Below are 72,089 nucleotides of genomic sequence, written 5' to 3' on the forward strand. Positions count from 1 at the left end.
TGTACTTGAACACAAAAGCCATTCTTTGTCTTGTATCAGCTATCATTTCATGCTAATATATCGGCATCTGATACTTCCTTGTTTCCAACGTAACCCACCTGAGAAATCACTGTAGCTACAGAGTGTCTTTATAACCATGTGACCCAGCTCTGGGAGCTTCAGGGAGAAATCTGTTCATTCATGAAAGCCATAGGGCCAGCCAGGCTCAGCCACACCAGCTGGCCCTACGGGGATACCTACTATTTGATTTGGCTCGTGGCTGCATTTTGGGTACAGAGCAACAGTTGTCTGTCGCCACAGGCCTCAGGGCTGCAGGTATTTCCTGACTAAATTTCCCTGTCATAATGTTAGCCATTGCATTCAAGAGACAGCTATGAAACCTTAGAGAGAAAAACATTAGACTGCATTTGGGGGAACATTAGTGTCAAATGTCATTCTGTGTATTTTAATTATATATATCTATATGTGTAGGACAAGACATGTACTCTGTTCATTGCTTGCATGGAGTGCACTTTGGGTATGTTTGTGGAAACCAATGGCTTAGGTGCCTTTGTCAACAAAAGGTTTGCCAGCCTTGACTTTGTGGATGATTCTTTGCAGAATCAATTATAGCACGTGAAGCTGAGCAAGGGTGGGGTTTGCAATGGTCCTGAATCAAGTCAAAAACCCAGGATGTCAATGACTTCCTGGACACGGCCATCAGAAGTGTATCTGTATGTCGTAAACACGTTGCACATGCAGAGAGATTCACTTATCTCACCAGTGACATTAATGTTCCTGGATAAATTTCAAATTATTTCATTTATATAGCACCAAATCACAACAAAGCTGCCTCAAGGCACTTCACGCAAGGAAGGTCTAACCTTACCAACCCCTAAAGCAAGCAAACAGGTGACAGTGGTAAGGAAAAACTTCCTCTGATGATATTGAGGAAGAAACCTCAAGCAGGCCAGACTCAGAGGGGTGACCCACTGCTTAAGCCATTCTAACAGTTACAAGGTTTTTGCAAAGCTGAAGAAACAGACGTCCACGCAGGTTTTTGCATCACAGGCAGGGGTCAATAGCTGATGACCCCTTGATAGTTAAGCTTGGGGGTTGCCAAGAAAGGGCTTATGGAATCATAAAGTCACCGGACAGAGATGCCTGGTGATGATTACACCTTTACAGAGGAACAAAGGTTCAAGGCTTGGGTCCTCATGTTTCTGGATTTACTGTACAATTGTGAGATTTGGATGCGAACCTGTGACTAAGTATGAACAACAAGATATCTTTGATGCTAACCCTCTTCAGAGATCCTTGAGTTTGAATGACTTTGTTTCAAACAGTTAACTTATGGAGACACAGATAAGGTGTACTACTTACATAGTGAGGGAATGCCAGTTACAACATTTTGGCCATGTGGTGCACCTTTCTGTGCATGATTCATCATGCAGGTGCCTACTTTTGAAAAGTGGGGATAGACTGGTTGTCTGCCAAACTGTGTGCCATCCAGGACCAAAAGCAATTCTTTAGCATGGTGGCGTATGCATTGGTGCAGCAGTGTGTGACCTAGCTGTTGCATAAGCATGGCATACATCATTTTGGGTATAGAAATAGCAAGACGTCATCAGCAAATACCATAAATTTAAAACAAAACCCAATTGAATGCTTCCAGTTATTGTTGAAAAATATAAATTGTGCAACTGGGTCACTGTTTCCTGGAGACCACTGCACACTCTAGTGGTCACAATCACAAAGTGTGTGTGTCACCAGCCTGTCAGTTTGTTATGTTCATGTCTACAGTTGTCCAAAATTCAGAGAGTGAAGCAAAATAGGGCCAACTAAAGAAGAACAGCCTTTATACTAACTGTGCTGCTTATTGTTAGCTGTGTAATTTTTCTGTTATTGTGTAAGTTTTCTCAGATTTTCAACATTTGCATTTGTGTCCTGTCAGAACATTGATTCTTATGACATTAGTTGCTATTCTTAGTTCTATCTGTTGTGTATTTTACAATTACAAAGTATGTAATAGCAGCTTGAAATGTACTTTAAAATGTACGTTTTGCAAATTTTAAACATTTATTATTATTATTATTATTATTTTTGCCTCAACACTAAATGATCACACCCTCTCTGTGCTCTACCAAGATAAATCTGTTGGAGCTGCCTCCGGCTGAAGGTAAAAAGTTGAGATCTGAAAGATCTTGTGAAATTTTTTCAGCTGTGCTAAAAGGAAATTAGAAGCTCAGTCTCTTTCCTTTAACTCGACTTCCATGCTGTTCCGAAGCATTATATCCTGTGTGACTTCTTCAAAACACATTGATATTCTCATCTTTTCACTGTTTCCTCTCTGTTTCTTCTGCGACAGTCCAGATGTTTCAGTCATGCCTGCTTCTCACTCTGCATTTTATTAAGTTTAGCATAAATATTCAGTTTCTGCTTGAAGCAGACCATTATTCCATAAGTATCATTCTCCATTATGCAAATATGTGTAAGTGGGCAAACCTTAAAAGAGCTGTACACACCTGCAAAAGTCTATGTATATGTGTGTGCACGCACGCACACACACACACACACAATGCATTTCTCACTTTTGAACACATTGTATTGACTTACACTGAGTTCAATATTTGGCTTAAAAGTTTCGTCCCCTTTTAGTTATTTCAATACTACCCTCTACTTTCACTGCCACCCCCTGCAGGTGAAAGTCCACATTGCCTCTTTGGGCTGTGCCCGACTGGGCTCCATGGCAAATCTGGCCACCGTGCGCTTGCTGACAGGCCCTCTGTCCGGGCCTGGACTTCCTTGAGCCGGGTCACGTTTCCTCTTCCTCCTTTTTTCATGGAGTCATTGTGAACCATTCTTATTCTGGCCCTTCACATGAGACCAGTTTGCCCTGGGAGACCTTACCAGGAGCACAAAGACTCCAGACAACACAGCTCTCAGGTTCATAGGGGCACACAAACCTCTCCACCACGATAAGATGGTGGAGAGCGTGGCGGGGTACACCCTGGACAGGACGCCAGTCTGTCGCAGGACCACATATAGACAGACAAATACAGTCACACCTGCATGCACACCTACGGACAAATTAAAGTTTCCAATTGCCAGAACTTAAAAATATAATTAGAATTAAAGACAACTCTGTTGGAACTCCAACCAAGCTCAATCTGGGCTCTATCACAGCTCCATCTGAGCTCCCACAGCACTCTATGTGGACTCTGTGTGACCTCTGTCTGAGCTTCATCAGGCCCCCATCAGAGTCCTGTCTGAGCTCCATCTGAACTCCCTCAGAGCACAATCTCAGCTCCATTTTTGTGCCACCAGAGCCCTATCTGAGCTCCATCAGAGTGCTATCTGAGTTCCACCTGAGCTCCTGCAGCACTCCATTGGGGCTCTATCTGACCTCTGTCTGAGCTCCATTTAACCCCCATCGAAGCCCTGTCTGAGCTCCATCAGGACACACTACCTCATCTCCATCTAAGCTCCGTCAAGGCTGTATCTGCGCTCCATCTTTGCACCATCAGAGCTCTATCGGAGCTCCATCAGCACTCCATCAAAGCTCTATCTGAACTACATCAGGGTTGTATCTGAGCTCTATCTTTGCACCATCAGAGCTCTATCTGAACTCCATCAGGGTTGTATCTGAGCTCTATCTTTGCTCCATCAGAGCTCTATCTGAACTCCATCAGGGTTGTATCTGAGCTTTATCTTTGCACCATCAGAGCTCTATCTGAACTCCATCAGGGTTGTATCTGAGCTCTATCTTTGCTCCACTAGAGCTCTATCTGAACTCCATCAGGGTTGTATCTGAGCTCTATCTGTGCTCCACCAGAGCTCTATCTGAGCTCCATCAGGGTTGTATCTGAGCTCTATCTTTGCTCCACTAGAGCTCTATCTGAGCTCCATCAGGGTTGTATCTGAGCTCTATCTGTGCTCCACCAGAGCTCTATCTGAACTCCATCAGGGTTGTATCTGAGCTCTATCTTTGCTCCACTAGAGCTCTATCTGAACTCCATCAGGGTTGTATCTGAGCTCTATCTTTGCTCCACTAGAGCTCTATCTGAGCTCCATCAGGGTTGTATCTGAGCTCTATCTGTGCTCCACCAGAGCTCTATCTGAACTCCATCAGGGTTGTATCTGAGCTCTATCTTTGCACCATCAGAGCTCTATCTGAACTCCATCAGGGTTGTATCTGAGCTCTATCTTTGCTCCACCAGAGCTCTATCTGAACTCATTCCAAGCTCCATCCGCGCTCCATCAGAGCTTTGACTTCTCTCCACAAAGTATTCACACCTCTTCAATTTTTCCACATTTTGTTATGTTACAGCCTTATTCCAAAATTGAATAAATTCATTTTTCCCTCAAAATTCCACTCACAACACCCCATAATGACATGTTTTTTAAATATATTTATTAAAAATAAAAACTAAGCGATCACATATACATAAGTATTCATACCCATTACTCAATACTTTGTTGCTGCACCTTTGGCAGCAATTATAGCCTCATGTCTTCTTGAATATAATGCCACAAGCTTGGTGCACTTATCTTTGGGCAGTTCTGCCCATTCCTATTTGCAGCATCTTTCAAGCTCCATCAGGTTGGATGGGGAGTGTCGAGGCACAGCCATTTTCAGGTCTCTCCAGAGATGTTCAATTGGATTCAGGTCTGGGCTCTGGCTGGACCACTCAAGGACATTCACAGACTTGTCCTGAATCCACTCCTTTAACATCTTGGCTGTGTACTTAGCATCATTATCCTGGAGCAGGTTTTCATCCAGGATGTCTCTGTACATTGCTGTATTCATCTTTCCTTCAATCCTGACTAGTCTCCCAGTTTCTGCCACTGAAAACATCCCCACAGCATGATGCTGCCACCACCATGCTTCACTGTAGGGATGGTGCCTGGCATTCACGCCAAAAAGCTCAATCTTTGTCTCATCAGACCAGAGAATTTTGTTTCTCATGGTTTCAGAGTCCTTCAGGTGCCTTTTGGCAAACTCAGGTGGGCTGCCATGTGCCTTTTACTAAGGAGTGGCTTCCGTCTGGCCACTCTACCATACAGGCCTGATTGGTAGATTACTGCAGAAATGTTGTCCTTTTGGAAGGTTCTCCTTTCTCCACAGAGGAATGCTGGAGCTCTGACAGAGTGACCATCAGGTTCTTGGTCACCTCCCTGACTAAGACCCTTCTCCCCTGATTGCTCAGTTTAGATGGGTGGCCAGCTCTAGGAAGAGTCCTGGTGGATCTGAACTTGATACAGATGATGGAGGCCACTGTGTTCATTGGGATCTTCAAAGCAGCAGAAATGTTTTTGTGCCCTTCCCCAGATTTGTGCCTTGAGCCAATCCTGTCTTGGAGGTCTACAGACAACTCCTTTGACTTCATGCTTGGTTTGTGCTGTGAGATGCACTGTCAACTGTGGGACCTCTTATGTAGACAGCTGTGTCTCTTTCCAAATCATGTCAAATCAACTGAATTTATACCAGGTGGATTCCAATTAAGCTGCAGAAACATCCCAAGGATGTTCAGTGGAAATAGGATACACCTGAGCTCAATTTTGAACTTCATGGCAAAGGCTGTGAATACTTACGTACAACCCCAATTCCAATGAAGTTGGGACGTTGTCTAAAATGTAAATAAAAACAGAATACGATTTGCAAATCCTTTTCAACTTATATTCAATTGAATACACCACAAAGACAAGATATTTAATGTTCAAACTGATAAACTTTATTGTTTTTTTTTGCAAATATTTGTTCATTTTGAAATGGATGCCTGCAACATGTTTCAAAAAAGCTGGGACAGTGGTATGTTTACCACTATGTTACATCACCTTCTAACAACACTCAATAAGCATTTGGGAACTGAGGACACTAATTGTTGAAACTTTGTAGTGGAATTCTTTCCCATTCTTGCTTGATGTACGACTTCAGTTGTTCAACAGTCCGGGGTCTCCGTTGTCGTATTTTGTGCTTCATAATGCACCACACATTTTCAATGGGCAACAGGTCTGGACTGCAGGCAGACCAGTCTAGTACCCGTACTCTTTTACTATGAAGCCACGCTGTTGTAACACGTGCAGAATGTGTCTTGGCATTGTCTTACTGAAATACTGTAAGCAGGGATGTCCCTGAAAAAGACGTTGCTTGGATGGCAGCATGTGTTGCTCCAAAAACAGGATGTACCTTTCAGCATTGATGGTGCCATCACAGATGTGGAAGTTGCCCATGCCATGGGCACTAACACACCCCCATACCATCACAGATGCTGGCTTTTGAACTTTGCGCTGGTAACAGTCTGGATGGTCTTTTTCCTCTTTTGTCCAGAGGACACAACATCCATGATTTCCACAAACAATTTTAAATGTGGACTCATCAGACCACAGCACACTTTTCCACTTTGCGTCTGTCCATTTCAAATGAGCTCGGGCCCAGAGAAGGCGGCGGCATTTCTGGATGTTGTTGATGTATGGCTGTCACTTTGCATGGTAGAGTTTTAACTTACACTTGTAGATTGTCGCAACAAACTGTGTTAAATGACAACGGTTTTCTGAAGTGTTCCTGAGCCCACGCGGTAAGATCCTTTACACAATGATGTCTGTTTTTAATGCAGTGCCGCCTGAGGGATCGAAGGTCACGGGCATTCAGGGTTGGTTTTCGGCCTTGCCACTTACGTGTATAAAGTTCTCCAGATTCTCTGAATCTTCTGATTATATTATGGACTGTAGATGATGGAATCACTAAATTTCTTGCAATTGAACATTGAGAAACATTGTTCTTAAAATGTTGGACTATTTTTTAACGCAATTGTTCACAAAGTGGTAATCTTCACTCCATCTTTGCTTGTGAACGGCTGAGCCTTTTGGGGATGCTCCTTTTATACCCAATCATGACACTCACCTGTTTCCAGTTAACCTGTTCACCTGTGGAATGTTCCAAACAGGTGTTCTTTGAGCATTCATTGACTTTCCCAGTCTTTTGTTGCCCCATTACAGCTTTTTTGAAATGTGTTGAAGGCATCCATTTCAAAATGTGCAAGTATTTGCACAAAAACAATAAAATGTATCAGTTTAAACATTAAATATCTTGTCTTTGTGGTGTATTCAATTGAATATTGGTTGAAGAGGATTTGCAAATCATTGTATTCTGTTTTTATTTGCATTTCACACAATGTCCCAACTTCATTGGAATTGGCGTTGTACATGTGATTTCTTACTTTTTAATACATTTGCAATAATCTAAAAAAAAAATTCACATTGTCATTATGGGGTATTGTGTGTAAAATTTTGAGGGAAAAAAACTATTTTTATCCACTTTAGAATAAGGCTGTAACTAAAAATGTGGACAAGCTGAAGCGCTGGGAATACTTTCTGGATGCACTGTACCTTCCTGTCTTTGGCTGTTCCTCACATCAGCCTCATTCAAATGATGTATTGTGATGAAAGTAATCTTCACACATTATATCCTCCATTCTTACATAATGGCAGAGCGCATGGCGATGTTTAATCAGTGTATCTGTCTGCTGGCTGTCATGGTTTAAATCACAGCAGGAGTTGTTGGTGCTGTGTGGTAAAAGTGACTCCTCTATTTCTTTTCTTTTTCCCTCCATCTGCTTCAAGTCATTCCACCACATTAAGCACAGTCAAAAAAAAAAAAGAAAGAAAGAAAGAAAAAGGAAAAAAAAGGACAACTGTCCCAGTCAACTTTTCATGCTTGTCAAATAAATTTTACACTCATCGCAGAACATCAAGATATATGTTGCAAATTCAGAGAGATCTGCCGTTAAATGAGCAGCGTTTCATATTTCTCTTTGTTTTATAGATTTTGAAGCCTTAACTTCCTTTTGTCCTCTTTTACTCTCTGTAGCCAGACTACAACGCTTTGCCTCTTCCTCTGGCTCTGGGTTTCCTCTGCTTCTGATTTAAATACACAGCAGGGGGTTGTGGGTAAAGGCTCATACTCTGAGGGATCACTCCGACTCGTGGAGCGCTGAAGGTCAAACACTTTCATGATCAGAATCGCAGGATGACACCGAAGAGGTGGAATATAAAGCGAGCAGGATTATATTGTCAGCAGTGTTTGCATTGTGACCGTTCACTCGAATATTGTGTAAACACAACATCAAGGAGGCGATTTGTCAGGTTTTAGGTTTACAGTCGTGCAGAGACTCTACAAACGTGGTTGTGATTTTGTGCATAAGTGCATACACGCACCTCAAAACAGCCGGATAAAAAACCTGCATCTGCCATCCATAAATGACAATATGGACAACATCCGTATAGATTATGTTTCTGTCTCATCTTAATTAGACAGGCTGCTTGACTCTACACACACAGCATGAACATGAACATGAAAAAAATCATGTGTTTCTCTGAATGAAAACCTCCTGGAGCACAGACGAAGGCGCCCCTTTTTTCTCCCTGGTGCAATTTTTGTTGGAAGCATTTGCATATTTCAAAAGTCTACCAAAGAAAATAGCCTGGAGGCAGAAACGGCCGATCCGCCGCGTATACTGAAGACTCAACAGATGGAGAAGAACAGGAAGGCACACTGGAACAGACAGAAGACATAAAGAAACGTAACACCCATTCGCTGACGATGTTATGCTTATTGTGACGGATTAATTGCGGAGTTTGTTACAGCTCAAGCACTGTTTATTTGTTGAGTTGTTGAGAAGTTGTGTGGAATGAACAGGGAGAGCGCGAGGAGAAAAATGTGCATCATAAGATGGCCTCTTCACCCAGCTTCCTTCATGAATAACAAATAAAGGACGCTGTGCTGTGACCAGCCAGAACAACACATGAAAAACATTACTGCATTCCCTCGGTCGTCTGGTTTGTTCTTTTCTGCTTGTAGGCATGAAACATGGGGAAACTGAGATGTTCTGCTGCTGCATTTCCATTTTTACCAACTAAAATTCAGCATTCATTGTTTATTAAAGTGAGAAGTTTCAATATGAGTAGGAATATGTACGCTCACTGAAGCGAAGTGTGGAATTTATGAAAGGCTAAATCTTTTTTTCAAAATTCACCTGAAAGATGTGATGGTTAAAAACTTATATTTACTGCCACAAAATACAGAAAATCATAACTCATTATTCAAGTAATACAAAAAAATATGCTGTAGGTATGTATGTCTACATATGCCTCAGCTGAAAAGTTAGGATCTTATTTTACTCAGTGCAACTCAATAAATTTTATTTTTCTCCAATTGCTGACAAATTCTGTAAGATGACTATTAAATTTCTATAAGAACAAAGCCCATCGGGTCAATAAGTAAATAATTACAGCAAAACAGCGACTGTAACGTAAAATACAGCAATTCAAGTCCACTGCAGCGTCCAAATGAATTTATGTGTCTGACCTTTGACCTTCTTGGTCAAATTTATGAGCCAAATCATAAAAGACTAGATGAAATAAAAGTATTCCAATGATAAACAGATGCTAAATTAAGAATATACATACCAAAAATCTGTCCTAATATTTCAAGATTTAAAAAGGAAAATTCTCACTTATCTTAGTTTAAATCCAACTTAGGCCATTTTTTAACCTTTTCATATCAAAATAATAAGTCCAAATTGTGACTTGCATATTAAAATTATAGCTTAAAATTAGATGTAAGTTAAACTTGTGGCTTTTTTTAATCTAAAGTGCAACGTTAACTTTATTTCCTTTCTATTTTGACCATGTTTATTATTATTATTTTATTTCTGATTCACTATTTTTATTTTGTTGGCAGAAATGGACTTAAATGCAGCCTGATTAACAGTCTGCCTATAATGTATTCACTAGACTCCAAGCAACCAGATTTGATCACTTCCACTGGACAAAATACTAGTAATTTTATTTTAAAACGACCAGTCAGCTAAAGAGGCAAAAAAGGTGTCTTATCACATATTTTCCTTATGAAAGTAATCTTATATTAACTTAATAAACTTCACTGAGGGAAATTAAATTGATTTATTCTTGTTGGTTAATAGATTTATGATTATACTGATATTTTTCTTTGTTGATGGTGGAAACAAATACGATTTTCATAGTTACTTTCATCTTTTACATGCAAACAGTTTTGAATAGAAATGTTATTTGCAAACGGCATAAATTAGCAGCATCCACGATGGAAATAAGTGTTTTCATCACTTATATTGTGTTTTTTTTTTTCCAGTGTATCCTCTGATGCACATAATGAACTGTACTAAATGAATTAAGTCAATCAATTTTCTTCAGTGACGCACCTTCATGTGTTTGGATTCCATTTGAGCCAAAAATTTTTATTGATCCCAATTACTGCGCGCAGACATCCGATGAGGCGTCTTTAGAGGCGGAAACACCAAATTGTGCGCCGGTTTTGCGCCGTCAGCGCGTTCCACCGCTGTGGCCGTTGATTTAACATATGAAAAGGCGGAAGGCATTAAGATGCAAACCGCGTGTGGACGGACCCCTGTGCGCATCCAAAGCCCACTTGAGCATCTGACGCACAACGCAGCTGCTGTGGGCGGTTATGAAAGACAACCACAGCCACATTACTACGTTATTTGAAGAAGACTTTACTGCGTTTACACACAATAAACGATTATGTTGCTTTTTATCAATGGTGTATTGCTTTTCCTTATTCCAGATTGCTCATGCGCATCCTTAAGGACGCGCGCGCAAAAAAAGACTTTTTCAAATATATATATATTATCTTTTACATTTGATTCCTGTACCAAGAACTTTTACGCCCTCGATCCGCGTCTGACACGAACCCACTCCTCTGTGTCCGCGCGTCCAATCAGCGGGGGTTCCGTTAAACCTTCCTGTTGTCATTGGACGGAGGCTGCTGAGGAAGAACGCAGCCTCCACACAAAGTAAACACGCGCTCGTCTTTCTCGCTCTGTGGAGGACGCGCCGGGTTGAGCACGCACGAAGTCACAGGACTGGGATGGTTTCAAAGTTGCCACTTCGCACTAAAAACTCTCCGCTGCGCAAATGGATCAAAAAACGAGGCGTTTAGATGCGCGTTAACTTGTTTGTGGATTTACGCACAGGCGGGCTTATTAGCGGCACAAAGAAAACTTTTGGTGACTTCTGTGTATAAGTGCGTGTGCCTGAGCGCACGTCACGATTGAGCGCTTCTTTTGCAATGGCGCAACGTTTCTCCAAATAGACTGAATTTTTTCATGTGACTTTTACCCGAATCCTAAGAGATAAATTCGTCCAATCGTCTGAGGGATGGCAGCAGCCACCTCCAGTCCGTATCTGAACAGCAGCAGGATTCTATCGTCCGGCCCTGTCATCCATTCTGACCGGAGGAGCGGTGGCATGCAGCCCGGCAGCGTTGCCGTCACCACGGCTGGATACAGAGGAGACCCTCCGGTTAAGATGGTGCAGAGTGACTTCATGCAGGGCGCAGTGGTGGCGAGCAGCGGGGGCCACGTGTTGAGCCACGCGCACCAGTGGGTGACATCTCTGCCGCACGCAGCAGCTGCAGCAGCAGCCGCGGCTGCGATGGCTGCAGCCGAGACGAACTCTCCGTGGCCTCCCGGCTCCCAGCAGCAGAACGGAAAGAGAACCGGCGGCGGGGAGGAGCTCCACTCGGGCTCAGCTCTGCACCACAGGTCTCCACACATGGGGCCCCATCAGGCACATCCGGGAAGCTGGGGAGGCATCACCGAGGGCCAGCAGCAGCAGCAGCTCGTTTACTCTCAGCCCGGTGGCTTTACGGTCAACGGGATGCTCAGCTCGCACGGGGCGCAGAGTCAAATGCACCCGGGGCTGGTGCGCGGAGAGTCCCCAGAGCTGGACCATCACCATCATCACCACCACCACGCGCACCATCACCAGCACCACGGGGTGAACCACGACCCACACTCAGACGAAGACACGCCGACGTCTGACGATTTGGAGCATTTTGCCAAACAGTTCAAGCAGCGCCGGATCAAGCTGGGCTTCACGCAGGCGGACGTGGGTTTGGCGCTCGGTACCCTTTACGGCAACGTGTTCTCACAGACCACCATCTGCAGGTTCGAGGCGCTGCAGCTCAGCTTTAAGAACATGTGCAAGCTCAAGCCTCTGCTCAATAAGTGGCTGGAGGAGGCAGATTCCACCACGGGGAGTCCCACCAGCATCGACAAGATCGCCACGCAGGGCAGAAAGCGCAAAAAGCGCACGTCCATCGAGGTGAGCGTCAAAGGCGCGCTGGAGAGCCACTTTCTCAAGTGTCCCAAACCCTCTGCGCAGGAGATCAACTCTTTGGCGGACAGTCTGCAGCTGGAGAAGGAGGTGGTCAGGGTCTGGTTCTGCAACCGCAGGCAGAAGGAGAAGCGCATGACGCCGCCAGGACTGCCGCGCACACCGGAGGACGCGTATTCGCAGGTTGGCATGGCTCCGGACACACCGTCCCCCACCATGGACTGCAAGAGAATGTACAGCGACACGTGAAGTAGACACGATGCGTTAAAGTGTTTCCAAGAAGAAGAAGAAAAAACGTTACTTTACCACCTTATATGCATTTTCGGGTCTATTTTTCTGCACTATGAACCGCCACATGGAAAATCTGACCAGTTGAATTTTTTGATCACTTGCATATAAATTGATGCGACTAAATTCTGTGATCAAAAAAGGAAAAAAAAAAAAGTTAATTTCCTTGTAATGCTGCAGGGTTTAATATGTCTCACACGGTGGGCTGTAAGTTTTTAAAGTGTTAACTTTATATGCGCTTTATTCAACATTAAGTTGATTTCAATGAGCAATAATTAACCTTCCTTCTATGTGTTTCTCACAAGTTTGTTGTGTCATTTGACACATTTACAGATGTTTCACAGCTCAGTCCCAGTGTGGTGTTTTCTAGTAAAGTTCCTTTCAAACTATAGCACACATTCCCTTAATTGGATGTATTATATTCTGATGTGTATTTTTGTGTGTATGTGTGATGATTTGGCCTATATTTATTTTTCCCACCGCTGTGCTTATTTTCATGAAATATGCTAATTATTTAATAAAGTTGACATAAGAAAAGAATTGTTTAGATATTTGACACGCATTAAAAAACACACACGTTAATTACACACAAACTGATCAACACTTACCAATTAAAGGAAAAACGTTTAGATTTACAGCCAAATATTAAGGATGTAGTATAGTCATTTCCAAAGTATCTATTGTTATGTTGTTTTCATTAACATACAGCACATTATTTCAAATAATGTTTAAAAAGTATTTCATTATTTGTCACTTCTTTAGGTGCACATGCACTATACGGATACGGGTAATATGTGGGCATCCACTTGCAAAAAAGTGTATGTGTGTTTAATTAGATGAGTCTTTTTAAAAAATTAGACTTTTCTACCCCCCTCCCCCCAAAAAAAATTTAAAATATGCTATTTAATAATAAAAACAAACTTGACAACAGTATTAAATTATGCAACAAATAAATAAATAAAATATGGCAAAAATAAGTTCTAATATCATTATATTTGAGAATGCAACTTTTCAAAAAATGTAATGCAATCAGTTACATCAATTTATTTATTATTTTAGTTCTGCCAACTTGTTTGGGTTTACAGTGTTCTATCTCAGTCCTAATGAAAATGCATTTGTGGACAATTTTTTGTGCACAAACACCATGCATGGCAGCTGATTTAAGATAAGAGAAGATAACATATTCTTTTATTCGTCCTGCATGAGGAAGTTTTCAATGTCACAGCAGAAGTGGTTATAGTAATTGTGCAAACACTATAGGTTAGAGTAAATGTTCAAGTAGAATGCAGGGTACTTAGACATGTCAATATAAGTACTATATGCATACTTTGACTTACTGGGAGCAGTGTAGGTTGCACAGTTTAAAAGCAGCAGGGAGGAATTTTATCAAGATACACACCTTCTCTTCTGAATTACTGAGAAAATGTTCAAGAATTTATTAATTGCATCCCAAATCTGCATCCTGAATTATTTCCACATCCAAAACACAAAGTGTCATTTACCTCCGAACGACTAATATTTCACCGTTTCATAAAAATCACTGCAACACAAACAGAAATATGTGCAAAAAAAAAACAAAAAAAAAAAACAGACCGTCAGACAGAGGTGGCGAAGAGTGAAGGAACACCAGCAGCAAGTGTAGCGAAACGTGAAAGGAGGTCAAAGGTCGGCCGTTACAGTAGCTGCAGACAAACGAGAAAGAACACTGAGGGAATAAACACACAGCCGCAGGTTAATGTGTTACTGCCCCAAGTTACATTTGCGACTGCAGTTTGCGTTTATATTTTCCTGAATACACTCCAGAGGGGCACGGTGGTGCAGCGGTTAACACCCATACTGTTGGTTTGAAGCGTCAGGGTCTTTCTGTGGGATTTGCGGGTTGACTTCATGTCTGTGAAGGTTTCATTCAACTGCACAAAGACATTTATGTTGCCACATGGGCTCTACGACTCCTCTCCTTCAGTGAGTTTTGGGGAAGGTGTTTCCTTCCAGGGTTCTTACCAGGATTTTTTCACATCATAGGGGTGAACTTAGCTACGCAATGAGCATTATAGGTGTGAGTAGTCCAGGGGCATTTGCTTGAGAAAATTTTGTAACTTATAACTCTTTGAAATACTATTTCCTGTATTTTGAGGGCCGCTTTGTGTTGCTGACTGGGATGTTAAATAACGTGCGACATGTCCTTTTAAAAAAGAGAAAACCAAAACAGAAAAGCCCCTCTGTGCTGGTTAAATCACAGCATAGGGTCCCAAATCACAGCATAGGGGCCCCCTATGCTCATCTGCACTGGTGAGAACCCTGGCACACATGTGCAGTTCTCTCTACCCCGGACTTTAACAAGCCACCCCCACCTCACCTCCCGTCAAGTTTATCTACCTTTCTTGCATTTTCCTGTCGCGATGATCTCCTCGTCATCTAACGACAACATTCGGCTTTAAAGACAGTGTGTGTACATGCAAGTCTTTAGTTTTTTAAAATCGAAATGACACAGTACTGTATTTTTATGTAAAGACAAAACTTATGTGGGTTTTCTACTTTTCTTCGGTAGATGAGCTCAACTCCACAGAAGAAGTCCGGATGTGCATTTGCACTACCGAACAAAACCCACGTATGTTTTGTCTTTACATAAAAATACAGCAATAAGTGTCTTTTCGATTAAAAAAAGTAATGACTTGCATGTATACGCTGTCTTTAAAGCAGAATATTGTCGTTAGATGACGAGGAACTCAGCTCGATGAGGGGAGCTCAACTTGACACACGTAACTGTCAATTTGCGCTACGGGGAGATCAACTCGACAGAACAGCAGGACACCAGCCCATCACAGACTACTTGCTCAGTTAAGGTCGGTACCCATTTATATCTGGGGGGACTGAGGTGATCATACAGATAAAGTGTCTTGTCCAAGGATCTGACACAGACAGGTAGCCTGAAGCACACACCTGGAATCAAACCTAGGTTTACATGTTGGTAGATCAACTCCTACACCACAGTCACTCTTCCCCTCCTCCTAATTCTAATCATAACCACAGCATAAGTGTGTATCCTCCCCAACATTAACCATGACTCCCCAGGGCCCCCCCTTCACCCCACATTTTGTGGCTCACGTCATGAAATGAATTTGTGCCCCCGTTACGAAAAGCGCCCCATTGTCATAACCCTATCACAAACCCATAAATTAATATACTTTTTGCTCCCCAGTCCCACGACCTGCCGTGAGACTGGGGATCATACTGACAGCAACACCAAGATCCAGAAATCAAGTCTGTGCCATCAGGTAAATGTAGTGCAGAAAACTCGCCTTCAAACACAACGTACAGGTAGAAATGAATAAAAAGGCAGTTCTGCTCACCGCTCACTGTGTGTGGCACCATAGTGCTGTAACGTCAGATTGGTGAAGTCAGTCTACATTTATTTTGCCCGTGTTGCCAACTTGGAATTCTGATTTAAATGACATTTAGTTGTACTTTTCCAAGTTGGAGCCCCCCCCCCCAAGTTTTAAGTACAATGGAATGCAACATAAGACTTCCTGTTCTTCTTCATCTTCTTCTTTTGACTGGAAACCAACCAGGCAGAAACCAGTCCATCCCCAACTTCTTAAAACAGACATCTGCTGCATCAAGGTGACATGTGGGCCAGTAATGTGCATCATGTCTGCCTAAGTACTCATGCATTTGACACAGAGTCCTAGCGCACATCGCAGTACAAGAGTTAATGCTAGTTCCCAAATAACCCAACTGGGTACCGTAGTCTCGTTTGACGGTGGGTGCCAAAAGGGTTAAATGAAAGAGCATAATTCTAGTTCCGGGGACAGCCCTCGTCTGCCCCCGTTAGAAATATGGCACTTTGTCTGAGTTTTTGGGTAAATTACATGGCAAACAAAGTCAAAATGCAAAGAAAACGTGAAGATCCCGTGGAAAGCGGACATGTGTTGTGGTTTATTTATGACTCGGAGCTCAAACATGTTGATATGGTTGTACAGGCGAGAGACCGCAGCTACTCTGTCAACGTGTGTAGGCTAAAACTTACTGACATGACATCTCTCATTTGTCTTGTCTTCCCTTCTCCACTGGGAACTGAAAAAAAAAACAAAAAAACTGCACTTTCGCGACTGCTTCAGTGATTGCAACCAAAAACAAATCAGTACACCATTTTGCCATTAGATGTAATGCTGAGCTTGTGCAGGCTGTCCCCAGAAGTGGTCAAATCCCACAATATCACACAGGGGCTCAAACAAGACTACAGTCTCCTATCGTCATTTTTGCATCCACATTCTTTAAATAGTTACTGTACTTGCACTTATTTGTGTATCTATGGGCATCTTGGTCTTAAAATGAGGTGTGGATGAGCTCAGTCCTGGAGCATTGGTATCATTAAACCACTAAAACCAAATTATGCCATGCATCACTAAAAACCTGATCTAAATTCAAGCACAATGCTTTGCTGCTATGTATTTATATTCCACAATGTTTAAATACTCCTTACATAGGCAGATGCATGATGCACACACTCAAAAAAATAGCTGTTTGGATGAACTCAATTCAATTATGAGCAGGATTTCCACATAATAAATATATGTAGCCCCAACTCAAATAAAATACATCAATGCAAGATAATGTAATTTAATTTAGTTGTGACTACATATATTTATTAAATGGAATCCAATGCAATGAGTCAGTTTTCTGAGTATATCACACAAACAAATGACTCATTGGATGAACTCAATTCAATTATGGGCAGGATGTCCACATAATAAATATATGTGGTCCCAACTCAAATAAAATACATCCATGCAAGATAATGTTATTTAATTTAGTTGTGACTACATATATTTATTAAATGGAATCCAATCCAATGAGTCAGTTTTCTGAGTGTATCACACAAACTTTATTTGAGTTGGGGCTACATATGTTTATTAGATGGAAATCCTGCACATAATTGAATTGAGTTCATCCAATGAGTCAGTTTTTGAGTGCACACATAAAGAAACTGAATTGAAAACAACAATTTAAAAAAATGAAAGTAAACTGTCATAAAATGTAAATATGTGCAAATACAAAGTAAATAAATACTAAGCAAGCCATAACTCCAGCATAACTCCTTTATTACAGGAGTTGACAGTCATACTGGGTTACTTCAACTTGCACCCAAAACATCTCCTTGGTGAATTAAGTGACTAAATACAACCCCTTGCACCTTTCTTCGTTTTCCTCATATAACATACTCTGTGAATAGCAAAGTGTAGATGGACTTGTCCTAATGGTCACTGTTGGAGCTACATTTATTTGTAATAAAAAAAAATCCCACAAAATTTCAGTGAGCAGTGACAGGATTTAGTTGAAGTTCTGCCACTTGCTTATAAAAAGCAGCCTGACTGTAAGCAGTCTGACATCAGTCTACACAGACATCGTCATTCGTGTTGAGTGTGGTGGAACTGGTGTTTAAACACAGGTTGGCTACATTTTTTAAAGCACTTGAATCCATTTGCAAAGCTGAAATACTCGTACAAGGTGCTCAACTGCACATTATAGGAGCAAACTGGAGATTAAGGACTTTGCTTTGAACTAAGGATCTTCTGGTCACAAGCAAATGGAATATTTATGCCAACATGTTAACTTAATTTAGACAAACAATCCATTTAAGTGTTTCCAGTTGAAGCAGTTTTTTTAGATTTTGCCCCCCAAGTGTATCATGTAGCTTTAATTTTACATCACTAAATATTTGTGGTGCTCTCTGTTTCTAATCCTACTAGTTTAAAACACAACATTATTACAAAGAATGGCTTTAAGTTTGCTTTTTTGCTGCCACAGTAACGTCACAGAGAAACTGTAATTATCTGTGGATGGTCCATAATGTGTTCCGACAGAGCTGCAAAATCCCAAACTGTGTGATAAAGTGGAGGTAAAATGTAAGCCTGCAGAATTAGGGTGTGATCCTCTCAAAGCCCAGTGATGTAAAGATGGGAGATAAGGCTGAAATTGGAGGATAAAGCCCCTTTTTAAGGTTTTTCTCTTCACATTTAGATGACACAAATGCAGGTTTCTCCTCTGAATGGCAATGCTGGGATCAGAATGTATAAGAATCAAAAGTCCTCAACAAACTGAATAAAGACATAAACGATATTGTACATGTGCTGTGCGGAGGACCATGGGTGTCAGTGGAATAATAATAAAAAAACATTAAAACAATTGCATTAATTAAATTAATACCTAAATAATCATTAAATTAAATCATAATTTTTCTTTCACTGTCCAATAAAATGTCAAATAATTATTAGTGTATTTATAAATAGATACATTTATATTATTTTATAATGTAATTAGTAGCAAGTAAAGGACACAACTGTACACTGATTGCTGGCTGTCAGCCCATCTGATTTTCACCAAAAGTTTGCTGCACATTTGAGCAGCTTTTGTCACCATCTAGTGGGTGATGTGAGCATTTCAAGGCATCTGGTACACTTCCTACTTGAAACCCCAAAAATTCAGGAAGAAAAATACATTTATAAATGTCAGAAATGCATGATTTTTATTATTCATTTATTTATTTATTTATGGCATGCAGAGCTTTGATCTCCCAGTAGTAATGTATAAAAATTCTTGATTTTGAAAGTTTTACGGTTCTTACAAAAGATAAAAAAGTTTGCCGGAAGGATGGAATTTTGTGGTGGACAAGCGGTTAAGTGTATTTGTTTCCAGTGTGGAAGATTCTCAGTTCACACCCCACCTCTGCCCAGTTTCCATGTAGTATGAAGTTGCACCAGGAAGGTCATCCGGCATAAAACTTGTGCCAAATCAACAGGCAGACCAACTCTGGAGCTCCTCTGGTGACCCAGAGTGAAAGCAAGGGAACAGCTGAAGGAGGCACAACTCACAGCTGTGCATTAATTAATTAAATGTTTTATGGCTATTTCAGGGAGACGCGTGGTCCCCTAGCGTGCTGCAGATCCAATAAATGCTTAGATTTTCAGAAGAAAGTAAATTAATGATCAATCTCATGCCTTAAATGATCCAAATCTAAAAAACAAGTAACATCTCAATAAGAACAAAGGTTTTAAATCTGTTCACATTCTAAAACAGATGAAAAAGCATTGATAAATGTGGAAACACAACTATGTAAATGGAGTAGTAGTTGTTATTATTGTTGCTATTATTGTTGTATTATTATTAATATTGCTACTTTTTTCACATGCTTTGAACACTGCGACTTAAACAATGATGTGACTAATTTATGGATTTTTACAGGCTTTCTAATAAGTCAAAATACATCAATAAATGCTGTCAATTAACTGGCTGCAGCCCTCATGTGGCGTAAATTCACAAACACAATAAATATAAAGTCTTACCTGTTAGTTTTAATGGATTCATCAACACGTCCTGAAGAAAACGACGTCTGAAAATACTTTAATTCCTTGTCGTAGTTGAAGGAAAGTCCCTCTGGCACTTTGCGCTACAGTTGCGCCTCCGTCAGATCAGTCAGTGGAGCCTTCTCCCCCCGGTTCTCTGTGCCACAAGTTGAAAAAGTCACAGCACCTCATTAACATCTCATTTTCTACAGACACCAGGTGATCCTGCCTGCACACGATGACATTATCTCATGATCCACAAAGAAAAAAAAGTTAAAATTACTTAGTTCTCCTTGTGGAGCGGAGATGCTGCGCGACACCGTGCGACACTGTGCACGCACTGGATGACGTGCTCATCAGAAAAAAAAGCATTTACGGTACATATTTAATTAAAAGTTAAAAAAAATCTAACATCTTTCCATCACAAAATTATTCAAAATTTCGTCACGGGTTTTTTTTTTAACTCACCATTACTAACCCTACTCCTACCCCTACCCATACCCCCCAGCTGCACTTTTAATTACGTGCAGCCATCACTGAATGAATTAGAATGAATTTGTGTTGCCATGACAAAAATGTTGCACTTTTTGTGACAATATGACGAACCAATAGATTAACGTATATTTCGTGCTGCTGAATCACGACAATCTGTGAGACTGGGTTGAAATATCTCATGTTACAATGTGGAGACCTGCGGCTTATAGACAAGTGCATCCTATTTATGTACAATTTCTTTTTTCTTTTTAAAATTGGTGGGTGCGGCTTATATTCAGGTGCTCTCTATTGTCTGGAAATTACGGTATCTTTAGTTGGAATCTGTTCAGAAATGCACAAAATGCAAATTATGCACAACAGATCACTCTGAGATCACATACATCTGCCCAGCAGCCCTCTGTTTGTGTTTGACTGTGTTGAAGTGCAGGAAGGGGGCGCTATTTGGATGCTATACATGTTTATTTGCGAAAGGCCAGAACTGCAGCCTGTACCACAAAATAACAACACAAGAACACATGAATAAGACAATCACAGGGCAGACAACACTTATTTAAAATCATGTAAGTCAAAATCTCATCAGCCATGTATCATAAGAACAAACATGCGTGATGCACCACACATCAACGAGGACACCAGAATGCAAAAATCAACTGAAAACCAAGTTGGTATGAGCAGACCAATAAATATGCACGTACACACATGAATGGACGGACAGACGGATGGGTCTTCTAGAACTGTGGTGGTATCAGCCATACTTTACACTGTGGTCTGCTGGGGCTGTGGAAGTTCTGTGAGGGACAGGAAGGGACTCAACAGAATAGTCAAAAGGGCTGGCTCTGTCCTGTAATGTACTCTGGACCCTATAGAGGTGGTGCGTGAGAGGAGGATATTATCTAAACTGACATAAATTATGGACAACCCCTCTCGCCTCTTACATGAGACTGTGGGAGCCTTATTAAGCAGCTCCTTCAGTAATAGATTGCTGCACCCTCTGTGCAAAACAGAATGCCTCCACAGGTCATTTATTCCAACTGCAGTCAGACTGTTGTACCTCAAAATGTTTTTAGCACCACAACCAGCTGCTAATTTTTGCACTATTAACTACATCTTCCGCCACCTTTTGTGCTTTATTACATGCACAACTGTGCAATTTAAGAAATGCAGTAATTTTACCATATCTATACATACTCATATATACTCAGTTATACAACCCCAATTCCACTGAAGTTGGGACGTTGTGTAAAATGTAAATAAAAACAGAATACAATGTTTTGTTTTTTAATGTTTTTTAATGCAGTGCTGCCTGAGCGATCGAAGGTCACAGGCATTCAATGTTGGTTTTCGGCCTTGCCGCTTATGTGTAGAAAGTTCTCCAGATTCTCTGAATCTTCTGATTATATTATGGACTGTAGATGATGGAATCCCTAAATTCCTTGCAATTGAACATTGAGAAACATTGTTCTTAAGCTGTTGGACTATTTTTTCATGCAGTTGTTCACAAAGTGGTGATCCTCACCCCATCTTTGCTTGTGAATGGCTGAGCCTTTTGGGGATGCTCCTTTTATACCCAATCATGACACTCACCTGTTTCCAATTAGGTGTTCTTTGAGCATTCATCAACTTTGCCAGTCTTTTGTTGCCCCGTCCCAACTTTTTTGAAACATATTGCAGCATCCATTTCAAAATGAGCAAATAGTTGCACAAAAACAACAAAGTCTATTAGTTTGGACATTAAATATCTTGTCTTTGTGGTGTTTTCAATTGAATATAGGTTGAAGAGGATTTTCAAATCATTGTATTCTGTTTTTATTTACATTTACACAAAGTCCCAACTTCATTGGAATTGGCGTTGTATTCTATTTTTCACGTAATCTGTTCACATTAGTATTTATGCACCCACCAGCAAACATTGCAATATACTTTAGTCACCTTTCTTTAATGTAAATGTTTATTTTTTCTTTACTACTGTATAACTCTTGCTGCTGCAACAAGTGATTTTCCCACTGCAGGATCAGTAAAGCTTATCTTATCTCATCTTATCTTATGGTATCACACCTTGAAGTGACTTATGTTAGGACATGGTGCTGTATAAATTGAATATATATATATATATATATATATATATATATATATATATATATATATATAATATATATATATATATATATATATATATATATATATATATATATATATATATATATATATATTAAACTCCGTGTTTGAGGCTGTTCTACTGGTGATAATGATTGTCACAGGAGGCGGTTAACAGACTTCTTAGTGTATAGCAACATTTTGCATGTCGCTGAAATATCTACACACTAGGATGTCATTACCGCCTCTTGTAACGGTTGTTATAATTGCTCTTAAAGCCTTGCTCAGATGTACTTTGCACAGAGCAATTACAGCAGGCTAATCCCTTCTTTAACTCGTGCTGTTTGTGTCTCACACTTTGGGCACAGCTGTGCAAAATCCAACACAAATGATTCAACACTTCTACCCACAACCGTGTCACTGCAGTTTGCTCACCATGAATCCCCATCAATGGTGTTAATATTTTGACCGGTTTAACAGTCAAAGTCTAACACTGATTAACAACTGATCAGAATCCAAAGCACCGGAGGCTGGAAAGGTGACGGATGTGTGACATCATCTAAATGAATAAACTTCTTCAATGCAGCAGGAATGTTTTTGACCTTGTGACCCAGTCGGCATTGTTATGTTTGCAGTTTCACCTCTACTCTGTTTATTCAGATTTTATGCTGAGTATTTTCTCCTCTTCGCCTCTATTTGCTCTTTTGGTGAATGTCAGAATACCAACCTCTCTCCATCAGGAAGAAATGAAAGCAAACATCTGTGGAATAATGGGACAGAGGAATGAATTCTCTCACTGGGAAGCTCGGCTGTGTGAGTGTCGCCGAACGTGACGAGCATGCATGTGCCAGGCCGCTGGAGTGGAACCGGGTTGATGGGCATGTTCAGCGCACGGTCACGGTGCCAGTTCAGACATGCAGGTCCATGAAAAGAACTTGCACCTACTGTGTGCATGTTCGCGTGTGTGTACACTGAGAGCTCTCCCATCGACTAGCAAATTCTATTTATAATTGAAATACCTGCTGAAAATATATCTGAATTCACTGTGATGCAATTCTGTCATCCATGTGTGCTATAGATAAAAATTAAACATTTAAAATCTATAAATTGATTTGTAGCTGCCAGTAATTGTTTTGGGTGCAGCAAATTAAAAAGGAACCAATATAACAACATAATTATGATTTTAGAAAAGTCTTCTCCTTTTTTTTTTTTTTTTGCTACAGTAGATTTAATACGGATCTGTACCTTGATTTGGTACAAGTTTTACGTCGGATATCCTTCCTGCAGTTTCATATTACATAGAGAATGGGCACGGATGGATCTTGAACCGGAAACCTTCTGTTTTGGAAGTAAGTGCACTAACAACGTGGCCACAAAGTGTATAAAGTACAATGTTGCCATCTGCTGGACACAATAATTAAGACACGCTTCTGATTCATTGAATGAATGTGAAATCAATTTACATTTGCAGAGGACATGAATACAAAAACAGACCGTGTTAAGTGGATATCCCATGAAATCAGTAGAAATAATAGTCTTATAGTATATTTTATATTAAATTCCTACCGGAATACATGGTAAATTGCAAGATACTGATATGATTACCCGAATGTATCACCTGACTGCATTTCAGTGCGTTTTCTACACAGTTTGTAACATTTTTTTTGTTGTTGTTTTGTTTTGGTTTTTTTGGTTATGTTTTTTCACACTTCCAGTCCTGTTGGCCGCATTGCTCTAGGTGGCGCAATGCATTGTGGGAGGCACACTTCCATTGAATCTGATGGTCAATCCCATTCTTCCATGCATCCATAATTTCAAGGAGTCACTGTCGTTATTTATTTAACTTAATTATTGATTTTCATAATTGGGGCTATTTAAGTTACAACTTGAAGTGTTGTTGGAAGAGTTGATGGGTTGGTGGTTTTTGTAGTTTAATTTTAGTGGATATTTCCACTTCATTTTTAACCTGAGGTGTTTAATTGCAAACAGACACTGATCATTTCTTGACAATTACGTTATAATGTGTGTACTTACCAGAAAACATAGCATGGTGTGCTTGTTGCCCGTGGGGAGCCACAGGTTCTAGATTGGGTCATATTTATAAAATACGTAGGTGACATTTTTCAAGGGTGGTAATAAATTATCCAAAGTTTCTATAATGATTTTAACTGAAAGTGCAGTAAATTAAAATGAGAATGTTTTGTGAATAATCGTATTTATTATTTGGCACATTTAGTTGATATCATGTTTTACAACTGGCAAGGTTGAGCGATTTCATCTAGGGTGTTGTTTGATAGTGTACTACCTAAGTAGTACAGTACAGTTCTGCTACTAGCCTATAAAATTGTTCACGGACTGGCACCTCCCTACCTAGCTGACCTAATTAAACCCTACGTACCAGCCCGGGCTTTGCGTTGGCAGGGTGCAAGATTACTTTGTGTCCCTATAGTGAATAAAATGTCTGCAGGTCACAAAGCTTTCTCTTATCGTGCCCCTGTTCTGTGGAATGATCTCCCTGCGTCAATAAAGTATCACATTCTGTAGAAACATTCAAGTCCAGACTTAAGACGCACTTGTTTTCCTTTTCATATGGCAAGCATGCTGGCATATTGTGTTACTATGCTTTTTACTTTTTTAATTCTTTTACTGTGCTTTTTAATCTTTTAATTCATTTTGTTTTGTTTTGTGAGTTGTTTTGTGTGAAGCGCCTTGAGGCGACTCTGTTGTGATTTGGCACTATATAAAATGAATAAACTGAAATTGAAATAGCAGAACTTCTCTGTGCTCTTGAAGTGGCTGCCATCAGTTTTAATCAGGGGGTTCTGAGATGGTTCTCCTGGTGCTGTTGACGCATCACTTCTGTTTTCTTGATGTTGATTGTCAGATGAAATCATTTAGCTGTTTGGGCAAAGCGGCCTTCTGTATGCGCTATGAGAGCACAGTCATCAGCAAACAAACGATTTCTCAAAACACGCTCTCTGATTTTTGTCTGAAGTTTTAGTCTCTGCAGATTGAAAACGCTGTCATCAGTTCACAGCCCTGTTTTGTGCCGCTAGTCACTGGGAATGGGTCTGAAGAATCCCTGCTTTCCATCCCACTGACCATCCTTTCTTCATGGAAGGAAGGATGACAAGTAGACAAACTTCTCAGGGCAGCCTTGGGCAAATCCAATCCAATCTGTTTTTGTATTTGTCAGCTTGCTGGAATATGCTGTTTGTGAAGGTCAAATTCATTGCACTTAGACAGAAGGAGTTGTCCATTTGAGTTCATTGTGGCAGCACCATGTTGAACTGAAGTCCCTGCCTACATTGAAGTTTCCAAGTAGGATTAGCCTGTCATGATAGGGAACGTGGCTTATGGTCCTACTGAGGTCATTGTAGAAACCTCATGTGTGGCTCAAAATTGGTGCATAGGCACTGATGACAGTTGCATATTAGTCATGAGCCAAGTTTAGCCTGAGGACCATGTGTCTGTCATTAATGCCTTTTGAGAGTGGGTCTAGTTTGCATGCTATGCTATGCTTGCTATGCTATGCTATGCTATGCTTGCTTTGTATTGCAAAACCTATGCCAGACTGTCTTGGTTGGTCGCTGGGTTTATCAATCCAGTAAAAAGTGTATCCTGCACCTACTTCTTTCAGTTGTGAATCATCAGTGAGTTGGGTTTCACTGATGTTATATCTGCCATGATGGTCTTCCATCTTTGTCTAAGAGTGTTCTAACATTCCATGATCGTAACATCATCTTGTGAGATGTTTAATGGATATACTGTATCCTACCACAGTGTTGGATGACCAGTCAGGCACAGTAGCCTAACAAGTATATAAAGGGCAGGCTGTGTTTAGGGTTCCTTGTCAGTCCCCTTTCCCCAACTCAGGGAGAGCAGCATTGTACCTAAAGAGGTCTGCACTGTCACCCTAGGAGGATACGGACTTCCCATCTGCCTTAGTCTGAGAAGAACGATCATCACCCTAGAGTCACATTTGTGCAGAGTTGTGACTAAGGACTCCCAGTACCATCTTCCACCTGTCACTATTGCCACGTCTCCATTGCCACAGGACTTCCTGTTGCACATTCTGCGTTTGGTATGTCGGTGTCTGCTGGACTGCCTGCACACAGAACATACTCAAGTGGATGAGGTGTGTGCAGAGACACTCCCGCTCTCTCGTCCATCAACAGGCGTTGCTATACTGGTACAGCTGGTGCCACGAGCATAGCGGCTGTTGGGGACAGGTTTTGATTAGAGCTGTCTTTCTCTTAGATATGTTGCTAGTGAGCTGCAGAGTCTCATCCATTCCTGAAACCTCCCTCCTATTCTTTGACACCTTTTCTGCTGCATAGTCTGGAAGTGTTATTTAACCCGTAGCTGGGGCATAGTTACTGGGTGCCAAGGTGAGTCCATGCGTCAGTGGGCATGCACACCACAGTTCTGGGTTTTATGCTACTCTGAGGCCTCCAAGGTGCCCAGCATCTGTGTGTTACCACAAGGAGGTGATATTGGGAGTCTTGACTGGAGAGACGCTACATACTGGTTGGGAAGATTTACTCACTCAGCTTCATTTTCGCCATCATTATGGCTAACCAGTGGCTGCGGCTGAGACCAGAACTGTAAAACACCACCACAATGCTGCACTAGATGCAGCACCTTGTCCTGTGGGAAGAACCCACCAACACACAAATAAATAAGTAAGCAAATAAACAAGTCAATTTTTGAATGAAGTTCTTGAATGCACATTTTTTAATCTGTTTGACATTGCAACAAAAACATTATTAAACGGAAAAACTACAAATATAAAAATTACCTATACATACACGGATGTGGTACTGCAGACTGAGGTTATTTATTGATTTATTTATTCATATAAGATGCTGAACATTGCAACAAAAACAAACTGCTTCACAGAATGCAGTCAGGAATTTTTTTTAAATATATTAATCTTAACATTATTTTTTCCAAAGGTAAGAACTAATAAAATAACAAATTAAATTGAAAAATTTAAAATGAAATTCATTCTTTAATGTTATTTTTAAACATAGTGTAATTTCTGACAGGAGAAAAGTGTGCACTGCATCTTTAAAGGAGATGCAGCGTCAGAGTGAGGAGGCGTTGAGATGCTGAGATGGATGCTGCTGGGATGGGGGGGGGGGGGGGGGGATCGCTGAGCAGAGGAATTATGAAACATAGGCATGCAGAGAGAAACCGTGAACCTGCTGCGTTCTAATATCCAGGTAACACACGCTTACATTTTATTTATTCAGATCGACTTTTCAGAGGGAGGAAAAATTAGCATTTTGGTGGTGATGCAGAATAAAATAACCACTGATTTGTTTGTGAGTGGAAGAGATTCAGGTGGAGAAGACTGTAGTCAGTGATGGAACATTGTACAAAATGTTCTAAAATGGTTCATCATAAACAGCATGAATAATCTTTTGCTCCATACAGCCACGGCCACATTACTGACTGTAGATCATTTTGGTTTTATTATTCGGTCCAGAAAAAGGTAGAAAATGCTACTTGTAAAAAATTCCCTTTAGCCAAAGGTGTTGTCTTTACAGGGGCGGCTCCAGGATTAAGGGAGGGTCAATGTTTTTAAAACACACACATCACACTGATCATTGTTTCACCTGCATTTTCTTTCTGTTTCTCGGGCCTGCTCAAAAACTAGCAAATTAATTTTAATCTCTGTGAAAAAAAGATAAAGCTGGTGTAAAATGCAACTTACTATTGTTGACAAAAGTAGACATTCAGAATTTTAAAAAGTAAGCAGATATGTCACAAACACAACAGAGAAAGAGCTCGTTTACTGATCACTCTGTCGAAACCAAAAACAGTGAATGAACAGAATACTTCAGAAATAATTTGCATTGGAAAATGGTGCAAACACTAACAGGAGCTGTGTGTGTGTGTGTGTGTGTGTGTGTGTGTGTGTGTGTGTGTGTGTGTGTGTGTGTGTGTGTGTGTGTGTGTGTGTGTGTGTGTGTGTGTGTGTGTGTGTGTGTGTGTGTGTGTGAGAGAGAGAGAGAGAGAGAGGGTGAATTTGAGGCATCATTGTGAAACACTTTGACAAAAACAACAACAAAAAAGCCAACTGCCATCCATTTACTATTTAACACGAATCAAGAAAGTTCAGTAAACTCATGTCAGTTTTGAACATGTTCAAAATTTTGAGGAGCTCAGCTGGACTCATGCCAGCTGCCACGTGCACAGTGGAGCAGCTCAGTGCAACTCAGTGTCTAATTTTCACACCAACCATAAAGAGAATTACCCCAAGATATGAAGAGTTGAAGATGGTGTGTGCATCAATTTCAAATTTCACACCAAGCCATCTCAAGCTAAGTGCAGGTGGAGCCGAGGTTCCTGGAAGTCCACTGAGCTTCAGACAAAAACACTATTTCCCACCATTTTCCACGTGGTGTGCCTGCACCAAACAAGGAACCGCCGTGCCAAGAGTTGTAGCTTGACCAGTTATGGCATGAAACATCAACAAAACTTTGCCAGGTGCCAGAGCAACTTTAGAGAAGCTTCTAGGTGATGTGTGTCACTCAAAAGCCAACGGATTAGATTGTGGTTGAACTATGTGAACAGGGCATGTCTATGCAGAGAGTCTGCTCTCAGCACAACTTCCCCAATTACAAGAAAATGAAACGCCAAATGAATAAATTGCTTCAGAAAGTGAGACGCTGTTTATTGAAACATCTGTTTCGGAAAGTAACTTGCTGTGGAATGTTTGAAACATTGTGTGAAACAACTGCTTTGGCCATTCTTACAAAATATTTCAAATATGTGAATCTTTTTTTTTTTTTTTTTGGAAAATGACTCATTTTAAAATGCTTGACACACTGTGTGAAACAATGGTTTTCAGAAGATGATTCATTGTTTCTAAATGCTTGAAATAATATATGAAATAATTACTTGGGGAAATGATTAATTTTTACAAAATGTTTGAAACACTGTGTTAAAAGATGGCTTGAGAAGATGATTATTTTTTTTCCAAATGCCTGCAACATTATGTGGAATTCAGTGTTTCAAAATGCTTCAAACATTATTTGAGACACTTACAATGGAAAATGATTCATTGTTTTAAAATTGCAATGGAAAACAATTTGCTATTTCAAAATTCTGAAATAATAAATGAAATGACTGTTGCTGCCATGGCGCTGGGGACCTTGTTACTATGGCAACAAGCAGCAAAATTACAAATCATTTATGGAAGAATATTGAGTGGATCATTTTTCTTTTCCAGTGAATGAGAATATAAAGACATACTTGTTATTCATCTTATTATTGAACAATAATTATTCTAATTATTGTATTAATAATGAATTAATAATAATTAATCATAATTGGTCATCCGTGGGGAGCTCGGAGTAGAGCCACTGCTCCATTGTGTTGAAAGGAGCCAGTTGAGGTGATTCAGGCATCTGGTAAGGATGCCCCCTGGGCGCCTCCCTAGGGAGGTGTTCCAGGCACGTCCATCTGGGAGGAGACCCCGGGGAAGACCCAGGACTAGGTGAAGAGATTATATCTCCACATTGGCCTGGGAATGCCTCGGGATCCCCCAGTCAGAGGTGGTCAATGTGGCCTGGGAAAATTAAGTTTGGGATCCCCTGCTAGAGCTGTTGCCCCTGAGACCCAACCCCAGATAAGCAGTTGAAGATGAGTGAGTGAAGAGTAAAAATAATTTACACTTATGTTTTTTTGAGTGATCTTGTATGTACAAGTTCTTCAACTTCTGTACAAAAAAGCATAACACCAAATTCATGTATTACTAGCATGTTTTGATTAAACATTTACTTTTATAAATGACAGTCAACATTTTCTCCATCTCATACAGTTTGTAATTATCACTCAATCTGAAGGAACACAGGACCTCAGCACCTGGATCTATCCCACTATCACCACGTGGATGCTATGGCAAGATGTGTTCATCCTGATAGTTTCTCTCTGTCGAACCATCAGCAGACAGATACCATGGCAATATGTGTTCTGCGTGCATCCTGGTGGTTTCTTTTTGTCCCTCCGTCAGCAGGTGGATACTATGGCAACATGCGTCTGTTGTTTGCATCTTGGTGGTTTCTTTCTCTCCCTTCATCAGCAGGTGGATACCTTGGCAACATGTGTCGTGTGCATCCTGATGGTTTCTCTCTGACTTCCCATCAGGAGATGGATACCATGGCAACATGTGTGTCTTGTGTGCATCTTGGTGGTTTGTGTCTGTCCCACCATCAGCAAGTGGATGCCTTGGTAACGTGCCCTGTGTGCATTCTGTTGGTTTCTTTTTGTCCTGCCATCAGTAAGTGGATACCATGGCAACATGTATGTCTTGTTTGCATCTTGGTGGTTTCTTTCTGTCTCTCCATCAGCAGGTAGATACCATGGCAACATGCGTCCCTTGTTCGCATCGTGGTGGTTTCTTTGTGTCCCTTCATCAGCAGGTGGATACCATGGCAACATGTATGTCTTGTTTGCATCTTGGTGGTTTCTTTCTGTCTCTCCATCAGAAGGTGGATACCATGGCAACATGCATCCCTTGTTTGCATCGTGGTGGTTTCTTTGTGTCCCTTCATCAGCAGAAGGATACCATGGCAGCATGTGTGTCTTGTTTGCATCTTGGTGGTTTCTTTCTCTCCCTTCATCAGCAGGTAGATACCATGGCAACATGCGTCCCTTGTTTGCATCGTGGTGGTTTCTTTGTGTCCCTTCATCAGCAGGTGGATACCATGGCAACATGTGTTGTGTGCATCCTGATGGTTTCTCTCTGACCATGTCATGTGCATCCTGATGGTTTCCCTCTGACCTCCCGTCAGCAGGTGGATACCATGGCAACATGTGTGTCTTGTTTGCATCATGGTAGTTTCTTTCTGTCCCTTCATCAGCAGGTGGATACCATGGCAACATGTGTCATGTGCATCCTGATGGTTTTTCTCTGTCCCATCGTTAGCAGGTGGATACCAAAGCAACTTGTGTGTCATGTGTGCATCCTCTTGGTTTCTGTCTGTCCCACCATCAGCAGGTTGACACCTTGGCAACGTGTGTGTGTGGTGTGTGTGTGTGTGTGTGTGTGTGTGTGTGTGTGTGTGTGTGTGTGTGTGTGTGTGTGTGTGTGTGTGGTGTGTGTGTGTGTGTGTGTGTGTGTGTGTGTGTGAGAGAGAGAGAGAGATTTTACTGGTCCACTATTGATTTAGAACACAAACTCCATCACAAGCTCAGTGACTACATAACTGCACTGGGTAAGCTAAAAACACCCACAATAATTTCCTTCTTGTCACCACTGATGGTGAAACTGTCATCAGGTGTCTGGTAGGATGGAGAGGATCCCTATGAAGCTAAACATGTGCATGTTTTACTCACTAAATGTAAAACTTTTTAAATGACCAATTTTTCCAGTGAACTGCTTACCTTAGCCTCCTGGTTATCTGGTGGTGCTGCTCTCCAGTGAGTGATTACAAGATAATCGATGAGAGGCTTGGTCTTCTGCATACTACAGGAACAAGCCTCAATTGAACTACGTTTCTATAGCATTTTCCATGTAATGCAAACATTCAGTTATGTCTCATATTCACACATTCTGATGCCAGCCTGCAGCCACGCAAGGTGCTCAAATGGGAGCACTGTGCAACTTACTCAAGGGTACTTTAGTAAGTTGCCTGTCTGCCTGGAAATCGAACAGAGGACCCTCTGGTTAAAAGTCCACCTCTCTATCTCCGGCGCCATCTCAATGCCTAAGAAAATCCCTCTGTGTAACTGGTGATTGTTTCTTCAATCACATCTACAGAAGCCTATAACTCCTTCAGCGATGTCTTGGTGTCTTCCCTCACTTGTCTCCTTCTTGCACAGTACCGCAGTTTTTGAGACCTGCCTTCTCTGGATAGCTTTATCATACAGTCTGTATTTGTTAAAGCTCCAGTGTGTAGGATATGATGCCATATAGTAATGAGGTGGCAGGTTGCATTATGCCATCATCAGTCACAATTTTTTTTTCCTTAATGTTTTTCCTTAATGAAGTGGAATCGTGCTCCTTTTCCATCTCTTGTGATAGCCGATATGTATAATCCTCCATTTCACAAAAATGAGGGTTCCCAAACTGCATATAGGGGAGCAACCACTGATTTCTCTGCTTTTGTCCTTTTAAACTGCTGTATCACCACACTATGTGATGAAAGAGTTGAAGTTGTAGAGACATTCACTTATCTCTGCGGTGACACAAATGTCTCTGGGTTCCCGGCCTTTGAGTTTGAGAGGCACCTGGGAAGAGCTTATGGAGTCAAGAGGTCACTGGACAGACAGTTTAGCGATCTTTGCAGGTGATCGAATGTCCAAGTCTTTTTGGGTCCTAGTGCTGCCTCTCTTGCTGTATGGTTGTGAGACTTGGATGCTAACCAGTGACCTAAGGCAATGACTGGATGTCTTTGAAGGATCCTTGGGTACCACTGGAATGGCTTTGTATCACATGAGTGGTCACTAGCCTTGTCAGGGAGCGTCAGGTTCAACCATTTGGCCATGTGGCCCATTTCTCTGTGCCTGATCCAGCACGTAGGTGCCTGAGTGTCAAGGACACCCGTAGCTGAAGAAGGCCAAGGGGATGTCCATGTTTCACTTGACTGAGACAGATATCTGGTTATTTTTAGAGGTGTGGGAATGGAATGGTTGTCTACCTGGGTGGTTGCCATCCAGGACCCGGGCAATTATGTGGTGCTGTGGATGCGGCAAAGCGCAACACCAGGGCATGCTTACTGCTGTATCAACATGGTGGTTCAACATGGCAGCATCTATGAGGGGGCCTGATCCCCCATAGATATGAAGATGTCATTCTTAGCTAATGAAAGCACATTGATTTGTTGTTGCAGATAATTATACCCCAATGAACAGATGTTATGAATGCTTTATTCCATTTCTGCTAAATCCTACACACTGTAGCTTTAAAGACTGAAACAGTTTGCCGTATTGTATGAATACATCACACGTTCTGTGTGTGGGAGTGTCGTAAATGTTGGTGTAAGCGATTGTGTGAATGTGTGCAGCTCTGTTGTACAAGGCTGTTAATCATCAACCTCACTGGAAGCTGTGAACAGCCCATCTTACTATGTCCCGTGTAGCCAACTCTCACAACGTGTTGTTTCACTGAATTGGTTTGATGTCATTCCTCTTTGCATTGTTTCAAATGTGAAAATAATATCGTTGAGTAATAGTTTGCTGAACAGCTGAAGCCCTCTGACTGTACGCTGAGACACTCAGTAAGTGTTGTTTGCACTATCAGCCCACTGCAGTTGATTTATAGGGAAGATCATGGAAATGTATGGGATTAGATTTGTGCCAAAAGTTTCATAGTCATTAAAAGATTTTGATTGAATTAAAAAAAGACGCATGACAATAAGTAGAAAAAAAAAAATCCTCAACAACAACATCTACGTAAAGATGTTGGTTGTTCACAGTCAGCTGTGTCTAAACTCTGGACCAAATACAAACAACATGGGAAGGTTGTTAAAGGCAAACATACTGGTAGACCAAGGAAGACATCAAAGCGTCAAGACAGAAAACTTAAAGCAATATGTCTCAAAAATCGAAAAATGTACAACAAAAAAAATGAGGAACGAATGGGAGGAAACTGGAGTCAACGTCTGTGACCGAACTGTAAGAAACCGCCTAAAGGAAATGGGATTTACATACAGAAAAACTAAACAGAAAAAAACAAGGTTACAATGGGCTAAGGAAAAGCAATCGTGGACTGTGGATGACTGGATGAAAGTCATATTCAGTGATGAATCTCGAATCTGCATTGGGCAAGGTGTGATGCTGGAACTTTTGTTTGGTGCCTTTCCAATGAGATTTATAAAGATGACTGCCTGAAGAGAACATGTAAATTCCACAGTCATTGATGATATGGGGCTGCATGTCAGGTAAAGGCACTGGGGAGATGGCTGTCATTACATCATCAATAAATGCACAAGTTTATGTTGATATTTTGGACAATTGAAAGGATGTTTGGGGATGATGAAATCATTTTTCAAGATGATAATGCATCTTGCCATAGAGCAAAAACTGCAAAAACATTCCTTGCAAAAAGACACATAGGGTCAATGTCATGGCATAGGGTCAATGTCAATGAGCAGATCTGATTTGATGCAGGTGTTAATTTGGGGGATGAAAATTTACAGGGTGATTCCATAATTTATTCCTCAGAATTGAGTGATTCCATATTTTTTCCCTCTGCTTGGTCTAAAAAAGTAACCGTTACTGACTGCCACAATCTTTTTTCTTGATTTCTTATAGTGTTTCTTAAAGCCAGAAAGTTGCCATTTGAAATGACTTTAGTTTTGTGTCATGTCTGTGATCTGCTTTTTTCTACAAAATTAAACAACTGAATGAACATCCTCTGAGGCCGGTGATTCCATAATTTTTGCCAGGGGTTGTATATACTATCTGAGTTTCTGTCTAAACATTGCGCCACTATGCTAAGATGTTGTATTCTTTCTTGATTGGTCCACTTCTCATCCTGTGTGCAGTGCAGTCTTGTTTCCTCTTGTATCCCAGTGCTGATCCTGACCTAAAAAGGAAATATCATACAACCCCCCCCCCCATCCTGACTTGAGCTGCACGTGTCCCCCTGCCTCAATGAAAAAAACAACTTGACCTCGTCTCCTGATTGCCCAATAAGACACACAAACTTGGCCTTGTCTCAGTTACATGAATCATCAGAAAAATAGAAAAACATATTTTCACATCTTGTCTCAATACTGTTTATCAGCACTTTTTAGCATGCAAAGGCACAGGAGTCTTTTTCAGGTCACAATAGAAAGACAAGCTAGCATAAGAAAAAGAAAATGTAACTAATAAAGAATAAAATCACCATAATATTTTTACAAATTCTATGGTAAAGGAATTACAATTCCATATTTTGTCTTACCATTAAAAATTTGATCTGATTGTAATTCTGTTAGGACTTTAATCATTTTGACACTAATGTTACTCCATATATCCAGTCCTGTATAACGTAGTTTTTTTACGTCTGTTGTTGGCTGTTTTGTCTCAGTTGAATTTTGTTCTTTCCCACCTCAGGTTTACCATGGAACACCACATGACAGAAGACACACCCGTATGTGCACCACAGCCATAATGAAGCATGTCCACCTTTAGGACGGATACCTCCTGAGAATATTTCCAATGGCGTTTTGTAATGAGAGCATGCTGAAGGCCTGTGACTTCATGGAACCAGACAATCTGCCAGAAACGGAGGAAAGTCTCCCGCCAGACGCTGAGACTCCTTTGATGTCTGTCACTCTGCGTGTGACTCTGGCGGCTATAATGCTCTTCATGATTGCCATCAGTTTCCTTGGCAACGCCATTGTGTGTCTGATTGTTTACCAGAAACCCGCCATGCGTTCTGCTATCAACTTGCTCCTCGCCACTTTGGCCTTTTCGGACATCATGCTGTCTCTGCTCTGCATGCCGTTCACCGCCGTCACTGTGGCCGCGTCAGATTGGGGTTTTGGGAGTGGATTTTGCCGTGTGTCCATCATGCTCTACTGGTTGTTTGTCCTGGAGGGCGTGTCCATCCTCCTCATCATCAGCGTGGATCGATTCCTTATTATTGTCCAGCGTCAGGACAAGTTGACTCCCCATCGGGCCAAACTGCTGATTGCAGCCTCCTGGGTGTTGAGTGTGTGCGTTTCCTTGCCGTCTGTAGTCGGCTGGAGGACAGGTGCAGCAGGGATAGGCGGAGCTTGGGCGCCGCAGTGTGTCCTGGGATACAGCGAGTCCATGGCGGATCGTGGCTACACAGTACTGTTAGCGGTAGCCGTGTTCTTTGTGCCATTTGTAGTCATGCTGTACTGTTACTTGTGCATACTCAACACAGTGCGGCGCAACACTTTGCGCATTCACAACCACAACAGTGAACATTCCTGCCTCCCAGCCCTCAATCAAGTCAGCAAAATGAGGCTCACTGGGCTTCAGCGCCCCCCTCAGGTCAACGTGGACATGAGTTTCAAGACCAGAGCTTTCACGACCATCCTCATCCTGTTTGTGGCTTCTCGGTTGCTGGCTGCCTCACACCGTGGTCAGCCTCCTGGCCGTGTTCAGCCGTGAGTTCTACTACAGTCCCGTCTTTTACCCGGTTAGCATCAGCGCGCTGTGGCTCAGCTACCTGAAGACCGTCTTCAACCCCGTCATCTACTGCTGGAGGATCAGAAAGTTCAGGGAGGCCTGTCAGGAGTTCATGCCCAAAAGCTGCAGACTGTGTCCAAAGATGTCGGGCAGAAGTCGCAGAAGAGTGAGGCCGAGCAACATCTACGTCTGCAGTGAGACTCAGTCAGCCGTGTGACACGTGTGGATCAGTTAACCTCCTAATTTTGGGGCATGTTGCCAAGTTTTATCTTGCAAAATGCGCGGAACACAAAATAATAAGAGACTGGCCCACACTGGGTGCATTTTCATTACCCCCCCCCCCCCCCCCCCCCAAATGTGCAATTTGAAGTAGCAAATTGAAAATCTGCTTAATGGAAATGTGTATTTCAACCTGCCCCCTCAACACCAAAAAAAAAAACTGTCTTTTTTAATGATTCACAAAAAAATACTTATTTCACAAAAAAATTGAATTAAACACTTTTTTAGCTATTACAGGCCATATGATGTACAGAAAGCGTCACATGACTTTCTAAATACAGTATGTGTGGACAGAGTAAGAGACAGAGAGCTCATTAAACCTTTTTAGAGATAAAGTTACGGCAAGATTGGACTAGAAAAATACATTCATTTTTTCGGAGGCTTGTCAGGTCGTGGTGGCAGCAGACTAAGCAGCTCGTCCCACGCTTCCCTGTCCTCAGCCAAGTCCTGTAACTCTTCCCAGAGGCATTCCCAAGCAATCTGGGAAATATAATCCCTCCAGCATGTCCTGGGTCTTCCCCGGGACCTCCTCCCAGTTGGACATACCTGGAAGACCTTTGTAAATACAACAAAACACAAAAATACAACAACTGCAAAATGGCAATATGTAGCGGGACTTACCATTCCATCAACATTTCCACTGGAAATACAGTTCTCGCGAGAGCGGCTCACTGGAATGACAGCTATTGCGAGAAGACAAAACCCAGCAGTCACATTCCAACAGTTAACAGAATCGCTGTCATTTCGCTGTTGTGCTTGTCGATATTCTTAAAATATCTCAACTTTTGCACTAATCTGTATAGTGGGGCGGCATAGCAAAACAATTGTTCACTTTGTGATAAAAGCATAGAATTTGACAGACATATTCTAAATTAAAAATGTTTATTTTCAGATATGGAGCCATCCTGGAGCTGACCTCTAATGAGCAACAGGGGCCAATAAAGAATTACACAGGGGTCAAAATTTAAAAATGCTCCAGTCATGTTGAAAACTATACCACATTATTTTTCTGATCATAACAATTCCAAAAAGGTATAGTTTGGACTATCTATGACTGCATGTTCTGGAGTTATGGGGCAAGATCAGTTTCAGTTTTGTATAGGGGTCAAAAGTTAAAGTTGCTTCAATTTTGGTAAAAAGTGATGCAAATTATTGGTTGAAATAAAAGGATTAATAAATGGAATAGTTTTGACTGTGTTGAATGCTTGGTCTTCAAAGTAAAGGTCAAACAAGGTTGACATCCATTGGATTCTATGATGTATGACATATGTTACCCTGTAACATGACAGATGGTGCAAACTGTTCCTTTTTAAAATGCTATTAACACAACCAATAATTTGCATCATTTTTTTTTTACCATTTTTTTTTTAATTGTGCACAATTTAAAACCTGTTTCAAAAGTTTGATGTCATTTTAAATCATGATCCACAAAACGTGGGTAGTCCAACTTAACTAGTGCAAACCGGTGGTACTCGTGTGTAAAAGCAGGTGAACGGGTACAATATGCAGTAGTTTTATAGAGTTACCAAGAGAAATATTGCAGCCCCTCTCACTCCCACAATCTCTTTCTTCATCCTGTGCTGGTGGAGCATGTTATTTTTAAGTTTCCTGTGCACTGATTTATCTGTTTTGTTGGTTTTTTTCTGACATAAACACAGATTTGCTCCATCTTCTGTTATTTCACTGTGGTTCAAACCCTATAACAGTATATTTGAAGAAATAGCTTCTTTCAAAGCTCACTGAAAGTTGGAAGGGCTGCATGCACCAAAAGACAAATTTATGTTTTTTAAGTCAAGGACAATGCAGACAAGCAGCACTGCAGTTAAAAACCAGCTATAAAGGTGATTTTCCACAAAATTCGCAAATTTTACTTTATGATGAAATGTAGCTTTATGAAGTACATTCATTTCTGTGGTATGTCACAAAATTACAGCTAAATGTAATGCTGGTATTTATTTTTGAAGGATTCCATGGCAAATATAGGGAGGTGACACGTGTGTGCAGGTTTGAAGTTCATGTTCTTCACAGCAAAATCTATGGTGTTTGTTGTGAAAGTGTAGTGACACGGACCCACAACAGGGGGCGGTAATGAACAGACAATGGATTAAGCCAAAAAGTAACAATTTAATGTTGTGAATTGCACAATGGAATACAGACAATTGCAGTTGAGGAGTACAGTCAATCATACACAAGGTGACGTGTGGGCAGGCTCGAGGATAGAAGATGTCCGTTCAGAAAAGAGCCGGATCCCACACGGCTTCCACCGCCAACGGATCTGAAGAACACCGGAGCCGCCAAGTCCTGGGTCCCAGGTGGCCACCGTCTCCAGCTGTCAGACCTGGTACTGCTGGCAGAAACAGAAACAGTTAATGGTGGGTGTAACCTCTCCGTACTCAGTTCCTCCGGGAGGGAGAACCTCCACCTCCAGAAACAGATTCACCCGTGCAGCTCCTGTCAGTCACTTCCCTGGAAGGAGTGAGAGGCGAAGACGTCGTGCTCACACTATCCGCCAATCCAGCTTCAGACTGTAGCCACAGGAAAACGGCTGCACACAGAACAATATTCAGTCTCAGAAAAAAATCACAGCAGAGAAGGTTACCTGAGTGGTAGCTGATTTCTCGGCGGGGAGGTGGAGTTGCAGTCCGGCTTTTATGGTGATGGTAGAATGAGTGACAGCTGGTGCTGTTGACTTCAAGCAGGGCGCCCTCTGGTGGTGGTGGGCCAGCAGTACCTCCTCTTCAGCAGCCCACACAACAGTGTTCGGTGTTTGCTGTGTCTGTTGCTGTTTTCTGTTTCCTTTAACTCTTTTTTTTAACTTTCAGTTACACCCTCGGCTCCATGATGCTGACTCTATCATATTTACCGGTGCTGTTCAACATGTCTTCTATGATGTTGCTACAGTCATGGGGTCTTGTTTCTGCATTTGAACCCACATGGCTCAAATTTCTCAATCAGTTCCAGATAAGAGGAATTTTGATAATACTAGTTATAAAGGATGGTGAATTTTTTATTTGAATAAAAAGGAACAAAATTGTGGTGGCACAGAAGAAAATCCTTTTTAGGATTTAAATGTTTGTTGTTGTTTTTTTTTTAATCAAAAGGGACTACACCTTTAACCATGTCACTATAATTCCTGTCAAATTGCAAAGTGGCTAAATTAAGCAATATCAGACGCATCTTTTAACCACACTATTCCTAAAATACTTTTAACAGTTATTTATTGTCATCCAAAATCAACAAAAACTACAAACATACATCTGTGTCAGCCATTAAAAAAAAAATAAAAAAAAAAACACTAAAATGACTGAGTTCATCTGCCTGATTTTTGATGGGTTGTATAATTTACTTGCTGTTCTAAGTAAGTAATAATAATGAACCTTAATGACCTGATGTCAGGGTGCCTCAGACTGATTTGCATTTGCTTAGTTTAATTCAAAAGTATAATTAAAAAAAAAAAAAAAACAATGCTAATAACATATATGCGTATGGTTAGACTTTGGGGATTTTGACAACATGGAGTGCAAAGTATTTCTAGATCATTCCCCATGAAAAGGTCATGTATGTCAAAGCTGTATGGTCGTGAGGGGGATCTGACACAGAGACAAGACCTCATAAGGGTTTATTATCTTTAAATTCAATCCCTGTTGTCTTAAAAACACACAGATCAATAACACATTAACAACCCATGAAGGCAGCACCAGTCCAAAGTTCCAGCCATGATTCTGCTCATGGGTGATTCTTAGACTACGGGCACTTATTATGTCCTTTGATCATATTGTATGAAAAACAGAAAAAAGGGGAAATTTCACACTTTTATAGTTATCTTTACAATGAAAGTGTGTTAAGAAATTTGTTCTAGTAGTCTATGATGACTTTTTCACCTTTTTTCAGCATCATTATATGCAAATATGCCGTTTTGTGCTTGTCCCACACCCAGACTTTTGATCTTCAATGATAAAAATGAATGGGAAAGAAACGTTTTTTCTAATGTTTTAAAATATCTCTGAATAAAATATCAGTAAAATAATCAAAACATAATTGGGGTATTCAATGTCATACAACTGTTGTGATTTTTTTAAAACAAAATGTAGTTGTCCCACACTATTGCCGTAATTTCCACCACAACACTGTAATGTCCCTAACAGTTTGTATGAAAGATTGTTTGGGTAGTTTCTATGGAGATAAACCAGTGACGTCAGAGCACATGTATATAGTGCCAAATCACAACAAACAGTGTTGCCCAAGGCGCTTTATATTGTAAGGCAATGGTGTGGTGGAAATTACATTTACAAGGCCAATAGTGCCCGTAGTTAAAGAATCACCCTCATACTGTTATACTAAATTTGACTGCACTGATAAATGTATTTTCGTATGTGTTTGAGTGTGAAGAGCTGACAAAATGAGAAGAAGTCGCTGCTGCTCTGCTGTGAATATTGGTTTTCATAGATGGTGGCAAACAACCTGACACATGCCAAACATACAAACAGTAACAAATATTGAAGATTATTTATATTAAGTTACTAACAAAAGATTTTGACTGCTTTCAATGATGCTCTGTGAAGCATGCTCCTGTTGCTCTGTCGCCCCTTGTGGCAGGCCACTGCTGATAGGGCTGTTAGTGTTCATTTTTTAAAATAATCTCTCAGCCTGACTTTGATCTTTTGTTTGGGTGTTATCATTCATGAAGACGTTCCATTGATTTGTACAGTGTAGATTCTGATCAGTCCAATTTTTGGAGGTAACTAGAAGGTCACTCAAAGGTCAAGGCCCTCTGCTGTGGGATCACCGTGGCTGTAACCTCCACAAATCAACAGAAGTGGCTGGTCGGATTATTCTGTTTACAGTTACACTTTAAGGATTTTAATGTAGATTCACTGCAAACATCAAATCACAACACTGTGGAAACGTGTGCAAGGGTTTGGTTCCAGACGATCAGCGCGTCCCAGAAAATCAGAGACTGGATTTTAAAATTCTCACAGTCAATATTTAAATGTTGTTTTCAACACTTATAGTCACTCACTGAGTTATTTCACCAAGTTGTCAGTGTTATTTCAACTCTACTGAGTTGTGTGTGAGATGGAAAATGGTCAAATAAAGAAGTTCTTGTGGAAAAAAAAGGGTTTTTTTTTGGTTTGTTTTTTAATGCTGACCCCTGGCCTGTTGATTCAATGCATAAGGCTGTGGGTTTAAACCTGAGTGGTGTTTTAATGTTCTGACTGGTTTGATGTGTGTTCCTGTAAAAGTCAATCTGAAAGACATGAGCAATTTGGGAACAGTATCTTGCTCAGACATCAAAATTTGAATATGATTATATTATTACCTACTAAGTAACAACGGGTTGACTGTTGTCATGTCCACAACAGCATGTACTCAAAGTTCTTAAAATGGAGCAATATCTCCACCTGGTGAACATTTTACCATTAATGTAGATACAATATTTATAAGAGCTCTGGTGTTATTATTATTACTATTATTATTATTATTGTTATTGTTATCAAATATAAGCAACAGCTGCTTGTTGCCGTGTCCCACAACAGCTGTACTCAAAGTTCTTGAAATGGGCAATATCTCCACCTTGTGGACATTTATCATTTGTCGATACAATATTTTCCAAGAGCTCTGGTTATTATGGTTATGATTATTATTATTATCAGCCGGTGGGTTGTTGCCATCAGCACCTCAAGATTCCAAAATGGTGGAGATTTACCGTTAATGCAGGTACAATATTTTTTGCAAGAGCTCTGATTATTATTATTATTATTATTATTATTATTATTATTATTATTATATTGTGGTTGTTGTCGTTATACTGCAACGTCACCAATGACGTTGTTGGGAACGTTATGCCGCGGAGCATGTCGGGAGTAGGTCTGTAAAAATGTCGGCTTCCACGGGGAAAGAAGGAGCGGGTGTTGACGCTTCTAATGTTGACCTCCTGTTGCATCCGGAGCTGCTGTCGCAGGACTTTCTGCGGTTAGTTTTAAGTGAGGTAAGAGTGTGAAAAAAAAACGTCTTATAATTTGGCGTTAGGTGGAAGTTCACTCTGTGGTTAGCTTGCAGGCTAGCAGAGCTAACAGGTTTCTCTGTGTGTGTGAACCAGAAGAAGGTTGGAACGGCGGACAGCGGTGGACGAGAACGACTGACGGAGCTCTACCTGCGGCATGTCATCCCTCTGCCGCAGGCGGACTTTACCCAACAGCCGCTGGGGGAAGAGGATGGAGGAAGAGCCGAGGAAGACAGATAGCAAGCGGGCAGAGGACAGGACAGGTACAGCAGCAGCAATCTGATTCATATGCTTAAACAAACCGCAACAAACAACAAACTGATTTATGGACGTGATGAACAGACTGATAATGATCATATGCTAAAAGTCTAATCTATAGATGTGAGACAGGTGACTATAACTGTGTCATATGCTAAAAACAGTCTGGTCTATAGATGGGAGACAGACTGATACTGATCATATGCCTTAAACAACAGTCTGTCTATAGATGGGAGACAGACTGATAAACTGATCATATGCTAAAAACAGTCTAATCTATATGACGTTGAGGACAGACTGATAATGGTCATCATGCTAAAAACAGTCTTAATCTATAGACGTGCAGGAACAGACTGATAACTGCTCATATGCTAAAAGTCTAATCTATAGATGTGAGACAGACTGATAACTGGTCATATGCTAAAACAGTCTGGTCTATAGATGGAGACAGACTGATAACTGATCATATGCTAAAAACAGTCTGGTCTATAGATGGGAGACAGACTGTTAACTGATCATATGCTAAAAGTCTAATCTATAGACGTGAGACAGACTGATAACTGGTCATATGCTAAAAGTCTAATCTATAGATGTGAGACAGACTGATAACTGGTCATATGCTAAAAACAGTCTGGTCTATAGATGGGAGACAGACTGATAACTGATCATATGCTAAAAACAGTCTGGTCTATAGATGGGAGACAGACTGATAACTGATCATATGCTAAAAACAGTCTGGTCTATAGATGGGAGACAGACTGATAACTGATCATATGCTAAAAGTCTAATCTATAGATGTGAGACAGACTGATAACTGGTCATATGCTAAAAACAGTCTGGTCTATAGATGGGAGACAGACTGATAACTGATCATATGCTAAAAACAGTCTGGTCTATAGATGGGACAGACTGATAACTGATCATATGCTAAAAGTCTAATCTATAGATGTGAGACAGACTGATAACTGGTCATATGCTAAAAACAGTCTGGTCTATAGATGGGAGACAGACTGATAACTGATCATATGCTAAAAACAGTCTGGTCTATAGACGCGCGACAGACTGATAACTGATCATATGCTAAAAACAGTCTGAGCTATAGACGTGATACAGACTGATAACTGATCATATGCTAAAAACAGTCTGATCTATAGACGCGAGACAGACTGATAACTCATATGCTAAAAAGTCTGAGCTATAGACGTGAGACAGACTGATAACTGATCATATGCTAAAAACAGTCTGAGCTATAGACGTGAGACAGACTGATAACTGATCATATGCTAAAAACAGTCTGATCTATAGACGTGAGACAGACTGATAACTGATCATATGCTAAAAACAGTCTGAGCTATAGACGTGAGACAGACTGATAGACTGATAATGATCATATGCTAAAACAGTCTGATCTATAGACGTGAGACAGACTGATAACTGATCATATGCTAAAACAGTCTGAGCTTATAGACGTGAGACAGACTGATAACTGATCATATGCTAAAAACAGTCTGATCTATAGACGGGAGACAGGCTGATACTGATCATATGCTAAAACAGTCTGATCTATAGACGGGAGGACAGGCTGATAATGATCATATGCTAAAAACAGTCTGATCTATAGACGGGAGACAGGCTGCCACCTGATCATATGCCTAATGTGTAGATGGCGTGGACATGAGGAGCGAAGCTCTTCAGCATCTCACCCATGTCATTTAGATCCTTCAGACTTTTTTGAGTAATGCTTCAGGGGAGCAATATGGCTAAAACCTTTCAGGTCCCCCCCCCCCCCACCAGACCGCCTGCCGTTTAAATGTATATGTATATTTTGGCTTTCAGCTTCTGGGGGAGCTCCGCCTCCACCCCCTCCCCACGATCCCCCCACCTTTTTAAGCATTCTTCATTTTTGTGCCTACAATATGGCCAAATTATCAATTGCAATATTATTATATCAATATGATATACGATATGACTATGATTTCACACAAAGTGCAGCAGCATGCACTCATTTTGCAGTCATCATAAGCTTAGGATACAGTGCCCTCCAAAAGTATTCACACATATTATGTTAGAAAGATTTAAAAAGAAAATAAGACTATAAAATCAAATCTTCACTCTTCTTGTGGTAGAATCACTACATTGACCGCTCCAAGATGGCGGCCGCATTTCTTGTATCTCAGCAACCAATACGGCTACTACTCCTCTTTAAATGTCTGTGTTCATCTACCGTCGGTTTGTGGCTTTTTCGGCTTTTTATGACAATGTTGTCTGGTTTGTGGGCTTTTTCTCCACTGGGGCTGAATTTTTGTGCCATTTCTGTTCGTGCCTTTGCGGCGCAAAGCTCGTAAAAGCAGTCTGATTTATAGACGTGAGACAGACCTGCCAACTGATCATATGCTAAGACGTAAAACAGTGCTTTTATAATATCTTTAAAATGAAAACCCTTCTTTATTTGTGACCTTTTCTTGCTTTTAGTTCCAGCTCCAGCAATGGCCAGAACAGGAAAAGACCTTGATTGTGTTTGATGGAAGTTCCTCTCAGTTGGGCCAGGTAAAAGTAAAAAAAAACAGAGGGAACCTCAGCTTCAGCGAGCGCCTCTGACAGATTAAACCTCCTCCAGCTGCAAACCTCTCCAACCCCATCCGCAGGCTGTCCAGCAGCACGTCAGCATCCTTCCAAGCTTCATCACGTAGCACTGACGGCTCAAACCTCAAACGAGAAGCAAACAGCTCGGTAGGAACGCCTGCCACTTCGTTTATGCGTGCAGCTTTTCTTTTTGTACATGTTCTTTATCTAAAGTTAGACTTCACTCAGCACCTCCTTGTGAGTGCAGACCTAAAATGAACACCTGTGATCTCTGATCCCTCAGACAGCGCACCAATCAAAAACAGTCATTCATCAATAGCTGATGATAACCACATGGGCAAGGAGTTAATTTTGGAAACCATTCTCAAGCACTACAATACAGAGTTTACATTCACAAACACCATTTAAAACTTTACTGTGCACAAAATCAGCCTTTTGTTAACTTTTTCCAGAAACAGCATTACCATCTCTGGGCCCAGAGGCATCTGGATTGAACCGTCACACAGTGGAAATGTGTATTGTGGTCAGATGAATCAACATTCCAGATCTTTTTTGTGCTCCAGCCCAAAGACGAAAAATGACGATCCAGAGTGTATTCCATTACAAGTCCAAAAGTCAGGGTCTGTCATGGTATGGGGTTGTGTCAGTGTCCTTGACAAAAGTAATGTACACTTTTGTGATGGTATCATTAATGCAGAATAGCACACTGAGATATATTGGCATCATTATTTATATATACGAGGTCTGTTAGAAAAGTATCAGACCTTTTTATTTTTTTCAAAAAACTATGGATTTGAATCACGTGCGACTACATCAGACAAGCTTGAACCCTCGTGGGCATGCAAGAGTTTTCACGCCTGTCGGTTACGTCATTCGCCTGTGGGCTGGCTTTGAGTGAGGAGTGGTCCACCCCTCCCGTCGGAATCTCTTTGTCTGAGAACTTCGTGAGAGACTGATGCTTTGCTTGATCAAAATTTTTTCAAAAACTGTGAGGCACATCGAAGTGGACACCATTCAAGAAATTCAGCTGGTTTTCTGTGAAAATTTTAACGGCTGATGAGAGATTATGGACTGTTGCTGTCGTTTTAAGGACTGCCCACGGAGCGGGACGTTGCGACGCGCCCTGAGCCGCCGTTGTCTGCCTGTTTCAAGCTGAAAGCTTCCAAATTTAAGCCTCTGTTGACCCAGGACGTCGTGACAGAACAGAGAACTTTCAGAAGAGGTCGGGATCAGCAGTTTATCCGGACATTCCACTGTTAAAGGAGATTTTGTAATGAAAGAAAGTGCGGACGGGTCCGCGTGTCGGGACGCAGCCGGCGCCGCGTGCCGCCACAGTAAAAACACCTCCGTTGGAAGCCTTAAGGACAAGTTGGAACATGTCCAGCTGTTAAACAATTTCTCAGCTACTCACTCAACTGAAAGCCGTCAAAAGCCGCCTGGTTTTTACAAATGGTTATCAACACGGAGGTGTTTTTCCTGTGCCGCCACACAGCGCCGGCTGCGTCACGACGCGCGGACCCGTCCGCACGTCTTTCATTAATAAAATCTCCTTTAACAGTGGAATGTCCGGATAAACTGCTGATCCCGACCTCTTCTGAAAGTTCTCTGTTCTGTCACGACATCCTGGGTCAACAGAGGCTTAAATTGGAAGCTTTCAGCTCGAAACAGGCAGACAGCGGCGGCTCAGGCGCGTCGCGGCGTCCCGCTCCATGGGCAGTCCTTAAAGCGACAGCAACAGTCCATAATCTCTCATCAGCCGTTAAAATTTTCACAGAAAACCAGCTGAATTTCTCGAATGGTGTCCACTTCGCTGTGCCTCACAGTTTTTGAAAAAAATTTGATCAAGCAAAGCGCACAGTCTCACAGGAAGTTCTCAGACAAACAGATTCCGACCGGAGGGGTGGACCACTCCTCACTCAAAGCCAGCCCACAGGCGAATGACGTAACCGACAGGCGTGAAAAAACTCACGCATGCGCACGAGGGTTCAAGGTTGTCTGATGTAATCGCACGCGATTCAAATCCATATAGTTTTTGAAAAAAAATAAAAAGGTAAGTTAGTTTTATCACAGACCTCGTATATCTGTATCGTGTCCACCTCCTAAAAAATGCATTTCTGCCAGCTCTGTGTGCTTGTGCTTCATTTGGAAACATCCAGAATTCTGTATTGTTGGAAATATCCCAGAAATGCTGACATCAGCACTGAATGTAAAAATCCGTGTTATTGTGTTTCCCATTTATAGAAGTGAATAAGAATCTAATTTAAACTCAAAGTCATATTGGTGACTTAATGAACAGTAGATGCAGCTTTACTTGTATCATATTTTATTTAAGACACTATCAGTTGTTAGAAAAACACAAATTGTTGAAGTCAATGTTTAGATAAATGTAGAGAGACTACGGTCACAGTCCAGTGCAACTATGTGGTCTTATTAAATTGTAATAACACTGTATTCTGTTCCATGTGACAGACTGTGTATTATACATTTTTCATCTTGCCAATATGGGAAATAGACTTTTGAAAAGACTCTTCTCTGGGGTGGAAAAATTGACCTGACCCAACAAAAAAATATTATTTTGGAGAATTTTTGGGTGGGTGAATGGACCTGAAAATGCGTCAGAATGCATCTGAGAACATCTGAGATCTCAAATTTTTCTGGAGAAGAACCCAGTCCCATCACCCCCCCCCCCCCCCCCCCCCCACCAAGGGCTTTGGGCCTTGAACCCTTACCAAAATCTTTCAGTTGTTTGTTTTTTTCATGGCCCGCTTTCATCACTGCATGATACATGCTGATAATTTCACCTTCTGTGTTTTCAGGGTGTACTGAAGTCTCCAGAAGTGAAGAAAAAGATCCAGCATGTGACGTGGCCCTGACCTCTGACCCCTCTCCATATGAGAAGGCAGGTTCATGCGGACAGATAACGCCCCTCCCTCCCCTAAACCCACCCGAGTCATAGATGTCCTCACTAGCAGCATTATGAGGTGGAACCTGTTTCACGTGTGTGTTTAAACCATCACACTGCGCTCATTCACGTATGGAAGGTTACGCCTGAAGGTGGTGCAAAGACGTGTGAGTGTAACCACCTGCTCCTAAAGGTACAAGCTTCCTCTTTCTTTCCACGACCGCAAGTGCCCTTACTGTCACCGATCAGCTCGCTGCCCTCCAGCCCCAAATGAGAGGTTTGTGAGAGAGAAGACTGTGTTGGATTGTTTTTGTTTGTTTTTATATTTGATGATATTTGAACTAGTACTAGCAGTCAGATGGAGGTTGTTGACTCTTTCTTTACAGTCATTGTCAAACCTGGTCCTCAACCCATTTTTTTTTTTTTTTTTTTTTCTGGTTTTTGGTTTCTCCCTGCTCTTATTCAGACCTGACTTTCTAATCCAGGTGTGTTCATCCACTCAGCAGGATCCAAATCACCATGCAGCATTTGAGCCGGTGTGGGTGTGTGTAGTACTTAGTATTGGATTGTTTCACACCTGAAATCGGTCAAATTACTCCATTTTTGACCATTTGTGCCTATTGTTATAAAGGCTAAATATTTGTACCATATTTTCCTGAGTATAAGTAACAGTTTTTTAACTTACTTATATTTTTAAGCTAGTTTGGGAGGTCCTGTGATCTATAGTCTGGTGGGACTTGTATACAGTGGTTCCTCGTTTATCGTGGGAATTACGTTCTAAAAATAACCTGCAATAGGCGAATTCCGCGAAGTAGTCAGCGTTATTTTTTTACAATTATTATAGATGTTTTTAAGACTGTAAAACCCCTCACTACCCACTTATACACTTTTCTGGAACAGGCATTGCCATTTTCTCACTTTTCTCTCCTGGTAAACACTCTCTTTTTCTTTTGAGTGAGAAAATTATAAACAGACACAACGCAGAACACAATGCGCGGTGCTCTCCCTTCGCTCACTGCCTCCAGGGGTACAGATGCGGGACCCGCAAAGAATCCAAGTCATGGCCACGGAGCTCTGCGGCTGTGGTTACTGAGATCATGCAGCAGGCCGCTGCGGATTTTTTCCGCAAGAAGTCTATCCTTGCTGGCTGCCGGAGCGCTCCTCATCAAAACAGCGAGTTGTGGTCTCTTGGACCTGTTGCCAGAATTGGCTGCAGCTCCGCACAGCAGAGAGGGGGGTGGTGTGAGTGGCCCGCTGTGGCGCTTACCGAGCCTGCAGACTCAGTAAGAGCATCGGAGGCAGTGAGAGCAATCACAGTGATGCCGACCGGTTGCCACGACCGGCCCGCCTTGATAAGGACGCAGAACACAATGCGCTGTTAAAAAAAAAAAAAAAAAAAAAAGAAGCATGCAAAATTGCACTAAAAAATCAGCGAAACTGTGAGGCCTCGAAAGGTGAACCGCGTTATAGCGAGGGACCACTTTAAAAATTGCACATTCTTTGTTGTTGTTATTATTATAATATTAATTGTATATAGGGTTTTCCCAGGAATAATCACACTAAACAAAAATATACTCCAGTGATGAAAGATTGATGACAATAATAAAAGTACACTGCAGCAATGTGCAAAAATCCTAAATTTACGAGCGGATTAAAAAAATCAAATGTTCTCACGGTATTACTGTAGTGTTTCAACGCTGTGGGCCTCGAGTCCATGTTCATCTGTGTCAGATAACATCTAGTATGTCATCCAACACACACATTATTTGTCCATCTTGCTATTTGGAATTTAAAGTCCTTTTGGTACACACCACAGGCTGAGGGCTTCCTGCTAAAGTCCAGTTTGCGTCTCCATCTGTGTGCATCTGGTGATTCCTTTTGTCCAAATGGCATCAAATGACAGCCAATATGTTCTCCAACACCCTTCTATTTGTCCATCTTGCTTATTTTTTGGAATTTAAAAAGTCCTTATGTTGAGTAACAGCGCACAGTTTTGGTCTGGTACTGAGTTTGTCTACATTGCGAAACTCACCTCCAGGAAAATACCATGTTTAAAAAGTGAGTTCCTAATATAGCGAAAAAGGTATAACTTTTACTCTGGTGCAACCTTTTGTTTCCTTCCCCCTCTTTTTTTTTTTTTTTTTTTTTTTTTGATACAGTGCATCTGGACTTTTTCCACATTTTGTTAATGTTACAGTCTTATTCCAAAATGGATGAAATAATTTTTTTTTTCCTCCAAATTCCTACACACAATACTCCATAATGACAGTGATCATCCTTGAGATGTTACTACAGCTTAATTGGAGTCCACCTGTTGTAAATTGAATTGTTTGGACACAAATTCGTCTAAAGTTGTCAGCTGCCTTTGACACAGTGGGCCACATGATCCTGCTGTGTCATCTCAAGCAGTGTGTGGGCATTACAGGATCTGCTGTCAGCTGGTTCAGTTCCTACATTAAAGAGCGGAGTTTTTCTGTACAGTTGGGTCACTTTTCTTCAGATGTAGCCCCACTGACCTGTGGAGTCCCTCAAGGCTCCATTCTAGGTCCTCTTCTTTTTCTTTTTTGTATATGTTGCGTCTTGGCAGTGTCTTTTGAAAATACCAAATTTCTTTCCATTGCTTTGCTGATGATGTCCAGATCTACCTGCCACTAAGGTCACTTAGGCAGTGACCCAATGCAGACATTATTGGATTGTTTGAGTGAGGTTAATTCAGGCGTGAGTGATCCATTAAATCTTAATGAATTCAAGACAAAGATTATCCTGTTTGGGGGAAACACTTCCACAGCCTGCTCTGCTGATATCCAGGCCCCCTGAGTTCCAACATTCAGTCTTGTGTAAGGCACTCTGGGGTGATTTTTGACAACCATTTTAAATTTGATAAGCAGATCAGTGCTTTTGTTAAAACAAGTTTTTTTTCCAACACTGTCTCTTAGCCAAGACCAACCCTATTTTTCTAGGATTGACCTTGAGAAGGTTAGCCATGCCTTCATTACTTGTAGGTTAGATTATTGGAACTCCCTGCACATTGGCTTGGATCAGACCCAGTGGTGGGCACAGTTCCGATAATCCGATAGATTACTTTAAAAACCATTATTGGACTAAATATCTTCTGATAAATTTTTGTCCAATAACTTTTAGGACTGAGAACGTAGTAAACAAAGCTGAACAGTGACAAACATTTTTATAATTTAAAATCATTGAGCACTTACCTTTAAAAGTTTCCTAACAGATGTATAGTTTCTACCCTCTGAAAACAGAAGAGAGCTGCTTCTATGAAAAACTGCTCTATCCTCTGCAGGCAAAGGAGAACCAATCACCAAAAAAGAAAAATCATTTTGTTAACACCATACTGATACGCTGGCAATATCACCCAAGTCATCCAGAGGCATACACATTTAATTTATGGTTCAAATTTAACCAAACTAATTTCGGACAAGTTATTTAAATTACTGTCACATCTGAAGTTTTATAAGTGAAAATATCAGATATATGTTTTAGTTTTAAAGTAATGCGCTAATTTTGAAGGTTTTAGTGAGCACATGCTGTGCCCAGTGCATTATGGGTAGGATAAGGTATTCTCAGTACGTTCACAGACAGGACAATGCATTTCAGACACTCGGTTTCAGGCTCCATGGACAACAGCATTAAACTCTAGTGCCTAAAATCTTGTGAATATATTCTCTGGGTTTATAGATGTTGTTATTGTATTTGCATTTGTTTGCATTCCACGCATCTTAAATGTAGCAGACACGGATTATCTGGAATTTTGTTTTGGCAAGTTTTCACGGTCTCTACTACCATCTACTGGCCAGTAGTGTTCATGGCAGTATGCGTCCTGAAGCTGAGCAGACACTGTATGATATATTTAATCACTGTACTCAGTTTCAGTTCAAACTGTACCACAGAACCGCACTGTGTAAAAGTTCACTGCGCCCGATTTATGTTCTCACACACGTACGTTCAAAAACCACACGTCATACTCGTGTTTCCAGAAGCAAAAACGTAAGTTTTTTTTCAAACTTAATTTACAAAATCTCTCGATGGGAGACATCAAAGTTTAAAAACAAAACAACAACAACAGAAAAAAATTACAAGACAGCTCTGCGGTGTTTGCACATGCACAGTGCGAGCGGTTGGATGCTTGTAGCTCTTCAGCAGCAGGACACCCTCACGATGGCCGACCAGAATAATATCAAACAGGTTTGATTTTCATTTGACCATAGGATCGGCGATCAGGAGGTGGTCGTGAGATGTTAAACGCAGCTTGTTACTCCATGTACGTTACACGATGCAGGAGGCGCGATTAACCTGGAACTCGGTCCAAAAAATTCTCGCACGAATGAAAAATCATCTGAAAAAGGACCAAAACTTGCACAGTGTAAAGCCAACATTTATGTGTCAGGACAATATTGAGTGCACGTTTTACATATAATAAAATGTGTGCACAATATATAATAAAACGTGCGCACAGCACTAATAAAATGAGCGCACATTCTCTCCACATGCAAAACCTTTTGCGATGACACTTCCAGGGCTCCGTAAAAATGCCTGTTTTTACAAATAAAAAAATGGAATATTTTACAAAAGCACATTTATCTGTAAACACCAACACACGTCACATTAACATGTTGGTTTACATAATGAATGACTGAACCAATCAATGTTTAGCAGAGGCATATTTTACCCAGAATCCTTTGCGATTGTCTGTTTGTTACAAAACCTCGGAATTAGTGCATTATTCAACATTAAAAGATATATGTTATATTTTAACTTTGTACAAATGACAGAATTGGCATTAATGGAGTTATTCTATCAGTGTTAATGTTATTTATAAATCAAAACCATAAGTCAGCACTGCTTTATTTTCCAAGACCTCCGCCTAACCGTAGCATTGTGATTGGGTAGAGAGCTGGGCTTGGTGGCTGCGCTCAGCTTGCTTCTGTGCTTGAAGCTGTGTAGTAAACAAGAGCTTCCAGCAGGGGGCAAGATGTTCAAAGACAAAAGTGTGGGCTCATTGTTTGGGTCTGTTGTTACTTTTGATGCTTCCACAAGCGATTGTGGTGTTAAAACTCAAATTCAGTTTATTAGTAGTTACAAATGTACTAGAGACAATACTGGAATTTATCAGTTATCTGTAGCTTCCGATACATTTTTGGGTGGTTTATCGTTTTATCTTTATCAAAGATAACTTTTCAGTTATCTGATTATCTGTTATCGAAGTTATTTTTTTGGTTATCTGTGCCCACCACTGATCAGACCCCTCTCAACCACCTTCAACTTATTCAGAACGCTGCTGCTCGTTTTCTTTTGGGAAAGAAAAAGCGCGACAATATTACACTAGTTCTTGCCTCTCTCCACTTTAAATTTCTTTGAATTGTTTTTAAAGCCCTTAATGGCCTGGCCCCTGTATACCTTTCCAAGCTTCTGTTCCATTCCACCCAACCAGAGCCTTAAGGTCTTCTGACCTATTGTTGCGGGAGATGCCTAAAACCAGATTAAAGACTAGAGCTGACAGGGCCTTTGTGGTGTCCTGCCCCCAAACTCTGGAATAGTTTCCCCTTTAATATTACATTATTCCTTACCCTAGAGACTTTAAATCCTCTTTAAAAACCTACTTCTTTTCTCTGGCATTTCCGCAATGAGTAATTGCATCTCTATTTTTTATTCTTTATTCTATTTTTTATTCTGTTTTTATTAATTTTATGCCTGCTGCGATTTTGTTATTTTTAACTTATTAGTTATGACTGGGCATAACTAGGTGCTCATTTTTCTTTTTTGTACAAAACTTGGGTGGGCCGCTGTCATTTTAAATGTGCTTTAGAAGTAAAGTTGACTTGATTAGAAAGACACACACCTGTCTACATATAAGGTCCCACAGTTGACAGTGCATGTCAGAGCACAAACCGAGCATGAAGTCAAAGGAACTGTCTGTAGACCTCTGAGACAGGATTGTCTCAAGGCACAAATCTGGTACAGAAATGTTTCTGCTGCTTTGAAGGTCCCAGTGAGCACAGTTGACTTCATAATCCACAAATGGAAGAAGTTCAGATCCACCACGACTCTTCCTACAGCTGGCTGCCCGATGGTCACTCTGTCAGAGCTCCAGCATTCCTCTGTGAAATGAGGAGAACCTTCCAGAAGAACAGCTATCTCTGCAGCAATCCACCAATCAGGCCTGTATGGTAGAGTGGCCAGACAGAAGCCACTCCTTAGTAAAAGGCACATGGCAGTCCATCTGGAGTTTACCAAAAGGCATCTGAAGGACTCTCGGACCATGAGAAACAAAATTCTGTGGTCTGATGAGACAAAGGTTGAACTCTTTAGCATGATTGCCAGGCGCCATGAATGATTGGAGAAAACCAGTCACCATCCCTACAGTGAACTATAGTAAGTGGCAGCATCATGCTGTAGGGATGTTTTTCAGCAGCAGGAATGAGGAGACTAGTCAGGGAAAGATGAATGCAGCATGTACAGAGCCATCCTGATGAAAACGTGCTCCAGAGCACTCTTGATCTCAGACGGGGGCGACGGTCATCTTTCAGCAGGACAATGACCCTAAGCACACAGCCAAGATATCAAAGGAGTGGCTTCAGGGCAACTCTGTGAAGTCCTTGAGTGGCCCAGCCAGAGCCCAGACCTGCAATCCGACTGAACATCTCTGGAGAGATCTGAAAATGGCTGTGCACACCGACGCTCCCCATCCAACTGATGGAGCTTAAGAGGTGCTGCAAAGAGGAATGGGACAAAACTGCCCAAGATAGGTGCACCAAGCTTGTGGAAACATATTCATGAAGATTTGAGGCTGTAATTGATGCCAAAGGTGCATTGCAAGCTACTGGGCAAAGGTGTGAATACTTATGTACATGTGATTTCTTAGTTTTTATTTTGAATAAATATACAAAAAAAAAGCTTTTTCATGTTGTCATTATGGGGTGTTGTGGTACAGTTTTGAGGGGAAAAAAAAAAAGAATTTACTCCATTCTGGAAAAAGGCTGTAGCATAACAAAATGTGGAAAAAGTGAAGAGTTGTGACTACTTTCTGGATGCGCTGGAAATGCGACTTATACTCCGCTGTAACTTAATACTAAGGAAAAATAGGTAAATACAATTGAGCTTTACTGCAGGCTGCTACAATTTGAATTGATTGCATTATTTCGTGTCAAACTCAAAATAATCTTTGGAAAAAAAAAAAAAAAAACGAATTTCATAGTTTTCCCAGTTCCCACTGCTGCTAAAATGTTAGGATTTATAGGACAGGGTTTTTTGTTGTTGTTGTTGTTGTTTTTTTTTTTTTTTTTTACACATGCATGCACACGCGCGTGCGTGCATCAAAGGTTGTAAATGAGGCCCCTGCTTCAGGAAACACTGAGGTGCTGCAGATGCTCTCTTATGACGTAGAGTTTTATGTTTGAAAGCCTGCTGACTGATAAGTGATGATAAACTAAATGGGGAGTGCAAAAACACAGTTAATCATCTGGTAATAAAACTTGTTTATTTTGCTGATACATGCAATAAAAATACAAACCACAATTTTGAAAATAGTGTTTCATAATGTGAAATTCTGCTTCTATTCCATCTATTTCCATCATTAATTTTTATATATATATATATATTATATATATATATATATAAAAGTGGTGGCCAAGTGGTTAGTGCGCTTGGTTTCAGTGCAGAAAGTTTCCCGGTTCAAATCCCACCCCTGCCACATTTCTCCATGTGAAGTGGAGTTGCGTCAGGGAAGGGCAATCCGGTGTAAAACCTGTGCCAATTCAACATCCAGATCCACCTTGGATTTGCTGTGGCGACCCCGAGTGCAAACAAGGGAGCAGCCGTAGGGAGTTACTTTTTTACACACACACACACACACACATATATATATATATATATATATATATATATATATATATATATATAAAGCCTATCCCTGTGGTCATAGGGCTAAAGGCTGACTACACCCTGGACTGGACAGGACGCTATTCTATCGCAGGGCCACAAACAGACAGACAAACACTATTTAAAGTCTCCAGATCACCTTCATGTCTTTGGGAATGGGAGGAAGCCTGGAGCAAAAACAACACACAGAATGGAGCAGGTGGGAATCGATCCCAGACCTTCTTTTTGTGAGGCAGCAGTTCTATGCACTAAGCCCCCCCATGCAGCCACAAACATAAATGCATTACAAATAAGACAGTATTGTAGTTAATGTCCCCCACCACGGGGTTGTTTTATTATCACTTTAGAATCATTGGAAGTGAAGCACTGTGCTTGCCACACATTCTTTAATTTCAGCATCACTTTGCTGTTCTTTTGTATATTTATTCTCATGCTTCTTTGCAGGCTTGCGAGCATGTTGGCTTCACTGACACTCATGACAGGCAGGTGCTGGTGGGTGGAGAGTGCCAGGTGTGTGAGTGTGTTGTCCACCAGTTACTCAATTATGGACAGACATATGAAAAAAATTGTGTTGCCAACAAGCGATGTACATGCTAGTGCACAGACTGAACATGCGCCAGGTGTAGTCTTTAAATATGAATTCATAATTTGAGATGGATGCACAGTCTGTCCTACAGATGTGACACCACTTGTGATGTCTTCTTTTTCTTGTCAACTTAAGCAGTGTTCTGAAAAACATCTTTTGAATGTTTCAAAGCAGTGTTTTGAGTTGCCATGAATAATTTGCATTTTTGGAGAATTTTTTGTGGTATCATCCCGAGTCACACCTCCTATCCACTCATCATTTGGTTTTGTTTTCCTGATCTCTTTTAAATGTCATCCTATATTTGGATAACATATTGACATGTTGTCTTTGTGGTTGCTGGTTTTATTTGTTTACGCACATGAAGTCAGGTGCCACATCCAGCGGTGGCAGACACATCTATGGGGTATTACATGAGCTCAACAAAGTTGCTGTTTCATTTGATTTGGCACATCAAAGTTCACCAGGTTTTATCAGTTTGTCTCCTTCAATTGGAGATGTTCAAGGTGAGAGCATTTATTCATCACTCACTGAAACACTCATACGTTTGTAGAAGTCCTACACTGTTGCAGGTGCAGGAAATACTTTAGTGGCTATTAACGTATCGAGGAGGTCAACCCAATGCAAGTCTACATGTGGGAAAACCCTGTGACTTCAGGAGAATAAATTAGCAGCGTCAGCAGTAACAGAGAGGTTGGCAGCCCTACCAAGCTTGTGGGAGGTGAAATCAAAATGTGCTCATAAACAGGCAATTATCCTAGAATTCTGTTCTGAAGTTTGCATTGTCCTATAAGATCTGGATGTATGTGCAACAGGACTCTTGCCAGAGAGAGAGAGAGATAAAAGTTTGCAAATAAAATGTCTCACTGGAGCAATTTCTCTCAACTTGTCGTGCGTTACACAGAAATAATTATCTGTATTGTTGTTTCTGCATTTTCATAGCAAAAAAAAAAAAAGAAGTAAAACCATTGCAACTTGTATTCCAGCGTTTTTAAACAAGCTTGATATGAAATCAGGTATTTTAATCCTGCAACAATCCAAGAAAAAGACAGCACAAGTCTTGGAGAGACTGCTTTTGTTTTTTTTTAACCAAACAGTTACCTTACATTTTCCATTTGTGGAGATGATGTAGTCCATCAAATAAAACACAAATCAGTTTTTAAAAGGGTTCTGAATCAATTAAAAAAAAAAACTGAAAAGGAAGAGGTTGGGGCTGAGCATAAACTCCTGAACTCCTGCTGAACTCCAGTGGTGAACTCCATTGTTATGGTCTTTGGAATTTTTTTATTATTATTTTTATATGTATTTACCCCTGCTGGCTCACTGGTTGTTCAGGGTTTAAAGCTACAGTGTGGGGATTAAGTGCCATCTAGTGGTGAGGTTACAGATTACATTATGCCGTTGTCAGTCAGGATTTTGTTTCCCTTCACGGTTTCACTTCTTTAATGACGGGGATTCATGATGCTGCATTGCCTTCTCTTGTAATAACAATCTGTATGAATTTCCATTTCTTAAAAATAAGGGTTCTTCAACTTTTTAGCCTGCATTAACTACCAGTATAGCGGAGCACCCAAGATTCCCCTTCTTGTTCTTTAGTCTTGTGGCTAGTCTGCAAAATGTGCAAGGACTAAGTACTGTATGTCCCTTTTTGGCCACAATATTATTATGGCGGTGCAACATGGTGGCGTCCTTGAGAGGGCCTGCTCCCATGAAGGTCTCAGTCTAAACTTATGAAAACTGTGATTCCTTGTTGCAGATAATTACACACTAATTAAAAGATTATCAATGCTGCATCCCATTTCTGTAAATGACATCCCTAAATCCTGCACGCTGTAGCTTTATTTTAACTGTAGAGTGGTGCTCTGTATGTGTTAGGACATTTAGATTTTGTTTTGCATTTACGTCATCATTAAATACAATTTTAGTATATTAAATGAAAAATGCAGCCTTAACATATGTTTTGAAAACGACTTTTCTACATTAATGCAAAAGAGTCATAGGAGTGCAGAATTGTGGAATCACTTTTATTTCAATTTATAGATCAAGAGGCTTCACATAGAACATCACTGAAGCTGACAAAGAAAAAGTTCAAGCAGGAACAAGATTGGGTTGAATTTTCTCATGTCAGATATAATTTGTATCACCATTTTTTTTTTATTTTTTTTTTTAATAAAATGTTTGAATACAAGAATCACTCTTGATTATTTAATCACAGTATGAACATCAGTAAAATGGCAGGAATTTAAGCTTTTATTAACGGGACTTTATTATTTATTTTTTTTTACTCATTTGTTGGCTGATGTTTTTATTCTATAGCAACAATGTTGAAAGTCACCCTAATTTGATGCACACTTAAAGTTAGCTTTAACATCATAATATTAATCACCATGCACTCTCAAAGCTATAAAATGAAAAGGTTTAGCTAGTCCATGCAGAATTTGATGATTACACTTCAAGGTTAGCCTGCGTTAGCGTCCTAAGAGGATTATTTCAAAAACTATCATGTTCATAAAAATCTATCTGCAAACATTGCCGTTTTGCAAAAGTCTTAAAGGTAGTTACTGTGATTTACATTCATGTTAACATTTTGTTAGGTGCTTTTTCGAACGTTGAACCATTTCTACTTTTTGAAATGCATTTTAACATTTCAAACATTGAACATTTTGTATTTAATGTCAACATAGATTCTTGGTAGCAGTGCTATGTACCTTATGTACTTTGATTGCATGGGATGTGACCATCGATTTCTATTTAATCCACTACATGGCGGATGCAGCATTGTGAGCTATTGCCAGCAGCCGCCATCTTTGTTAGCATTATTCCCGCGTCGTCAGGCATCAGATTAAATAGAAATCTATGATGCGCTGACTTAAACTTGGTTTAAAGTGATCTGAAAATGTGTTTTGTATAGAGTTCGGGTGCAGCGACAAGCTAACAGGGTTGTCAGCTGGTTAAATAACTAATAATAAAATTGTGGAGTGAGCTTTCATAAGTGCATATTATATGTAATAGTAATGATGTGGGGGAAATAACTGGAATTGCTGAATAAAGATTAGAAAATTATTTATTTTGTGTCGATCTGTATTCTGTTAAAGTAGTGACTTCAGTTTTATTGCTTGAATACTTTGTCGTGATAAATATTCACCATTCATTCAGCAATTCAGTTAGAAGTCTTGCTTTCATAAGTCTCAATTTATTACTTTTTAAATTAGCCTCGGGGTTTTTTTCTTTGCATCAGGTTTTCCATCCTGAGATATTCTGTAAGAGCAAATTCATAGAATGAAAATGTTTTTTCTATCAATTTGCTGGGTCACATCATGACAGTCATTTTGACATTGTACGTATATTCTACTAATATAACACGAATGAGATTAATTTCTCCATGATATACTCCATAATCCAGTGAAGTGTTTTCAGATTTCTTTCAACTTGATCCAGAAATTATTGAATAATCTTACTTTCACCCTGGGCTGGTGTGGCTGTTTTATTTATTTGATATTTTCACGGAGAAGCGCTCCGTAAAAGCGGCACCACAGGTGGATTAATAGCAGACGTCAATATTAATATCTTTAATATGATGTGAGCATGCAAAGCTCTTACTTTCACCCCTGATTATTTCCCATCTTTAACTTAAGTTCATAATGAAATTAATTAAGGATCAGATCAGTATCTTGTGTCGCGGCAGATATAACTGATGGTATTATTTTCTAACTGGACTGTGACGAACAAATTAATTCAAGTTATTATATAAATAATCTGATCCTCTTCTGTATTTGTTTTAACAAATAGTGGCTGTACAAATGTGGGGCTGCGTTTGAATAAATGTAAATGTAACAGCACAGTAACAGCACTGAAAATGCAGATTTATGGTGAAACTCTTTAAAAACATTGACATGCCCACATTGATTTGGTTGTCAGACACTAACCAAGATGGCACCACTCTGGCAACAGCCAGCGAATGAGTGGATCGCCCTGGTCCCTCCCATCTAGTGAGTAAATAGAAATCACTTTTTCTTTTTTTTTATGGCAATCCAATCTGTATTCCTCATCTCCTTGAGCCCGTTAGATGTCTTGCCGCACTCTGGACACAGGATGTCATCACGCTCGGTCAGAAAACCGCGTCCAACCAGAGACACGGAACACTTCCTTACAGTTGAAGCAGTCGTTATGCCACTGGCGCTCCTCAAAGGAGATGTACTTGCTTCCTCCAAGGCCTGCAGGAGAAGAATATGTGTGGGTCAAAACAAAGAATTTCAATTTTTTTCCAATTTATTTCATTATATAGCGCCAAATCACAACAGAGTTGCCTCAAAGCGCTTCACACAGGTAAGGTCTAACCTTACCAACCCCCAGAGGCAACAGTGGTAAGGAAAAACTCCATCTGAGGAAGAAACCTCAAGCAGACCAGACTCAAAGGGGTGACCCTCTGCTTGGGCCATGCTACAAAACATAAATTACAGAACAAATCACGGGCGAATATACAAGAAATGCTATTGGCGCACAGGACAGGAGGATCGCCAATATGAATACAACTCCCATCTCTAGATGGAGCTGCACCTTAAACAGAGAAAAACAGAATCAGGCATCAGAAAGACAAAAAAATACTGTATAATTTGCCAGCATTAAACAAGAAAAACAGAGAAATACTAAGGTGATCGCCGGCCACTAGCCCTAAACTTCACTAAAGACCCAGAATTTAGGTAAAGTTGAGGCTGCAGCCCGCTCCAATTATTAATAAATGAATTAAAAGAGGGAAAAAGTGTAAACAAAACTGTACCAGTATGCTAGCCATATGAAAGGGAAAATAAGTGCGTCTTAAGTCTGGACTTGAAAATCTCCACAGAATCTGACTGTTTTATTGACGCAGGGAGATCATTCCACAGAACAGGGCACGATAAGAGAAAGTTGCTGTGACCCGCAGGTTTCTTATTCACCTTAGGGACACAAAGTAGTCCTGCACCCTGAAAACGTAAAGCTCAGGCCGGTACGTAAGGTTTAATTAGGTCAGCTAGGTAGGGAGGTGCCAGTCCATGAATAATTTTATAGGTTAGTAGCAGAACCTTAAAATCTGATCTCACTGGGACAGGAAGCCAGTGAAGGGATGCCAAAAATGTGTGTAATGTGGTTGCACTTTCTGCTTCATGTCAAAAGTCTGGCTGCAGCATTTGAACCAATTGGAGACCCCTAATGCTAGACCTTGGCAAACCAGAAATTGCAAAGAAACATGCAGAGAACCTGTTGTTTGTTGGCTAATCAGGCAGGACTGGTAATTTGTAATTACCACTTATGGGAGTGTGCAAGAGGCACACTTCTTGGCATAAAGGTTGCAGAAGCAGTTGAGGCAATAAGCAAAATCGTCTCTGGAGGTAAACCGCTGTCCCGAGAGCTGCTGCTTGCAGCTAGTGCACAGGAAGCAGTCCTTGTGCCAGGGCTGGTCACGGTAGGTCACGCCACCAGTGGTGATGGGCTACAAAGACAGATTGGCATAGTTACAGATACGTAATTACATACAAAACCACGGCTGCCCGAGTTTCTACCACTAGTAAGCGGCGGCGACGTACCTTCTTGCAGTGCACACACTGCATGGCAAACTGTTTCTCGTAGCAGGGCACACAGTAGTTGTGGTTTTCCTTGGGGATGAAGCTTTTGGTGCCAATGGGTTGCTGGCACCTCTGGCAGGTGAAGCAAGTCTCGTGCCAGCTGTTCCCCTTGTGCTCCATTTTCCTGGAGCCTTCAGAGCAACAGGGAATGAGTCGGAAAACAGAAATACACTTATTCAGACAATAATAAACAGATTTGCCTTTATACTGTGTACCTGGAACTTACAGATCCTAAATATTCATTCTTCCACATTTTTTTTTTTTTTTTTTTGCACACACACACTTTCAAACTGCTAATTCATCAGTAATGTACAACATGCACACTGTCATTACTGCATTGTATCTGCTGTTTTCAGTTTTAAATGTGCGTTCTATTCCAATGTCATTTGTATAGTTCTTACATTTTTCCATGCTGTTGCATTTATTTTGTGTCCTTTTTTAGGATTTCTTTTTTGGGGGGGTGGTACACAGCTGCTTACTTCTACCCAGTGGATGCCATTACATTTATTTCCTTTATTCCGAATACTAACAGTAGTGTTCAGAATAATAGTAGTGCTATGTGACTAAAAAGATTAATCCAGGTTTTGAGTATATGTTGGGAAGGTGTCGTAGCACGGACCCACAACAGGGGGCGCAAATGAACGGACAATGAATAAGCCAAAATGTAACAATTTAATGTTGTGATAATACACTAAATTCACAGAAATCTGCACAGTGAATTGACACCAGGTGACGTGTGGGCAGGCTCGAAGATAGAAGACCCCCGACGAGAGAGAAGCCGCGTCCCACACGGCTTCCACCACCAACGGTCTGAAGAACATCGGAGCCGCCAAGTCCCGAGCCCCCAGGTGGCCTCTTTCTTCGGCTGTCGACCCTGGTACTGCTGGCAGAAAGCAGAGATAAGATGAATGAGTGTGAGTCCGCACACTCAGTAATCCACAGTCCATACACAGTTAGGAGGGAGCACCTCCACCTCCAATCACACACTCGTGCAGCTCCTGGTTAACCACTTATCGGGTTGGGGTGTGAGGCGAAGCCGTCGCTGTCACACCAAACGCCAATTCCCCAGACAAGGCAACACTCCAGGAAAACGGCTGCAACAGAAGTTCAGGTTATTACACACAAAGTGTCAGTCAGCAGAGAAATTACCTCTTCAGTAGTTGCGATTTCTCAGCGAGGAGGTGGAGTTGCAGTCCGGCTTTTATGGTGGTGATGATGATGATGAACGAGTGACAGCTGGTGCAGAGGATGAATGACAGCTGTCACTTCTTCTGGGTCTGGTGCCCTCTCGTGCTTGGAGCCCGCACTCCAAGCAGGGCGCCCTCTGGTGGTGGTGGGCCAGCAGTACCTCCTCTTCAGCGGCCCACATAACAGTATATTTCTTATTGTTACATGGGAAACAAGGTACCAGTAGATTCTCAAAATCCAACAAGACCATGCATTCATGATATGCACACTCTTAAGGCTATGAAACTGGGCTATTAGTAAAAAAAAAAAAAAAAAGTAGAAAAGGGGGTGTTCACAATAATAGTAGCATCTGCTGTTGACGCTACAAACTCAAAACTATTATGTTCAAACTGCTTTTTTAACAATCCTGTGAATCACTAAACTAGTATTTAGCTGTATACCCACGGTTTTTCATGATTTCTTCACATCTGCGAGGCATTAATTTTGTAGGTTTGGAACCAAGATTTTGCTTGTTTACTAGTGTGCTTGGGGTCATTGTCTTGTTGAAACACCCATTTCAACGGCATGTCCTCTTCAGCATAAGATAACATGACCTCTTCAAGTATTTTGACATATCCAAACTGATCCATGATACCTGGTATGCGAAATATAGGCCCAACACCATAGTAGGAGAAACATGCCCATATCATGATGCTTGCACCACCATGCTTCACTGTCTTCACTGTGAACTGTGGCTTGAATTCAGAGTTTGGGGGTCGTCTCACAAACTGTCTGCGGCCCTTGGACCCAAAAAGAACAATTTTACTCTCATCAGTCCACAAAATATTCCTCCATTTCTCTTTAGGCCAGTTGATGTGTTCTTTGGCAAATTGTAACCTCTTCTGCACGTCTTTTATTTAACAGAGGGACTTTGCAGGGGATTCTTGCAAATAAAATAGCTTCACACAGGCATCTTCTAACTGTCACAGCACTTACAGGTAACTCCACACTGTCTTTGATCATCCTGGAGCTGATCAATGGGTGAGCCTTTGTCATTCTGGTTATTCTTCTATCCATTTTGATGGTTGTTTTCCATTTTCTTCCACGCGTCTCTGGGTTTTTTGTCCATTTTATAGCATTGGAGATCATTGTAGATGAACAGCCTATAATTTTTTGCACCTGTGTATAGGTTTTCCCCTCTCCAATCAACTTTTTAATCAAACGATGCTGTTTTCTGAACAATGTCTTGAACGTCCCATTTTTCTCAGGCTTTCAAAGAGAAAAGCATGTTCAACAGGTGCTGGTTTCATCCTTAAATAGGGGACACCTGATTCACACCTGTTTGTTCCACAAAATTGACGAACTCACTGACTGAATGCCACACTACTATTATTGTGAACCCCCTTTTCTACTTTTTTTACTAATAGCCCAATTTCATAGCCTTAAGAGTGTGCATATCATGAATGCTTGTTGGATTTGTTGGATCTACTGAAACTACTGGTACCTTGTTTCCCATGTAACAATAAGAAATATACTGAAAACCTGGATTAATCTTTAGTCACATAGCACTACTATTATTGTGACTACTATTATTGTGAACACTACTGTATTCCTACTGTGTGCTTCTGCAGCTACAGTGTAGATTTATCTTTTTTTTTGACATGGTTACATGTTTAAGCCCCATTCTCACTTTCACAGTTATGCATCCTGGATGTTCACATTTTGAAATCTGGTTGACACCTTGAAAACCCTGAGACGTTCTGGGACAGCGTCCTATGATGAAGCCTGATATTCCATGCTGTAGTCTTGTTTTAACCATGGTGGGATTTTCAAGATGTTTGAAAATTCCTTTTGTCAGTTCCAAACTTTGACGTACTTTTATAACCCCTTGCATTTCTGTGCAGCCTGTTGCATTTTTATACATGCAGGTTTTCCATTAGCAAGAGGGTAAGAGTTAATACGAGCGGTCCAGCACGTTGTATCATCAGACTTTGCCCTGGATCATCTTCGTGGACTGCCGTGATCTTCACACGCCGGTTTGTCACAGTTGTACAGTGCGACCTTGTGGGACACATATCCTTGAAGGTGAGAAGAGGGCATAACTTGAAGTTCACTGCAAATCTAAATATTCAAAGAAGAATTGTCCTTGTCCAGCCAGTTTTAATATTTGTTAACTTAAAGCATCCCCGTGAATAAACACAACTGTTCTGGAAACTAACTTCCTGCAGACCATTGACCAAAGGCAAGGCAAAATACAAGCAAAGGCTGACTGATGAATGCAGAATTAGAAGATCTCCAGTGTTTAAAATAAAAGTTGTACGTTAAAAATGACAGAATCCATATTTAGCTTTCCAGATTGCCCAAGAATGCAAGAAAAATGCAATATATTTTTGACAATTTGGGGGGACTTGGTTGCACATGCCAAAGGCAAGGCTCTGCTGGGGGCTCTGCCTTTGGCATGTCCACCAAGTCACAACTTTCCACCCCTGATTCGCCAGAAGCTAAATCTGCCCCCGCAGACTGGTTTGATTGTTCTGGCATCCTCTGATTTGTCTGGTGGTCATCATTAGCAGAATGTTAATGATGTCGTGGGTGATGGCTGGTAGTGGAGTTACAGGTGGTGTAGGGGACGTGTGTTCTGTCATTCCTGCAAAGTGTTTTGTTGTACTAATTGCACAACCATGAAATAGTGGGCACACTGAACGGTGTTAAAATGCAAGGCTTCCTCATTTCATAGTGACACCATTTTTTCAAGTTGGCAATTACATTTTTTACCCAAGGCCAAATATGGCCATCAGGTATTGAGAAGACTTTGTGTTTGTCTCTCCGTCTGGGCTGTGTTCAACATAACTCCATTTCTATAACTGCCAGGGTTGTCAAATTCACAGGGAGCATTCTTGGGACGCAGATCTTGGACAAGTTCATAGATGGCTAACCTTGACCTATTTTAAGTGGTCAAAAGGTCACATTCTGTTTCCTATTCTTATGCTCATACGGCCGAGGGTATTTTAGCATTGCGCTATATTTCTATCTGTCATGTGGCCATTACTTAAATAAGCAAAATTTTAGTTTTTGTCCTGTTTTTGGTGGCCTTCCTACCCGGCATGATGGTTTTCTTGCACTCATGGCACTTGGAAGAATACTCATTGGAGTAACACTCGGTGCAGAGGAGCTGCTCATCCTTGGTGGAGAATGGTTTGTCCACCAGGGAGCGCTTGCACTGGAAGCATTTGAAGCAGTCCTCATGCCAGTGACGATCCTTGTAGGACAGATCCTGCAAGGGCATAGAATAAGCTGACCTTTAACATAATGAATAATTAGTCTTCCAAAACTTAAAAACACATTGTGTGGCATTTCCTACCCTGGTGTTGCAGCCAATGGGCTTGCACTCCTCACAGGTGTTGGAGTACAAACTCTCGTAACATTTCACACAGTAGGGATTCTCCTCTCTGAGGACGTACTTCTTCCCAAACAGGGACTCCTTGCAGTAATGGCAGTCATAGCGCTCAGTCATTTTGGCACTGGGCAGCTCACCTACCCCACCCCCCCCCTCCGTTGGAAGCCTAAGGACAAGTTGGAACATGTCCAGCTGTTAAACAATTTCTCAGCTCACTCAACTGAAAGCCGTCAAAAGCCGCCTGGTTTTTACAAATGGTTATCAACACGGAGGTGTTTTTCCTGTGCCGCCACACAGCGCCGGCTGCGTCACGACGCGCGGACCCGTCCGCACGTCTTTCATTAATAAAATCTCCTTTAACAGTGGAATGTCCGGATAAACTGCTGATCCCGACCTCTTCTGAAAGTTCTCTGTTCTGTCACGACATCCTGGGTCAACAGAGGCTTAAATTTGGAAGCTTTCAGCTCGAAACAGGCAGACAGCGGCGGCTCAGGGCGCGTCGCGGCGTCCCGCTCCATGGGCAGTCCTTAAAGCGACAGCAACAGTCCATAATCTCTCATCAGCCGTTAAAATTTTCACAGAAAACCAGCTGAATTTCTCGAATGGTGTCCACTTCGATGTGCCTCACAGTTTTTGAAAAAAATTTGATCAAGCAAAGCGCCAGTCTCACAGGAAGTTCTCAGACAAACAGATTCCGACCGGAGGGGTGGACCACTCACTCAGCCAGCCCACAGGCGAATGACGTAACCGACAGGCGTGAAAAAACTCACGCATGCGCACGAGGGTTCAAGGTTGTCTGATGTAATCGCACGCGATTCAAATCCATATAGTTTTTGAAAAAAATAAAAAGGTAAGTTAGTTTTATCACAGACCTCGTATATCTGTATCGTGTCACCTCCTAAAAAATGCATTTCTGCCAGCTCTGTGTGCTTGTGCTTCATTTGGAAACATCCAGAATTCTGTATTGTTGGAAATATCCCAGAAATGCTGACATCAGCACTGAATGTAAAAATCCGTGTTATTGTGTTTCCCATTTATAGAAGTGAATAAGAATCTAATTTAAACTCAAAGTCATATTGGTGACTTAATGAACAGTAGATGCAGCTTTACTTGTATCATATTTTATTTAAGACACTATCAGTTGTTAGAAAAACACAAATTGTTGAAGTCAAATGTTTAGATAAATGTAGAGAGACTACGGTCACAGTCCAGTGCAACTATGTGGTCTTATTAAATTGTAATAACACTGTATTCTGTTCCATGTGACAGACTGTGTATTATACATTTTTCATCTTGCCAATATGGGAAATAGACTTTTGAAAAGACTCTTCTCTGGGGTGGAAAAATTGACCTGACCCAACAAAAAAATATTATTTTGGAGAATTTTTGGGTGGGTGAATGGACCAAAATGCGTCAGAATGCATCTGAGAACATCTGAGATCTCAAATTTTTCTGGAGAAGAACCCCAGTCCCATCACCCCCCCCCCCCCCCCCCACCAAGGGCTTGGGCCTTGAACCCTTACCAAAATCTTTCAGTTGTTTGTTTTTTTCATGGCCCGCTTTCATCACTGCATGATACATGCTGATAATTTCACCTTCTGTTTTCAGGGTGTACTGAAGTCTCCAGAAGTGAAGAAAAAGATCCAGCATGTGACGTGGCCCTGACCTCTGACCCCTCTCCATATGAGAAGGCAGGTTCATGCGGACAGATAACGCCCCTCCCTCCCCTAAACCCACCCGAGTCATAGATGTCCTCACTAGCAGCATTATGAGGTGGAACCTGTTTCACGTGTGTGTTTAAACCATCACACTGCGCTCATTCACGTATGGAAGGTTACGCCTGAAGGTGGTGCAAAGACGTGTGAGTGTAACCACCTGCTCCTAAAGGTACAAGCTTCCTCTTTCTTTCCACGACCGCAAGTGCCCTTACTGTCACCGATCAGCTCGCTGCCCTCCAGCCCCAAATGAGAGGTTTGTGAGAGAGAAGACTGTGTTGGATTGTTTTTGTTTGTTTTTATATTTGATGATATTTGAACTAGTACTAGCAGTCAGATGGAGGTTGTTGACTCTTTCTTTACAGTCATTGTCAAACCTGGTCCTCAACCCATTTTTTTTTTTTTTTTTTTTCTGGTTTTTGGTTTCTCCCTGCTCTTATTCAGACCTGACTTTCTAATCCAGGTGTGTTCATCCACTCAGCAGGATCCAAATCACCATGCAGCATTTGAGCCGGTGTGGGTGTGTGTAGTACTTAGTATTGGATTGTTTCACACCTGAAATCGGTCAAATTACTCCATTTTTGACCATTTGTGCCTATTGTTATAAAGGCTAAATATTTGTACCATATTTTCCTGAGTATAAGTAACAGTTTTTTAACTTACTATATTTTAAGCTAGTTTGGGAGGTCCTGTGATCTATAGTCTGGTGGGACTTGTATACAGTGGTTCCTCGTTTATCGTGGGAATTACGTTCTAAAAATAACCTGCAATAGGCGAATTCCGCGAAGTAGTCAGCGTTATTTTTTTACAATTATTATAGATGTTTTAAGACTGTAAAACCCCTCACTACCCACTTTATACACTTTTCTGGAACAGGCATTGCCATTTTCTCACTTTTCTCTCCTGTGTAAACACTCTCTTTTTTCTTTTGAGTGAGAAAATTATAAACAGACACACGCAGAACACAATGCGCGTGCTCTCCCTTCGCTCACTGCCTCCAGGGGTACAGATGCGGGACCCGCAAAGAATCCAAGTCATGGCCACGGAGCTCTGCGGCTGTGGTTACTGAGATCATGCAGCAGGCGCTGCGGATTTTTCCGCAAGAAGTCTATCCTTGCTGGCTGCCGGAGCGCTCCTCATCAAAACAGCGAGTGTGGTCTCTGGACCTGTTGCCAGAATTGGCTGCAGCTCCGCACAGCAGAGAGGGGGGGTGGTGTGAGTGGCCCGCTGTGGCGCTTACCGAGCCTGCAGACTCAGTAAGAGCATCGGAGGCAGTGAGAGCAATCACAGTGATGCCGACCGGTGCCACGACCGGCCCGCCTGATAAGGACGCAGAACACAATGCGCTGTTAAAAAAAAAAAAAAAAAAAAGAAGCATGCAAAATTGCACTAAAAAATCAGCGAAACTGTGAGGCCTCGAAAGGTGAACCGCGTTATAGCGAGGGACCACTTTAAAAATTGCACATTCTTTGTTGTTGTTATTATTAATATTAATTGTATATAGGGTTTTCCCAGGAATAATCACACTAAACAAATATACTCCAGTGATGAAAGATTGAATGACAATAATAAAAGTACACTGCAGCAATGTGCAAAAATCCTAAATTTACGAGCGGATTAAAAAAATCAAATGTTCTCACGGTATTACTGTAGTGTTTCAACGCTGTGGGCCTCGAGTCCATGTTCATCTGTGTCAGATAACATCTAGTATGTCATCCAACACACACTTATTTGTCCATCTTGCTTATTTGGAATTTAAAGTCCTTTTGGTACACACCACAGGCTGAGGGCTTCCTGCTAAAGTCCAGTTTGCGTCTCCATCTGTGTGCATCTGGTGATTCCTTTTGTCCAAATGGCATCAAATGACAGCCAATATGTTCTCCAACACCCTTCTATTTGTCCATCTTGCTTATTTTTTGGAATTTAAAAGTCCTTATGTTGAGTAACAGCGCACAGTTTTGGTCTGGTACTGAGTTTGTCTACATTGCGAAACTCACCTCCAGGAAAATACCATGTTTAAAAAGTGAGTTCCTAATATAGCGAAAAAGGTATAACTTTTACTCTGGTGCAACCTTTTTGTTTCCTTCCCCCTCTTTTTTTTTTTTTTTTTTTTTTTGATACAGTGCATCTGGACTTTTTCCACATTTTGTTAATGTTACAGTCTTATTCCAAAATGGATGAAATAATTTTTTTTTTTCCTCCAAATTCCTACACACAATACTCCATAATGACAGTGATCATCCTTGAGATGTTACTACAGCTTAATTGGAGTCCACCTGTTGTAAATTGAATTGTTTGGACACAAATTCGTCTAAAGTTGTCAGCTGCCTTTGACACAGTGGGCCACATGATCCTGCTGTGTCATCTCAAGCAGTGTGTGGGCATTACAGGATCTGCTGTCAGCTGGTTCAGTTCCTACATTAAAGAGCGGAGTTTTTCTGTACAGTTGGGTCACTTTTCTTCAGATGTAGCCCACTGACCTGTGGAGTCCCTCAAGGCTCCATTCTAGGTCCCTCTTCTTTTTCTTTTTTGTATATGTTGCGTCTTGGCAGTGTCTTTGAAAATACCAAATTTCTTCCATTGCTTTGCTGATGATGTCCAGATCTACCTGCCACTAAGGTCACTTAGCAGTGACCCAATGCAGACATTATTGGATTGTTGTGAGTGAGGGTTAATTCAGGCGTGAGTGATCCATTAAATCTTAATGAATTCAAGACAAAGATTATCCTGTTTGGGGGAAAACACTTCCACAGCCTGCTCTGCTGATATCCAGGCCCCCTGAGTTCCAACATTCAGTCTTGTGTAAGGCACTCTGGGGTGATTTTTGACAACCATTTTAAATTTGATAAGCAGATCAGTGCTTTTGTTAAAACAAGTTTTTTTCCAACACTGTCTCTTAGCCAAGACCAACCCTATTTTTCTAGGATTGACCTTGAGAAGGTTAGCCATGCCTTCATTACTTGTAGGTTAGATTATTGGAACTCCCTGCACATTGGCTTGGATCAGACCCAGTGGTGGGCACAGTTCCGATAATCCGATAGATTACTTTAAAAACCATTATTGGACTAAATATCTTCTGATAAATTTTTGTCCAATAACTTTTAGACTGAGACGTAGTAAACAAAGCTGAACAGTGACAAACATTTTTATAATTTAAAATCATTGAGCACTTACCTTTTAAAAGTTTCCTAACAGATGTATAGTTCTACCCTCTGAAAACAGAAGAGAG

The 72,089-nt window shown here is 41.1% G+C and overlaps 4 protein-coding genes across 4 annotated transcripts; 3 read left to right on the top strand and 1 right to left on the bottom strand.

Moving 5' to 3' along the window:
* The first annotated feature begins 10,873 nt into the window (after window positions 1-10,873).
* LOC117525225 (POU domain, class 3, transcription factor 3-A-like) lies at window positions 10,874-12,583 on the top strand. Its single transcript, XM_034187053.1, has one exon. The coding sequence runs from the start codon at window positions 11,194-11,196 to the stop codon at window positions 12,400-12,402; it is 1,209 nt and encodes a 402-aa protein (XP_034042944.1). The 5' UTR covers window positions 10,874-11,193; the 3' UTR covers window positions 12,403-12,583.
* A 14,883-nt stretch (window positions 12,584-27,466) lies between these two features.
* On the top strand, window positions 27,467-36,715 carry LOC117525154 (high-affinity lysophosphatidic acid receptor-like). The gene is given in 3 exon segments (XM_034187003.1): window positions 27,467-27,601; window positions 35,430-36,406; window positions 36,408-36,715. Coding segments are annotated over 2 exon segments (1,158 nt in total). The 5' UTR covers window positions 27,467-27,601; window positions 35,430-35,534; the 3' UTR covers window positions 36,694-36,715.
* Window positions 36,716-42,585: 5,870 nt separating this feature from the next.
* Window positions 42,586-49,241, top strand: c14h2orf49 (chromosome 14 C2orf49 homolog). The gene is given in 7 exon segments (XM_034187008.1): window positions 42,586-42,744; window positions 42,856-42,936; window positions 42,938-42,976; window positions 42,978-43,006; window positions 45,490-45,524; window positions 45,527-45,747; window positions 48,417-49,241. Coding segments are annotated over 7 exon segments (573 nt in total). The 5' UTR covers window positions 42,586-42,633; the 3' UTR covers window positions 48,474-49,241.
* Window positions 49,242-61,079: 11,838 nt separating this feature from the next.
* On the bottom strand, window positions 61,080-67,281 carry LOC117525337 (four and a half LIM domains protein 2-like). Its single transcript, XM_034187175.1, has 5 exons — window positions 67,110-67,281; window positions 66,848-67,022; window positions 62,543-62,712; window positions 62,274-62,448; window positions 61,080-61,195 (listed from the first exon to the last, which is right to left on the bottom strand). The coding sequence occupies exons 1-5, from the start codon at window positions 67,260-67,262 to the stop codon at window positions 61,080-61,082; spliced, it is 789 nt and encodes a 262-aa protein (XP_034043066.1). The 5' UTR covers window positions 67,263-67,281.
* Window positions 67,282-72,089: the final 4,808 nt, after the last annotated feature.

This window comes from Thalassophryne amazonica, chromosome 14 (assembly GCF_902500255.1).
Source record: "Thalassophryne amazonica chromosome 14, fThaAma1.1, whole genome shotgun sequence".
Taxonomy (NCBI): Eukaryota; Metazoa; Chordata; class Actinopteri; order Batrachoidiformes; family Batrachoididae; genus Thalassophryne; species Thalassophryne amazonica.

What these genes read in the sequence shown, in the direction of transcription:
- LOC117525225 (XM_034187053.1), top strand. Translation starts at nt 11,194, where the DNA reads ATGGCAGCAGCCACCTCCAGTCCGTATCTGAACAGCAGCAGGATTCTA.
- LOC117525337 (XM_034187175.1), bottom strand. Translation starts at nt 67,262, where the DNA reads ATGACTGAGCGCTATGACTGCCATTACTGCAAGGAGTCCCTGTTTGGG. An exon ending in CCATTGGCTGCAACACCAGG is followed by an intron (nt 67,023 to 67,109) that starts GTAGGAAATGCC and finishes ATGCCCTTGCAG; the next exon opens with GATCTGTCCTACAAGGATCG. An exon ending in AGTGTGTGCACTGCAAGAAG is followed by an intron (nt 62,449 to 62,542) that starts GTACGTCGCCGC and finishes CTGTCTTTGTAG; the next exon opens with CCCATCACCACTGGTGGCGT.